The following is a 60,899-nucleotide window of genomic DNA, read 5'->3' on the forward strand; positions in this document are numbered from 1 at the left end:
TCATTCAAAGGAATTTATATAATGTTAAGAAATTATGTTACAGACTATAATGAAACTTAAAAATTACATAACCACACACACAAAAAAAAACTTAGTAACATCTTAAGCTTTCTGGAAAAGATTTTACCATACCTCCACAACGGTATGAGGTTCTATAATTACCCTCCTACCTCAGGAATCCCATGAACATTTTAAATGGCATTTAGCTCTAGAAAAATAATTTTCATGCCAAGAAAAAAACCAATGCAGGTCAAAGATCACTAAGTATTATCAACTGTCAAAACAAATGCATTTATTTAGAATTATAAAGAATTAAGATTTATTCATTTGAAGTCCTAACTAAAATAGATACGAAAAATCCAATGTCATATGACCTACTTTAAAAAAGTATTTCTACACATTCCTGTTTGTTCCTTTTAAAGAAACTAAGGCAGGAAAACTGGTAAAAGTACAATTACAAATTGACCTCAGGCTATGGCAAAATCAGGTAAAGAATAGATATCAAAATATAACAATTTCCTAAATCATAAGGAAATAAATTAAAAAACAGAAGTGTGCCTCCAAGACAGTACTTTATGACTGTATTTATATTATGGTGACATATGTATAATTTTAAAAGACACTATTCAGAACCAGGCTTGGTGGCTCACACCTATAATTCCAGTACTTTGGGAGGCTGAGGTGGGCAGATCACTTGAGGCCAGGAGTTTGAGACCAGCCTGGCCAACATAGCAAGACCCCATCTCTGCAAAAAATACAAATATTAGCTGGGCGTGGTGGTACTCGCCTGCCTGTAATCCCAGCTAACTGGGAGGCTGAAGCAGGAGGATCACTTGAACCCAGGAAGTGGAAGTTGCAGTGAGCCGAGATTGCACCACTGCACTCCAGCCTGGGCAATAGAGCAAGACTGTCTCAAAAACAAAAAAACACTCAAAAAAAGATATTACTCAGGACTAACAGCACTTAAATAAAACTAGCAGTTACTATACATTTTTTGAATTGAGGAAGTGACAAAATTTGGTTATCATTAAGAAATAATGAGGACAACTGGAAAATCAAGATCCAATTTTCAAACACCCACTGAAAGAACACAGTTCCTTACATAAAACCTTTATCTTTGATACACAAAGATGACATTCCATTTATGTACAATAATCGAAACTCTTTCTACCCATATATAGACAAACATCTTAGTATCCTATCACATTAATTTCTGAAAATATGCTTAAAAATCGGAATATTCATATGAAGTACAAAAATATTTCCGAATTTTTAAAAATTGAATATTAAATAATTATACTGCACTGAACTCTAGTAAGCACCATCTATTATAGAAGGTATTTGACATTCATACCATGAACTCTCCAGGTTGGTTTCATTTGCTGTCTGAACACAGACAGATTGTTATAGGCCAGCACAGCAGCATCTAATGCATTTAATCCTTCCCAGGGATAAGCAGCAGAATGAGATGCTTTTCCATAGTATTTCACAGTCACACTAGGAAATGAAAAATCATTTGAAATTACTTTTCTTATTATTGCTAAAGTAGTCAGAATTACCCAACTACTATTCAAAATTAATTCACATTGCTGGACTTTTGATTTGCAAATTATTTGTAGTAATAACACTACAATTTATTTATGTTAGATATAGTTTATTATTAGGTAACATAGTGCTTGACACAAAGAAAGCATTCCCAAAAAAGAGAGAAAAAGAGAACAGATTAAATGTATACACAATTTAATTCAAACAAACATGCAATATGGTATCAGGTGCTGAAATTACCAAAATTAAAAAAAAATAGATCCTGTATGTATGTACACAGCATTGTGATGATTCTGTATCAAAAGTCTGCAAAAAATCAGAAATTCTGTCTGAAGAGGTGGAAGGTCAGGAAAGACAGAAAGGAGTTACTATTTGAAGTGGGTTAAGACAACCTCTGAAAATCAGATTATATTCAATGTTATCACAAGATACCCTAGTATTAAAGCAGTATCTGATATTTTATTAATGTTCCAAAATGCCTATATCACTAATATTTTACGTTTTTATAAATTGTTACTCCACTTACAAATAGTTCTCACACCAGTCTAACTGCTCTAATACAATAAAAAAAAAAAAAACAAGATTAGAGAAAGGATTGCGTGTTGAATAGTTACTTATAAAGCTCTGTGATTGACTTGCCTAGATAACACTTTTTAAGCCTGATTAATAGTACCCACATTTAGATGATTAAAAAACCAATCTGGACTTATTTTAATGGGTTAGATTCAGGAGTCCTTAGAATGCTTACGATACTTCTTAACTGATTCCAGACATTTTATTAGCAGGACAAAAATCAAGTAAAAATATCAAACATGTATTAGATTTCAGGATACTGCATTGTTATTTCCTTGATATATATCTTATCACCATGACCTTGAAATGAATTTTTTTGTGGATACTCATCTTGCTCTGTCACCCCGGCTGGAGTGCAGTGGCGCGATCACAGCTCACTGCAGTCTCAACCTCCCAAGTTCAAGCAATCCTCCTCTGCCTCAGCCTCCCACAGATGAATAGCTGAGACCACAGGAGTGCTCCATGCCCAGTTAATTTTTTATTTTTTTGTAGAGACAGGGTCTCACTATGTTGCCCAGGCTGGTCATGAACTCCTGGGCTCAAGAGACTCTCCTGCCTTGACCTCCCTAAGTGCTGTGATTACAGGTGTGAGCCACCTGGCCTGGCAAAACTGGAATTTTATCACAACTGGTGATAAACATTACAAAAACAAAAAGGATCATATGGAATTATTTTCAAGCATACTATTTAATTTTAAAAAGCCAGAACAATATATTGAGTGGAATACTTGAGGAAAACCTTTCACAATTTAATTTACACAGGATTCTATTTATGTCCCATAAGTACACCAAAAACACTCTGAAAAGGATACATACCTCTAGAAAAACGACTGGATTTGGGAAAGGTGGTCAGCAGGATTGCTTTATCTTATTCATTAGAAATTTTTGGTCGGGCATGGTGGCTCATGCCTGTAATTCCAACACTTTGGGAGGCCATGGCGGGTGGCTCACTTGAGGTCAGGAGTTCAAGATCAGCCTGGCCAACATAGTGACCCTGTCTCTACTAAAAATACAAACATTAGCTGGGTATGGTGGTGCTCACCTGTAATCCCAGCTCCATGGGAGGCTGAGACAGGAGAATCCCTTGAACCCAGTGGCAGAGGTTGCAGTGAGCTGAGATTGTGCCACTGTACTCCAGCCTGGGTGACAAAACGAGACTCTCTTGAAAAAAAAAAAAAAAAAAGAATTTTTAAGAAAAGTGGATTAGTAATTAAAAAAAAAAAAAGGAATTCTTGATCTTGTTCTTTTTTTTTGAGGTGGAGTTTCACTTGTCGGGCAGCCAGGCTGGAGTGCAGTGGCGCAATCTCGGCTCACTGCAACCTCTGCCTCCCTGGTTCAAGCAATTCTCCTGCCTCAGCCTCCCGAGTAGCTGGGATTACAGGCGCCCACCACCATGCCCAGCTAATTTCTGTATTTTTAGTAGAGATGGGGTTTTGCCAAGTTGGCCAGGCTAGTCTCGTACTCCTAACCTCAGGTGATCCACCCACCTCAGCCTCCCAAAGTGCTAGGATTACAGGTGTGAGCCATTGCGCCTGACCTCTCTTTTCTATCTTAAAAGATGACCAAAGAAGACCAGGTGTGATGACTCATGCCTGTAACCCCACTATGGGTGGCTGAGGTGGGTGGATCACTTGAGGTTAGGAGTTCAAGACCAGCCTGGCCAACATGGTGAAACCCCGTCTCTACTAAAAGTATAAAAATCAGCTGGGCGCTGTGGTGCATGCCTGTAATCCCAGCTACTTGGGAGGCTGAGGAAGGAGAATCACTTGAACCTGGGATGCAGAGGTTGCAGTGAGCCAAGATCGCGCCACCGCACTCCAATCTGAGCAACTGAATGAGACTCAGTCTCAAAAAAAAAACAGAGAGAGATGATCAATGAGAAAGCTAAGAAGGCAGACACTAAAAGGAGGCCTGGGGTCAAGTGCGCTAACTTCAGAACCAAGACCACGACGCCTAACCCTAAGTCCCAGAAGGGTAATGAGCTGCAGAGCCTGCCTGCATATGCAGGCCCCTTCTAGTCAAAGGCAAGGGCAGAAATTTCTAATCCCATTGTTTTCTAGAGATGGACTAGTTTACCACTATCCTTGAAACCAAAGTTCAAAGATTCCTCCTACTGTCACAGTACCAATTCCCAGTGATAAGAAGGAAGATATCCTAATAGTTAAAATGATTGAAAACAGGGCCTGGAAAGGTGCTAAGAGGTGGGATACCTGGGTACAATCTAGAAGCACTGCTGTGATGGTTCTGCCATCACTCCTTAGGTACCAGCTACTTCTGAGGAAAACACACGGTTTTGCTGAAGCAGCTAAGCAGTGGCTCCTTGTGCCTGGACCATTAACTACTATTGCTGTGGGAAGTCAGGGACCCCAAACGGAGGGACTGGCTGAAGCCGTGACAGAGGAACATAAATTGTGAAGATTTCATGGACACTTATTAGTTCCCCAAATCAATACTTTTATAATTTCTTACACCTGTCTTTACTGCAATCTCTGAATATAAATTGTGAAGATTTCATGGACACTCATCACTTCCCCAATCAATACCCTTGTCATTTCCTACGCCTGTCTTTAATTTCTTAATCCTGTCATCTTTGTAAGCTGAGGAGGATGAATGTCACCTCAGGACCCTGTGATGATTGCATTAACTGCACAAATTGTTTGTAGAGCATGTGTGTTTGAACAATATGAAATCTGGGCATCTTGAAAAAAGAACAGGGTAACAGCAATGTTCAGGTAACAAGAGAGATAAGACTTCTGGCCACCGGTGAGCCAGACGGAACAGAGCTATATTTCTCTTCTTTCAAAGGCAAATAGGAAAAATATCGCTGAATTCTTTTTCTCAGCAAGGAACATCCCTGAGAAAGAGAATGCGCCTGAGGGTAGGCCTATAGACGGCCCCCTTAAGGTGGCCGCCTTTTACGGTCGAAGCCAAAGGGATGAAATAAGCCCTGGTCTCTTATAGCGCTCCCAGGATTATTAGGATGAGGAAACTCTCGCCTAATAAATTTTGGTCATACAGGTTGTCTGCTCTCAAACCCTGTTTCCTGATAAGATGTTATCAATGGCAATGTGTGCCCGAAACTTCATTAGCAAGTTTAATTTTGCCCCATCCTGTGGTCCTGTGATCTCACCCTGCCTCCACTTGCTTTGTGATATTTTATTACCTTGTGAAGTATGTGATCTCTGTGACCCACACCCTATTCATGCAATCCCTCCCCTTTTGAAAATCGCTAATAAAAACTTGCTGGTTTTACGGCTCTCCGAGCGGACACCCAGCTTTAAATTTCTCTCTCTTGTGCTCTTTCCCTTTATTTCTCAAACCATCCGAGACGCCTACGAAATAGAAAAGAACCCATGATAAATATCGGGGGTGGGATTTTTCCCCGATATACTATGGTTACTACTATGGTTGAAATTTCTGGTATAAAAAATCCAAACCACTTCAATGATGTATGCTCCTAGGTACTAAAAAGTGAGTTCTTCAACATAAAGACAGACAAATAAAAGGATTCAGTACCAGACAAATCGGAAAAGCACAGAATGAGAAGTTCCACAAAAATCACAGCTACTCATGTTCCATATTCTCTCTCAGGACATAATTTATCCTCTTTGCAAAGAACTCAAATTAAAGTAAATAAAATGGAGAAGGGTGTTTTCTTCCCATATCTAATAGAACGATCTCTTGCAAATCTATTCAGTTGCAAAGACAACTTTATATCAAAGGACAGATGTTTTCCAGACACCAGACTATTGACAGTTCAAAAGAGAACTTGTCAACATGTTATTCCTATGGTTTCTAAGTGCTACTACTTTAATACTCCAATTATGAACACCATAATGAATCTCAATTAAAAGAGGCTTGCCAAATGTCACTCCATAGATCAAGACATCTTGTTATTGTCTTTCAATTTACTTCTTAAATGTACAAATGAGTCTTCATCTCTGGTTTAGACATAAGAGTATTCTATAACCTGTGTTCCCCTAAGAAGTTTATCTTCAACTTGATTACTTACTCATGTTCAGCCATATCTGGTAGATAAGCAGCATTCTCTTGTGATGGATGGGCCATAAAAACAACATCAAGATTTGTAAAAGCCCCTGCTTCAATTAAATCAATTTTGCCACCACCATCTTCTTCTGCAGGGGTTCCCAGGACAATTACCTAGAAAGAAATACTCATGTCAGGGAAAAACAACAAAATCCTCATAGGAAAACATCAAACAGGTTCACTTGCATATGTATTCACAATCTACATTAAAGTCCTTAACCTATTGAGAGGTTTTGTTCTATGACGCTTACGCAGTGGGCATCAAAAAATGGTGCTAAATTAATCACAAAATGTACACTGTTATACCAACTTGGTGCAAAGTATGTACTAAAGACACTATAAAAAGCTTTTCCCAATTTTACAAGTCAACTAATGGCAAAGATAAAAAAAAAAATACTGTAAGTTTAGTTCCTCCAAATTTGTTTCATAAAGCTTCCTCTCGACTAAGCCTTTCAGTGTATGTATATAATTATTCTTAAGTACTTTATAGGTCAGGAACTTTCTGGTAACTTACTACTTATCCTCACAACAACCCTGTGAGGTAGGTGGGCGATCTCTATCATCATTTTACAGGGGGTGTTTTTGAGGAATTGAGTGAAGTGTCTTGCCCCAGGTCACAGAGCAAGTCTTCAAGCAGAATTAGGATTAGATGTCCTGACCTTCTGGCCTCAACTCTGATTCTTTACTGGGCTACCTACTTTAAAACTCTTAACTCATTAATCCTTTATGAAGAACATTAAACAAGTCTTAATGCCATAGTTAGAAACAGCCAACTATTACACAAACTTACTAATTCGATTCCACCAGTTCAACCAGGCAGATTTATTGGTCACCAAACACCTAATTAAACAAAAGAGAACTTTACAGAATAAACATTTTACTTTGATATTTAAGTTTAACTTCTTCAAACAATTTTAAAAATCAAAATAAACAACTAATATATTTTCAAGATCATGTATAAGAACACAATGAAACAAGCTGGAAAAAAGTCTTGGCTTGGAAAGGAAATCAACTTAAATTCCATTTTCAGATAATTAAAAACTTAACCTTGCTAAAACTGAGAACAACCATTTGAAATTAGAAGTGTGGGCTGGGAGCGGTGACTCAGGCCTGTAATCCTAGCACTTTGGGAGGCCAAGGCGGGCGGATTACCTGAGGTCCGGAGTTCGATACCAGCCTGGCCAACATGGCTAAATCCAGTCTCTACTAAAAAATGCAAAAATTAGCTGGGCATGGTGGCACGCACCTGTAATCCCAGCTCAGGAGGCTGAGGCATGAGGATTGCTTGAACGCGGGAGGTGGAGGTTGCAGTGAGCCGAGATAGCACCACTGCACTGGGCCTGGACGACAGAATGAGGCTCTCCAAAAAAAAAAAAAAAGTGTATTACAATTTCCCAAAGTCTAGCTTTTTTTGGTGGTTCTAGCGGTTCTACAGTGCTCAAACTCTGACATGAAGCTGCTTTTTTTTTTTTTTTTTTTTTTTTTAAGACGGAGTCTCGCTCTGTCGCCCAGGCTGGACTGCAGTGGCGCAATATCGGCTCACTGCAACCTCTGCCTCCTGGGTTCAAGCGATTCTCCTGCCTCAGCCTCCCAAGTAGCTGGGATTACAGGCGTGAGCCACCATGCCCAGTTATTTGTTGTTGTATTTTAGTAGACACAGGGGTTTCACCATGGTGGCCAGGCGGGTCTCGAACTCCAGACCTCAACTGATCCGCCCACAGCTCTTCATTCTTAACCCTTAACTCATTACATACGATGTGCCTCTCGCTGACTACTCAGAACCTTTCAGAAACGCGGTTGAAGCGAAATCTTTCCAGTATTTTGTGACATGGCAAAGGATGCTCCCCCCAACCCAAACAAAAACCTAACAAATACAAAAACAAGCCCCCAGAGACAGAAAAGAGAAGGCAACTAAAGTGAAAAAGCCACAAAAGATGTAGTGTTAGGATAAAAGAGGAAGGTTACCGACACTGGGGAAAATGAGCTAAAGAGTATGAAAATAAAACATTTCTTTTCCCCTTAACCTGAATGACGACTGAATCTTAGCTCACAGTGTAGAATATACCATCTGGAAAAACAGAGTAACACAGGATTAAACTTGCCCCACGAAAAACATAAACGACATTTCCCCGTTTAAAAAGACGAGATATTTCTTAAAATCATAAGACAAAATAAAAATTAAGACTTAAGGATATATTAAGCATCTATGTATAATGCTCATTCACTTCCCCTCTATTTGTATACTTCTAGGGGTTTGGTGGTTTAGCGACTGAAAATTCCTATCTAAATACCAATGACTTGGATCACAACATTTCCCAGGACTGCCACAAACAAAAGATTTGGAGACGAATAAAAAGGGGCCGTACGATTCCCTACAAAAAGTTATTTCCTTCTGGGATTGATGGCACAACCTTGTCAGCAAATTGCGGTGGCCTCTCAGTTACCAAAAATAACCCGTAATACACACCAGGCTTGGGTGTAAGTTCTTTCCTAAGGGAACAACTCAGCAGAGCTGTTTACAACGAGAGAGGAGGAAACAATAATCTGCAAGATGTTGCTAGGTCAGCAACGCGAACCGACTTTGACTGGCGGTTCAGCTCTGCTCCTGCGCAGAGGCGAGGCCCTTAGGTTTACCGCGGTCCCGCACACACCTGTCACGGGCGGAAGGGCACCGAGACGCGCGGGACGCACCAGGGTCCCGCCCTTCCCGGGCAGTCGGATGGGGTCCCGCACCCGGGCCCCACCTCACCTTCACGGGCGGAGGCGGCCTGGGGAGGCCCTCCAGGGCCCCCCTCACGCCCAGCGCGGCCGCCGCCCCGACCTCGGCGATGAGGTTGTGGCCGCAGGCGTGGCCGATGCCAGGCAGCGCGTCGTACTCGCAGAGGAAGCCCAGGTGCAGCGGGCGTGGCGCGGCGCTCGGCGCCCGGGCCTCCGGCGGCTCCCACTCGGCGCGGAAGGCCGTGGGCAGCTGGTAATGCGGCTGCACTGCCCAGGAGGCGGCTGGCGGCTCCCGCTCGAAGAAGTGCGTCAGCACGCGGTGGGCATGGTGCTCCTCGTAGGCCAGCTCGGGCTGGCTCCAGATCGCGCGACTCAGGGCCCCCAGCCGCTCGGCCGCCTTGTCGATGCACTCCGCCGCGCGCAGCTTCAGTAGCTCCAGCTCGGAGCTGCCATCGTATGCGCCCCCTTCCACGGACCGCTCCACTCCTGGCCTCATGCTGCTCGAGCCAGCTGCTCTCGGTGCCCTCTCGCTCCCTCGCTCGGCTGCAGGTAGCAACCGCCCGCGCACGCGCCCAGCGGCCTCCAAGACCCCGGCGGAGCACGCCCGCCCGCCGCCCACCACACAGCTCCCGAGGCGCCGCCTCCAGTCCCGGGGCCGCCCCCGGCGCCCCGCGGGAAACGCTGGCGGCCGCTGGCACCCTGCCAGGCGCTCTGCCCCGCTGTGGGGTTTTTGGGGGGGCTGTGGAGAAGGCGGGGCTCGGGACTCTACCACCTCCTTGGCTGCTCTGGCCTTCTGAGTTATGCTCTAAGATTATCGCTTACTTTTCCGTTGTTGCTTACTTCCCACAGCAGCAGAATGAGAACGGTTTTATTAGTTAATAGCCATCAGAGACAGACCAAGTGGAACATAGTCCTCGGAAAAACGCCACTCTCTAGCATTAGTAATTAAAAACCTCACCAGGTTTGTATTTCCTGAAGGAGGCCATCAGTGTCAATGCTGTACTAAGGACGGTACTATACGTAAGTTTCGGTACTGCCCCCACTTTCTTCTTGAGGTTGTATTACTAAAAGCTGCAGCTACTCTCTACAGTTTTCTCATTAGTTACTGTCTGGAACAGCAGCTAGATTATGCAGTAAGCTCTTGGTATGTATTAGCTATTATATAATAATTTATTTGAATAGAGTAGAACTAAAAATTTGAAATGAGTTAAAACCAAAGAGTTAAAAGATTTATGGTAATAAATATTCATACTGTTTTGTTGATTTGGACAGTTGTCTTGAACAGCTTTGAAAAGGAACATATGACGGGTTTCGTTAATAATTTTAATTGATGCTGAACTCCACTAACATGATATGTTCAGCTGGTGTTACATTATAACTGGGTTTTTTAATTACCCAATGAAAAAATTCAAGATGTGATGCTCTTGTTTTTCTCCAGAGTGAAGCACAAAGTCTGAAAAACTGTTGTTGACGATATGCCTATTAATAACACTGTAGATGTTTATATTCTGAGGTTTCCCACATATTAAAAGCTTCTATCAGCTCTTCATACCCTATCATCTTTCCTTAATTTGTCTCAACTATGTTAAGTGGGACACAATATGTTGTGATAAACCAAATGTATATTTTGAAAATAAGTCTAAAGGAAACTAACATGCAGGAAGACTATCAACTACTGTTTTTACTACTCTATATGCTAATAATACCAGAGTAAATGTCACATTCCATTTGCGTCTGCAAACACTTTCTTTCTCAGTTAACACTCTAACAAAAACTCAGCTCTAAAAACAACAAATGTGTTATTAAATTCCTGGGCCCCCTTGGTGATACTTAATAAATCTTTCTCTGGTATTCTGCTGACGAAAATTTCCCCTGTATCCACGAGATTCAATATTATCCTGCTCAGTTAGTTGGCTAAAAAAAAGGTGGGGGGATTGGAGAGCAAAAGCAGTATGACATTTGTAGAGCAATTACTCTGTGCCAGGCACTGCACTGTTCCAAGGGCTTAGCATGTGTTAACTCATTTAATCCTCACAGCAAACTATGAGGTTGTTAATGTGGTTATTTATCTTCACTTCACAGATGTATATCCAAGGTTATAGAGCTAGTAACTAGTGGACCCACTGTAGAACAGAAGCCAGAGTCAGCCTCTAGTGGTGGACTTTCAGCCACCATGGTCTATTGCTTATGTAAACAGACATGCAAATTCATAAATGCATCTACAGCTTATCTATTCAAATCAGAACCCACAACAATCACTCATTTTGAATAAATTTTACTGCAGCAACTCTGCCTGCTGACATCAGTAGAACCCATGTTTGCCCTCCTCAGGCATCAATAAACAGCAACAGAAAAGGGATGCATATAATTTCAGAGAAGCTGCTATTTATATTGCTTTGCAGGAATTAACAAAGCTGCCACTTGAGGTGGAGGAAAGACAGATTCATTTCAAGTTCTGTTCCTTGTGTATATATGTGGGTGGATGGGTATACATGCCCACAGGCGTGTATGTATTCAGTTTCTACTGTTGACACCTTGTATTTCTTGCCCATGGTATTTCGCACTCTTGAATTCATTTATCTGATAAACTCTGAAAACTTGCTGACCGTTTATCTTCCCCTCCAGCCTTTAAACTCTTTTGTTTTCCCACTGCATTCCCCAGCACCTAACATCTTATGGTCAGCGTTTCCTCCATGTTAATAAGTATTTGTTGGCTGATTATTCTTCTTGAATCTAATAAACTAATTGAGTAATGGCAGCAATTAACCACTAAACTACACTGACTACCAATAGACATTGTTACACTTCTTCCTAGACTTCTCAGTCCTTTATGTGGAGCTGGGGGCAGGAAGAATTGCTTCTGGAAGCTGATGGAGTTGGACATGTGGCCTTCTTGAATCTGGTCAGCTCATAAATTCTTACTATTTTATTTGTACCCACAATATTCATACAACTGTCTACCCTATCTATGTGCTACTGGTAAGGAACCTGGATATTTTTATTAGAAACAAAAACATTTATACAAGCTCCTTTCCTTTAGCTGGTGCTGGATCTAAGGAAACAACACAATATCCAGAATTTAGAATTTAGTATTAAGATGTGTGTGTGTGTGTATAGATATATGTGTGTGTGTGTGTGTGTGTATATATATATATATATATATATAAAACCTTTTTTAGTATATATATATATATATATATATATATAAAACCTTTTTTAGGGGGTGAGAGTACAGATAGTTCTCTCTTGAGGACTGGTTTTAAAGTATATAAATATCCTGTCTTGGCTCCTGATGAAAAAAAAAGGCGAAAAAATATATAAAGATTCCTCTTCTTTCCTGGCTGCTTAGAAAACCAGCTGTCATCACAACTGACTCAATAACTTTGAGAACAGGACATTCATGAGAAATGAGTGCTTTGGTAGAAAGAGTAGATCAAAAATTTCCTTTACCCTGGAAAAGCAGTATTATTCATGTCTGAAATACAGCCAAATTGTACAAGACTATACTGGATATTATTTTGGGCTTCAGATTCAGAACTCCTTTTGACAAGGCGGCAGGCTTTTGTATGGTTTATATCCTTTGAATTAAGATAGAAATAATAAAATCCCCAACATAGCAAAGCACAAGCTCACGGCAAAGTACGAGCTAAATGAGAAAAAAAAGATGTTTTTGAAAACATAGAAAAAGGAATGGAATGAAAAATAAAATGAAGAAAATTAAAGGTAGAGAAAAAGTAAATACAAGTACCAGAGAGCTTCAGTGCAGGCTTTCAGGAATGAAAAGCAAACAAACCAATTGTGGGGGTAAGGAATAAAAAGTGCAAAAATGATTTGATCCATGGAGAGAGTGCAGATATTTCACCAAAAAAAAAAAAAAAATCAAACTTATAATATCTTCAAAATATACAATATTTCCAAAAGTACATGTAAATCCAGCCTACATCTTTTCAGTTTAACAATACTTAGAACTACAGCAATTTTCTCCTGAATAAAATGCTGGCCACTGCACGATTTGGGGACTGCTGCTACCAGCATGGAGAAGCAGCAAATCACAGTGTCACTGTAGTATACTGGTCATTTACAACATTCTCCTAAGCATCCCCAGACACACATGCAAACTTGGTTAACTCCAGAAACCTCTCTAGCTGAAATAAACACGTAACATGCACTGGATAGCACATGTAAAATCAATCTGGGCTAAGGTGTTGGAAGAGCTGGTTGTCATATGGCAGAAAGCAGACAACTAAGAGAGTAGGTGAGCAGAAAGGTGAATTTGATTGGGGATGAAGGGACATAGAGGAAGTATACAACACATTGCTAAGGAATTACAACTTTATGCTGGTTTTGGTGGCTCATGCCTGTAATCCCAGCACTTTGAGAGGCCGAGGTGGGAGGATAGCTTGAGCCCAGGGGTTCAAAACCAGCCTGGACAACATAGGGAGACCCTGACTCTACAAAAACCAAATAAAATAAAATAATAAAGTAAATAAGCCAAGCATGGTGGCACACACTTGTGGTCCCAGCTACTCTGGAGGCTGAGGTTGGAGGATCGCTTGAGCCCAGGAGGTCAAAGCTGCAGTGAGCATAATTACACCACTGCACTCCAGGCTGGGCAACACAGTAAGACCTTGTCTCAAAGTAAAATAAAATACAACTTAGACAATGAGTGAACTATTGGATGTTATTAAACAGGAGAGAGATAAGATCAGAAATTTGTTCTATAAGAATAATTGATGACTATGTGGAAGATGAATTGGAAACAGACCTAGGTCTGAGATAAGCTGAAAGCTTTTGCAGGCCGCAAGGGGTGGCTCACGCTTGTAATCCCAGCACTTTGGGAGGCCGAGGTGGGCGGATCACTTGAGGTCAGGAGTTTGAGACCAGCCTGGCCAAAATGGTAAAACCCCTTCTCTACTAAAAACACAAAAATTAGCTGGGCGTGGGGCAGACGCCTGTAATCCCAGCTACTCAGTAGGCTAAGGCAGGAGAATCACTTGAACCTGGGAGGTGGAGGTTGCAGCGAGCCAAGATTGTGTCACTGCACTCCAGCCTGGGTGACAGAGTGAGACTCTGTCTTTAAAAAATAATTTTAAAAATTAAAAATAAATAAAAGTCTCTTGCAAAGTCCAAGGATTCCAGAAACATTCCATGGGCAGAAGTGGCCAGACTTAATGCCTCACTGAATGTTTGTTTAGGTGAAGAAGATGCTACAGAGAAAGAGGGAAAGAGAACTGAAGTTTCTCAAGTTAACAGCTGAGTGAATGGTAAAGCCATGAAACAAAATAGGGGCAGTAAGAGAGTGAGGGGCAAGTTGATGGATGTGCATTAGACACGTGGAGAGGAGGTGGATGCAGCTGTCCAGGAGGAGACCAGCAGAGCACCAAGGAAAGTGCATTTCTACATAGCTAGTATAAGTAATGGTATACCCAGATGGGAATTAAACCATCCAGGGAGTGAGTTGAAAGGGGAAAATGTAAGCTGAGGAAGCAACCCTGGAAAACAAAAAGGGAATGAGCAAAAATGCCTGGCAGACCCTTGCTTCTGCTGGGCAAGATTCTATTACAACTCGTTTTCAAGTTCTGTACAGATTTCTTCAAATGGCCCACAAAGTGAAGGCAGCAACTTTAAAGCCCTGAATGTCCTGGTACCTGATGACTTGAGGCTCCCTTTGGCTTTCCTTCTCTTGGCAGTGAGATTAGCTGCTCTGTTCTCCATCGCTATTCCTGGAAATGAGGACAGGGAGGTTCTGAGAGGACAGGCTTTTCCTTTGCCCTGATTCCCCAGTGTGTACAAAACAACACAGCAAAGACGTAACCCAGCTTGTGGTAAACAAGAACATTTCTCTCCTACCGTTATGGCTTAGGAAAATGGGTCGAGAACTTTGACTGCCCCTGGTCCTCTATACAACATCTACAGCTTGGGCCCAGTGCAGTGCTTTGAAAGTCCTTCAAGAGATTCCTACATTGATCCCTCAAGCAATGTGTTCACTTTGACCATGTACATACCATGGTTAATAATTACCTTTAATAAGGATTCACTTTGCAAACTTCCTGGTCATTTTGTTGCTACATATTTCAAAGATGCTAGCAGGAATGGATGGCAGGTATAGATGGTCACAGGTTTACAATCCTCAAGGTGTTCTATGGGAATAAATTTTATTAAAAATGTGATAAGAAGTCATGAATAAATAAAAATATGTGTGTTCAAAAATTAGTAAATAGGCCAGGACTGGTGCTTCATGCCTATAATCCCAGCACATTAGGAGGCCAAGGCAAGAGGATTGCTTGAGCTCAGGGGTTCAAGACCAGCCTGGGCAACATGGTGAGACCCCCCACCATCTCTACAAAAAAGTTAACAAAAAAAAATTAGTTGGGTATGGTGGTGTGTGCCTGTAGTCCCAGCTCTCTGTCTCTGCATGTACATATGCTCAGGTTTGTGTAACAAACGTAATCTGTTTATGGCTGGGGCCCTTTTACAGATACTCTGTTTGCTCCATTTTTATCTTTAGGCCAGACTTGAGGCATTAAATTCAAATCCAGACCACAGATGGTTATTATAGATTTTATTGAATGCTTTGAAGGGAAATAAAGCATTATATCATACCTTGCACTGTAAACTTTCCTTAAAATGCTTTAAGAATTTCTCTTTTTCCCCAAAACCTCTCTCCCTCTGGCAACTGACTCATCTCCTTTCCTGCCTATGTATACCCAACAGCCACTCCAGCTGGGGCTCCACCCTTATCACCTTATTTATTTATTTGAGACAGGGTGTTGCTCTGCCACGTGGGCCAGAGTGCAGGGGCGTGATCACAGGTCATTGCTGACTCAACCACCCAGGCTTAAGCAATCCTCCCACCTCAGCCTCCAGAGTAGCTGGAACTACAGGTCCAAGTGCTAACCTCCAATGTGACTGTATTTGGCAGTAGGACTTTAGGGAGGTAATTAAAGTGAAATAAGGTCATAAGGGTAGCTCTCGCCTATAATCCCAGCACTTTAGGAGGTTGAGGCAGGAGAATGGCTTGAGCCTAGGAGTTCGTGCACAGACCAGCCTGGCCAACATGAGACTTTACCTCTACAAAAGAATATAAAAAATTAGCTGGTTGTGATGGCACAGGGCTGTAATCACGGTGCTTTTGGAGGCCTAGGCAGAAAGATCGCCTGAGGCCAGGAATTTGAGACCAGTCTGAGAAACATAGCAAGACCCTATCTTCTCACACAAAAAAATTTAAAACTAGCTGGTCATGGTGGCATGTGCCTGTAGTCCTATCTATTAGGGAGGATCAACTGAGCCCAGGAGTTTGGTAAGCAATGATTGTGCCACTGCACTCCAGCCTGGGCAACACAGTGAGACTCGGTATCTAAAAAACCGAAGATTAAAAGGTTTCTCAAAAGCTTCATTTTACAGTCCTATTTCCTCTAATATTAAGTTTTCTAAGTCAACTAACAAAAATTTCATCATTGCTATTATTGTAGGCTACCTGACTTTACTAAAATTAGCTTCCTTTGTTATAAATTAATTTGGCTTAGGGGAAAAGTTTGTTCAAGATGAACTATGATAGAGATATTTATTTATGTTTGTTTATTTTTCCAAGACATGGTCTCACTCTGTCACTCAGGCTGGAGTGCAGTGGTGCCATCTCTGCTCACTGCAACGTTTGCCTCCCAGGTTCCAGCAATTCTCCCACCTCAGCCTCCCAAATAGTTGGGACTACAGGAGTGCACCACTACACCCAGCTAATTTGTGTATTTTTATTAGAGACGGGTTTCGCCATCTTGGCCAGGATGGCCTCGACCTCCTGACCTCAAGTGATCTGCCCGCCTTTGTGATCAGCACTTTGGCCTCCCAAAGTAAGCCACCATGCCAGGCCTGATAGAGATATTTAATTCAATTTTTTTCAGGCAAATGTGATAGCTGGTCAATTTTTTGTTTTGTTTTGTTTTTTTAAAATCTTTTTGTTTGTTTGTTTTTTAGAAACCTCACCTGGAAAATTTCTAAAAACCTACAATGCCATTTTTATTATCATTTCAGAGAAGTAAATACTTTCTTCATTGTCTAATTCATACCAAGTGGCAGCAACTAATGCTCTCATTTCTTTTCTTGTCTAAAATTAGCTTATAATTGTACCCGAGTGGTGGTGTTGGCAAGCGGTCCAATTTCTTTCTCCAGAAACACTTGATCATGCAGAGGTCTGCAACCATGAAGACATATAATATGGATCTATCATGTTGCTTTGAAAGTTTGATGCTGGGTGCAGTGTCTCACGCCTGTAATCCCAACACTTAGGGAGGCCAAGGCTTGAGCTTAGGAGTTTAAGACCAGCCTGGGAAATACAGGAAATATAGTGAGACCTTGTCTCTACAACAAATGCAAGTTGGAGAATGGCTTGAGCTTAGGAGTTTAAGACCAGCCTGGGAAATACAGGAAATATAGTGAGACCTTGTCTCTACAACAAATGCAAAAATTAAAAAAATAATAATAATAATAATCTTGAAATGCCAGATTTGACCATAGCACTAAATACCAAGGGTTAGTACAAGACAAAATTAATTGTACAACAGTGTGTGCTGTTGAATGGTAGTGAACCAAAATTATATTGAAAGTGTGAATAAAAGGCCTAAAATCAGTTTTAAAACTGGAATGTCCAATGGTTTATATTTACCATTAGAAGAGACCTATACCACATAAATTAATTTTAGAGTAATAGAGAAACTATCAAAGGAAATGAACAATGAATGTGTCTGAAGGAAAGAGAAAAGAAAAGAGGGGGAATAAGGAAACAGTATGCAGCTGTGAAATTTTTACATTGCTGTAGTCTGGTCTAAATATTTATTTTAAAAATTAAGTCTGCAATAAAATAATAAAATAATAACTCAGTGTTTTTGGAAGAGCATTTCAGCTAGGTGCAGTGGCTCAGGCTTGTAATCCCAGCACTTTGGGAGGCTGAGACGGGTGGATCGCCTGAGGTCATGAGTTCAAGACCAGCCTGGGCAGCACGGTAAAACTCCATCTCTACCAAAAATACAAAATTATCCAGGCTTGGTGGCACATGCCTGTAATCCAAGCTACTTGGGAGGCTGAGGCAGGAGAATTGCTTGAACCCGGAGGCAGTGGTTGCAGTGAGCTGAGATCACACCACTGCACTCCAGCCTGGGCAAGAGAGTGACTCTGTCTCAAAAAAAAAAGAAAAAAAGAGGATTTCACAGGTACTGATGTGAACTTCCTTCAGAAGAGCATAAAATGTCTGGATGTTTTTCTTTGTATTAATTTAGAAGTCATTTATGGCCATTGTCTGGACCCATTACTTCATTAGGGGTTGCAAAATTGTGACATTATAATTCTATTATCTCTTATTTTATTGTCTGCAATACTTTTAGAAAAACAAAGCAAAACAAAACTTCATTCATCAACCATTTGGGTTACCCTGAGGAATAAATTTATACAGGAAAGTTAGGATCCAAAGGTGACCAATTAAGGTTGTTTTTTAGTATAATTATGAACTTGTGCACTTAAAAATATTTGATATGTTTTAATTCATTGCAGTTATTGTTCTTATTGCTACTCAAATTGTCTTATCTCTAGCCAGGATGGTCTTTGGAATCCTTTTCACATGACCCCAAAAGCTTTTGATAACTTTTTTCTGATACAACAAGGTATTTTAGGCTCATCCTATACATTTTTCCCTCAAACATGGAATCAGCCACACTTTCAAAAAGTCATTGTCTATTTTAAGACGAAATTATATTTAGGGATTATGGTCTGGGCCCTAAGGGGTGCCAGATGATACTGGGCTGGTCATTGTTTCTAAGCCTTTTCAGTGGACAACGCTAAGAACTACTTTTTTTTTTTTTTTTTTTTTTTTTTAAGATGGAGTCTCGTTCTGTCACCCAGGCTGGAGGGCAGTGGCGCGATCTTGGCTCACTGCAACCTCCACTTCCCAAGTTCAAGCAATTCTCTGCCTCAGCCACCGGAGTAGCTGGGATTACAGGCACCTGGCACCATCCCCAGCTAATTTTTGTATCTTTAGTAGAGATGGGGTTTCACCATCTTGGCTGGTCTTGAACTCCTGACCTCGTGATCCACCCGCCTCGGTCTCCCAAAGTGCTAGGATTACAGGCATGAGCCACCACGCCCGACCTTTTTTTTTTTTAAGACCGGTCTTTCTATGTCCCTCAGCCTAGAATGCCGTGGCACAACCATGGCTCACTGCAGTCTTAACTTCACAAGCTCAAGTGATCCTCCCACCTCCGCCTCCCCAGTAGTTGGGACTACAGATGCGTGTCACCACACCTGGCTAACTTTTTAATTTTTTGTAGAGACGGGGACTCACTTTGTTGCCCAGGTTGGTCTCCAATTTTCAAGCCATCCTCCTGCCTTGGCCTCCCAAAGTGCTGATACTATAGGCATGAGACACCATGCCCCAGCCAAGAAATACTTTACTTTTTTTTGTTTTTTTTTTTTTTGAGACAGAGTCTTACTCTGTCGCCCAGGCTGGATTGCAGTGGCGTGATCTCAGCTCACTGCAACCTCCACCTCCCAGGTTCAAGTGATTCTCCTGTCTCAGCCTCTCAAGTAGCTGGGGCTACAGGCACCTACCCCAACGCCCAACTACTTTTTGTATTTTTACTAGAGATGGGGTTTTGCCATGTTGGCCAGTCTGGTCTCAAACTCCTGACCTCAAGTGATCCTCCCTTCCGGGCCTCCCAACATGCTGGGAATACAGGCATGAGCCACCATGCCCAGTTGAGAAATATATATATATATTTTGAGACAGAGTTTTGCTCTTGCTGCCCAGGTTAGAGTGCAATGGTGTGACCTTGGCTTACTACAACGTCCATCTCCTAGGTTCAAGGGATTCTCCTGCCTCAGCCTCCCGAGTAGCTGGGATTACAGGCACCCGCCACCACGCCTGGTTAATTTTTTGTATTTTTAGGAGAGACGGGGTTTCACCATTTTGATCAGGCTGGTCTTGAACTCTCGACCTCAGGTGATCCACCCGCCTCAGCCTCCCAAAGTTCTGAGATTACAGGCATGAGCCACTGCACCCGGCTGAGAAATACTTTTTAAAAGAGAAAATATATCACACGCAAGACCCCTTTAACTGATCTGCTTGTACCAGTCTCTACTGTTCCAATTCATCCTCCACATTTTTGTCAGAATATCCTTATTAAACACAAATCTGATCTTAACCTCTTGCTTAAAAAATCTTGATGGGGCCAGGTACAGTGACTCATACCTGTAACCCCAGCATTTTGGAAGGCTGAGGCAGGAGGATCACTTGAGGCCAGGAGTTTGAGACCAGCCTGGAAACATAGCAAGACCTACCTCTACAAAAAGTTAAAAATTAGCAGGGCATGGTGGTACATACTTGTAGTACCAGCAACTTGGGAAGCTGAAGTGGGAGGATTGCTTGAGCCCAGGAGGTTGGGGCTGCAGTGAGCCATGACTACACCACTGCGCTCCAGACTGGGCAACAAAGCAAGACCCTGGACTGAAAAACAACAACAACAACAAAAACTTTCACTCTAAATCTCCATTCCAATCTCTTTAGCATTCTTCCTTTCTTCTCCCCTAGTTCAGCAACACTACACTACTCTCACCACAAATATCCCTTTGCCCATCAAGTTCACTTGCTTTTTCTATTCCTGGGTGAATTTAATTTAATAAATAGCTCAAACATTGATTTCCTCGAAAATAACTTCTAGTACTCCCCGCCCCACAGAGAACTAATCTGTTTCCATTATATCCTCCATACTACTCTGAAATACCTTTATGTGACACTAATGAAACCATATATTAATGACTTATTTACATACATGTCTATCTCTAGCAAGAATGTCTCTCAAAAATTAAAGATACTCACCAGTGGTGGTACTATTTAGTTTTATATGTTACACTGATGAGACATTAAATGTGGAATTGCATATTGTGAGAGTTAAAACTACAGGCACACACCACCAGCTAATTTGTTTTTATTTTTATTAGAGATGACGTTTCGTATGTTGCCCACACTAGGCCCTTTTCTTTTTTTTTTGAGACGGAGTTTTGCTCTTGGCACACCCAGGCTGGAGTGCAATGGTGCGATCTTGGCTCACTGCAACCTCCGCCTCCCAGGTTCAAAAGCATCTCCTGCCTCAGCCTCCTGAGTAGCTGGGATTACAGGCATGCGCCACCACACCTGGCTAATACTGTATTTTTAGTAGAGACAGGGTTTCTCCATATCGGTCAGGCTGGTCTCGAACTCCTAACCTCAGGTGATCCGCCCACCTCAGCCTCCCGAAGTGCTGAGATTACAGGCATGAGCCACTGCGCCTGGCCCAGACTAGGCCCTTTTCATATTTACATTAGGGAGAAAGTTTTAGTTTTGTGCCAGTATGTCTTCAACATCTCTATATTGAGTCATTAATTTTCCTTTTCTAAGAGAGAGCAGGCTTGGAGCCTGTGTAGACAAAAGTAATCGACTGCAATTTCCAACATGATTTTGTTTGGTTTCTGTTTTATTATTATTATTATTATTATTATTTTGAGACAGGATCTTGCTCTATTGCTCAGGCTAGAGTGCGGTGGCACGAACACAGCTCACTGCAGTCTCAACCTCCTGGGCTCAAGTGATCCTCCCACCTCAGCCTCCAGAGTAGCTGGGACTCCAGGCATGCTCCACCATGCCCAACTAATTTGTTTTTATTTTTACTAGAGATGAGTTATCATATGCTTGCCCAGACTAGTCTTGAACTCCTGGCCTCAAGCAATCATCCTGCCTCAGCCTCCCAAAGCACTGGGATTACAGGTGTGAGCCACTGTGCCCAGCTCTCCTTCTGTCTAAAAAACTTTTTTTTTTTTTTTTTTTTTTTTTTGGAGACAGTCTCGCTCTGTTGCCTAGGCTGGAGTGCAGTGGCATGATCTCGGCTCACTGCAACCTCCACCTCCTGGGTTCATGAGATTCTTGTGCTCCAGCCTCCTGAGTAGCTGGGACTACAGGCACACACCACCATGCCCAGCTAATTTGTTTTTATTTTTATTAGAGATGAGGTTTCATATGTTGCCCAGACTAGTCTCAAACTCCTGCCCTTATGCAATCCTCCTGTCTCAGCCTCCCAAAGCACTGGGATTACAGGCATGAGCAACTGTGCCTGGCTCTCCTTCTGTCTATAAAACTTTTAAAATTAGTATTGGTGATACAGCTTTCTTTTTAAATAAAAGTGAGCTAATTTAAAGTAAACATATTACGGTAAAGAAGTACATCATTATGGCAAAAATCTCAAAGGATGGATGAAAACAACTTAAGTCTGGGAAACAATGGACTAGGTCCTTGAGAATTAGAGAGCATAACTTCTATTTTCATCCCCAGTTCCTAGCACCATACTTCACATACAATAGATCAAGACTAAACATATGGCAAATTAATTAGGAAAAAACACCCCCCCAGCATTTTCAATACCCAATATCATTTTAGGGAATATACAGGAAAAGTGACAGGCCTTCTTCTAAGTTGATTTTTCTGAAAAAGTTAGCTTGATCCCTCCTAGTTACATTATTATCCTATAAATGACCTTTTTAAAAACATGATTTCTTATGGCTATAGCAGAAGAAATCAAATTCGTAAGAGGATACAATCATAGATTCTCCAACTGATTGTGTGGAATGATGATGTCTTATAAACCAAAGTACATAGATAATAGAAAAATATTTACAATGTGTTCTATACAAATCCCCACATCACTCTTCATCTTGTCATGGTTTGTTTTAAGAAAGGATAGGCTATGGCAGCTCTCACTAGAGGAAAGCTAGCACCATCTGTTGGAGAGTGAGTTCACAACATAAAATGATATTCTCTGTTGACTTCATTAATCCTGACACTGTTTCTTCATTGTACTTTTTAATCACACAAATTTCAAGACAATAATACCTACCTAAATACAATTTAATTTTCAATTAGTTCTAGTTATCCACTATGACAGTAATAAACAAAACTAGTTAATCTGATTAAGATATTAATCAGATTTATTGTTTAATCTTGTTAAAATATTAATCAGTCTTTTACTATTTGACTCCTTGATTAGACCTGATAATTAGCCCATTCTGAGCCATTTAAGAAATGGAAGAAAAGCTTATTCAACCACATACTCTATCAGATTGCTTTAGATTAACAAATATCGTATGTATTGCTCAACCTTGTAAACCTGCCTCAACTTCTTGCTTATCCATGGTAATTAGAAAGAAATAGCGACAGCCTTGAATTGTGAACTTTACTAATAATCCAGAAACAGTAATTTTCTACATTCAAACTCTTCTCCCACAAATCTACTGATGATATTGAGAGCTTTGTGCTTCTCCTGTACCATTTAGAATAGATGCTTCTAAGAGACAAAAAGAATGTAAGAGCCAGCTCAGACTGTGTGCACGTAGAGAGAGATAAGAGGAAAGTCCTAAGTGTTTAGATTCTAAATGACAGTAAGTTATTGTCATATCAGCAATTTCCCCACAGACAGGATTCAGGAGTAAACACCCAAACATTATAAATAAATTCATATATGACTCTATTTTAAATACAACACAGACTACTAATTTTAAAGACTTGTAAAACTGAAAAAAGATTCTGAATTTTTCTTGCAATACTCTTTATGAAACTGTGATTTCAATGAAAAAGTTTAAAATGTATTTACTTTTGAAAAGTCAGATTATGATATCTAAATGAGAAATGACACAGATTTTCCTAAAATATTTTCAAATCAAAGTCTCTCTTAGAAGAAAAATTAAGAAGCATTAAATTGATCATAATTTTTTTAATGTATTAAATAAAAAGTAATGGAAGTAACAGTTACTTCGAAGAACAATATGTGAAACTCTCATATAAAAAGGAGGCTTTTGTCATAGGAACAGTTGTCAGATTTGCCAGTGGTATACTCCTTGGGAATCCTCTGGCAATTTAGGAAAAACATTAACTGTCCTACGCCTGGAGGGTACCATTTGGTGCCTTAAAGCAATGATTCAATAAAGCAATACTTTTGTTAAATGACACCTAAGTTTTAGGACATGGGGTAAATATGAATATGTTTGTGAGTCCAGGGACAGGCAGGGTGTTTACTCTTGACCTAAGCCTTTCCCCTACCTCTTCAAGTACCCTAACCTACCAAAGGGAAGACAAAATACAGCTTCATCAGTTACTCATCTCAACTGGTTTAAGGACCAGGGCAAGACACTGGCCAAGCTGACTGTAACATTCCTTAGTTGGCCATGCCCGACAGTGTTCTCTCCTTAGGCCTTCCAACCAGAAAACAGCTTTCTTGCGCTTTACACTAGCTGTTTCAAATCATATCTGGAAAAAAGAACATACGTTTTTATGTAATATAAATAATTATGGTTCCACAACTTATTTTATATCAATTCCAGCTACTTTTTAAGTTCAAGTTGCTAAGAGAAACTCCTTACACAGTTGAAGACCCTTTCCTCAGGTACTTCTATCAAAAGGGAACAGAAAAAACACCCCCCATCCATACATGCATGCTAAGTATTTTTGGATACTCCTACAAAAGCTTTTTTCAAACTGTAAAGAGCTTTGTGGTTTTTTTCTATATTTATAAAAAGCATTTAAAAAAAATCTGACAGTACTAAAAGGTAAGAAAGCAAGCATCCGAGTATAATACCTATACCTGGAAAAATTCTATTTATACATGAACACACAGATAAATTTATTTATTTATTTAGAGACAGGGTCTTGCTCTGTCACTCAGGCTGGAATGCAGTGCACTGGCACAAACATAGCTCACTGCAGCCTCCAACTCCTGGGCTCAAGCAATCATCCTGCCTCAGCCACCTGAGCAGCTAGGATTACAGGCATGTGCCACCATGGTTGGCTAAATTTTTTTTTTTTTTAATTTTCTATAGAGATGGGGAGACTCTCTTATGTTGCCCAGCTAGTCACGAACTTCTAGCTTCGATCGATCTTCCCAACTTGGCCTCCCACAGCACCAGGATACAGGCATGAGTCACCATGCCTGGCCAATATATTTTTAACTAAATAGGTTAATCGTTCATATGTCTCATGAATTGATTTTTCTCCACTTAACAATATGTCAGGGATGAGTAATTGTGACTACCCGCCAGGTCAAGTTTCTTTTCTTTGGTCAAGTTTCTTTTATTTGCAAAGTCAATGTAGTGGGTTGAATGGTGGCCCCCAAAAATACATGTCCAAATCCTATCACCAGGTATGTATCCTTATCTGGAAAAAGAATCTTTGCAGGTGTAAGTGAGGATTTCAAGATAAGATCATTCTGAATTAACCAAGTGGACCCTAAATCCAATGACAAATGTCCTTATAAGAGATAGAACAGCATAGGATAGATGGCTAGTATTATTTGGCTCTGTCCCCACCCAAATTTCATCTTGAATTGTAGCTCCCATAATTCCCACGTGTTGTGGGAGGGACCTAGAGGGAGATAACTGAATTGTGGGGGCAGTTCCCCATACTGTTCTCCCAGTAGTGAGTAAGTGTCATGAGATCTGATGGTTTTATAAGGCAAACCCCTTTCACTTGACTCTCATTCTCTCTTGTCTGCCGCCATGTAAGATGTGCCTTTTGCCCTATGCCATGATTGTGAGGGCTCCCCAGTCTGAGGTGCGTCTTTATCAGCAGTGTGAAAACGGATTAATACAGTGGCTCACACCTGTAATCTCAACTTTGGGAGGCCAAGGCAGGAGGATCACTTGAGTCTAAGAGTTTGAAATCAGCCTAGGCAACATAGACTCCATCTAAAATAGAGACAGAGAAAGAGAGAGAGAGAGGAGGCCATGTGAAGACAGAGGTGGAGACTGGATCTATGTATCCACAGCCAAAAAATGCGTGTGGCCACCAGGGACTAGAAGAAACAGAGGATTCCCCTCGAGTGCCTTCAGAGAGACTATGGCCCTGCAGACATCTGGATTTCAGACTTCTGGCCCCTGAAGTACAAGAGAATAAATTTCTGTGGTTTCAGGCCACCAAATTTGTGGTGCTTTGTTACGGCAGCCCTAGCAAACTAATACATAGTGAGCATTCTAAGCTTTTGTATTATGAACCCAGCCTGCTCTCCAGCCTCATTTTCCAACTCTTCTCCAGCTTCATGCTTCTGTTTTGCCTCGTTTACTATATTGCCTCAAAGCCTTTGCACGTGCTGTTCCACTGCACTAATTACTCTTCTCCATTCTTGACCCATCTCTTCAAGACTTGCTCAGGGAACAGAAGTGACCCTCTAGCCTTGCTCATCATCCCACAATGCCCGCTCTCAGCAGCATATAGTTCTTTTCATAGCCCTGTATCATAGTCTGTATCTTTACCAGTGTGACTGTTAGATTCTGCCTCCTTACCAAATTCTAAGCTCCAGGGGAATAGGCACGATGCCAGTCTAGCCCTGTGCCTGCAGTGCCAAAGCAATCCCTTCTGAATGAAAGAATAGCCACCGTTCCAGTACAGCTGCAGACTGAGGAACCTCCACAGCCTCTGGGAGGGCTGTGAGCTAGAAGGGTGACCGTGACATGTATTCTTCAAAGCCTACCACTTCAGAGAGCGAAAAGGGGTACTCTTCACACTCAGGAGTTGCCTGGTTACAGTGCCAGCGCTGAGTAACAGGCTGTGCCTGCAGGCCACAGGAGCAAAGCGAACACAAGAGTCTAACTAGAAGGGAATGGGCTACAACATTTTGGGGGAATGGGGAGAGGGTAATTTAAATTTTGCTTAATTGTCCCCGCATTTTAACTGCTGTCTCCTACATCATGTATTCATTTGTACATTCGTTTGTCCCCCTCTCTAGAAAGTAAGCTCTGAGGGCGGGGCTTGGCCTGTTTGTTCATTGCTATATCCCACGCTAAGTGCCTGGTACATAGTAGACGCTCAATAAACATTTGAATGAATGTACTCACAGCTGAGTGTTATGTCCCAAGTGAATAAAGGATGAAGAATCATGTAATACTTAAAAATCCAACAGTCCAGGCGCGGTGGCTCACACCTGTAATCCCAGCACTTTGGGAGGCCAAGGCACGAGAGGCTTGAGCCCAGGAGTTCGAGACCACCTAGGCAACACAGCGAGACCCCGTCTCTATTAAAAAACAAATCCGAACAAAACCGAGACCTCACAGTTGGAAAGCTGAAAGCTCAAGACCAAAGGGGCAGGAGGCCTACCAACTGCCAAGGTCCTGGGCTGAGGACGATGCGCTGAGAGCCCAGGGGGTTGGGCGGGGGCGCGGTTGAACGCGGCTCTTACCGCCCCCACCTCCGCCCAGCCGCAGCCCCGCCACCACCTCTGGGTCCTCTAACCCCCGACGTCCCCGCCGCGGCCCCAAGCCCCCTCTGGCTTCCGCCCTCCTGACATACACTAGCCCCCGCCGCCCCCTCCCCAAATCCCGTCGCACTCCAGGACCCTCCATACCTGGATCCCACAGGGCCTCGGAACGGCCACGCTCCTGTCTTCGGGATTCCCGCGGTCCCCGGGCCGCGCCGGCCCCGCCCCCGCCCCCGGCCCGTGCGTCCAGGCTGGCGCCGCGCTGCGCCCCCCCTGCGCCGGCCTCTGCGGCTGCGCGCTGGCGGGGCTGAGGCCGAGGGGTGGGGGTCGCGCCGGGGGCCGGCGGAGCTCCTGTGGCGGCAGCGGCGGTAGCGGGAGACTGAGCGAGACTAGCGGCCGCTGGCACACCCGGAGGGAACAGAGGAAGCGGTCATGTCTCGCTACACGAGGCCCCCCAACACCTCCCTGTTCATCAGGAACGTCGCGGATGCCACCAGGTGAACGGCCGCGGCTGCAGGTTGGGGGCTCGGAGGAGGGGCGAGGTAACGGCCGCGCCGCGGAGCCCGGCCGAGGCCCGGCGGGGCTGCGCGGAGCCTCCCCGCGGGCCTAGGCTGCGCTGCCGGCGGAGGCGCCTCCCCGGGGGAGGTGTGAGCCCGCGGACTATTCCGCGGCCTGGGCGGGACTCGCGCCTCCGCCCTCTCGGCCAGCTTTCAGCCCCGGCGCCGCGCACATCGCTTGCCGGGCCCGCGCCGCTTTCCGCGCCTCAGCGCCGCAGCCGGCGGGCCGTGGGGCACGGGGCGCTCCTCTCCGGAGCCCAGATCTCTCCCCGCCTCGAGTCGGGAGGGTTTGCGCTCCAGCGAGTGCCCGCGTTTCAGCCCCTTTGTCGCCGTGCCCTGATAAAACCGCGCTTCCAACCCTCCTAGATGAAGAGGAATTGGAGCTGGTGAGAACGTACTGTACCATAATGCGTACTCGGGCCTTACAGTTTCTTTCCCCCGGTTGTGGTCTACTTACGGTGCTGCTTGCATTTTATTCACACAATTTTATTCTGCACACAAAAAATAACTTCAATGAATGAGATCGGTGCGTTTTTCTTTTAAAGTTCTGAGTCTAGTATTAACACCCTTTTTAATGGCTTGAGGGTAGACTCACCTGGTTGATCCTGATGCCCTACCCCTCTTTTGAGAATTCTGTCTACAGAGTGTCTGAACACATATTAAGGAATGACTTCTTCATATAGCACTTCCTTCCTTAATGGAGCTGGAGAAATTGGGGGCAGGGGAGAGGGAACTGTGTTAATAGACATTTTCATTTCACTGGGCTTACTTCATTTACTTCCCCCAACCTTTATACCTATGCAGTACTGTTTTATTGTATATAAGGGAGAGCGGAAGCTAAGCGTTGTAGTGATTTACCTGGGACTGATTAGACAGGTACAGATATATGGAGCTCTTGACTCCATACTCATCTGCGATAAGTATTATAATTTACCTTTGAGAAGTAAATAAATGTTACGTATTTTTTATTTTTTAGTTATTTATTTTATTTTATTTTATTTTATTTTATTTTAGACGAAGTCTCGCTCTTGTCCCCCAGGCTGGAGTGCAATGGCCCGATCTTGGTTCGCTGCAACCTCTGCCTCCTGGGTTCAAGCGATTCTCCTGCCTCAGCCTCCCAAGTAGATGGGATTACAGGCATATGCCACCACACACGGCTAATTTTTGTATTTTTAGTAGTGACGAGGTTCCGTCATGTTGGCCAGTCTGGTCTCCAACTCCTGACCTCAAGTGATCCGCACAGCTCGGCCTCCCAAAGCGCTGAGATTACAGGCGTGAGCCACCGTGCCCGGCCAAGTATTTTTTATTTGATCACCCCAAGTACACGTATCACAACTATATGCTGTGATTAATATATCTTAGTTAACATCTCAAAGGTGCCTTGTTTACATTTCTTCTCTCAGCCTGTTTATCAATATATTACATAGAAAACACGAACAAAATTCATGATTTGGGCAGAATTTAAAAACTTCGCAGTTGAACAGACAACTTGAAAACGGAATAAGCATCAAGCCTTTTCAGGGTGTCTGTAGAAAAATCAAAGGTTTCCAATTCTAATGGTTCACAGGGGCCAGCCAGGGTAATATAAACGAGTGAGGCTGCCAGGTTATAAGGCACAGTAGGATGGTGTGGACTATCAAATAGAAATAGAATAGCAAATAGAAAAGGAAATATGCCATCTAAAAGGAGCAGCATCTGCCTCTGGGCTCCAGCTGACAGCTGCCATGTAGACATCTGGACTTACTGTTAACGTATCTTCCTAGTTTTAAAGAGAAATCAGAAATCTGGATTTTGTATGTGTAAACTCAGTCTTTAGATGTTAGCATTAAGTTGAATCATATGAAAATCCCATTCGTGGCCGCGTGCGGTGGCTCACGCCTGTAATCCCAGCACTTTGGGAGGCTGAGGCGGGGGGATCATGAGGTCAGGAGACGGAAACCATCCTGGTTAGCACGGTGAAACCCTGTCTGTATTAAAAATACAAAACATTAGCCAGGCGTGGTGGCGGGCGCCTGTATTACCAGCTGCTTGGAAGGCTGAGGCAGGAGAAGTGTGAACCGGGGAGGTGGAGCTTGCAGTGAGCCGAGATTGTGCTGCTGCACTCCAGCCTGGGAGACAGAGTGAGGACTCCGTCTCAAAAAAAAAAAAGAAAGAAAGAAAATCCCATTTGTAGATTTGAAAGCTGTAAAATATAAGGCTGGGCGCGATGGCTCACACCTGTAATCCCAGCACTTTAGGAGACTGAGGTGGGCGAATCACTTGAAGCCAGGGGTTCGAGACCAGCCTGGCCTACCTGGTGAAACCTCGTCTCTACTAAAATACAAAAATTAGCCAGGCATGGTGGCTGGCATCTGTAATCCCAGCTACTCAGGAGACTGAGGCACGAGAATTGCTTGAACGCCAGAGGTGGAGGTTGGCAGTGAGCCAAGATCAGGCCACTGCACTCCAGCCAGAGCAACAGAGTGAGACTCTGTCTCAAAAAATAAATAAAGCTGTAAAATATAGCCTGGTGTATGACACCTGTAATCCCAATTACTGGGAAAGCTGAGGTTAGAGGATCACTTGAGCCTGGGAGGTCAAGGTTACAGTGAACTATGATCACACCACTGCACTCCAGCCTGGGGCAGAGAGACCTTTAGAAAGTTTAAAAAAATAAAAGCTGTGGCCGGGCACGGTGGCTCACACTGTAATCCCAGCACTTTGGGAGGTTGAGGTGGATGGATCACGAGGTTAGGGGTTCAAGACCAGTCTGGCCAACATGGTAAAACCCCGTCTCTACTAAAGATACAAAAAATTCGCTGAGCGTGGTGGTGCACACCTGCAATCCCAGCTACTCGGGAGACTGAGGCTCTACTAAAGATACAAAAAATTCGCTGAGCGTGGTGGTGCACACCTACAATCCCAGCTACTGGAGGCTGAGGCAGGAGAATCGCTTGAACCTGGGAGGTGGAGGTTGCAGTGAGCCGAGATCGTACCATTGCACTCCAGCCTGGGTAAGACTCTGTCTCAAAAACTAAAAATAAAAAATAAAAGCAGTAAAATATTGGCAATTTCATGTTTATACACATTGTTTTAAATGTTTAAACGTCGTGTAGGCCAAATAAAACACATCTGCAGGTGACACCTGATCTCTGATCTATGTACTTCATTCACCAATGAGTGATTGAGACTGATAGTTGAGATTTACAGATTTCCTTTTCCATTTTTTCACTTTTTTTTTTTTTTTAGCTCTACCACTGGCATACAATCAAAATCTACAAGATTATATTGCATGAATGAAATAATCTCTAACATTTGTTGAATACTCACTGTGTACTAGGTGCCATACTAAAAACCTTACATATATTAAATTTTCGCAGTAACCCTATAATGTACGGTGTTTTTTTTGTTTTGTTTTGTTTTGTTTTGAGACAGAGTTTTGCTCTGTCAGCCAGGCTGGAGTGCAGTGGCACAGTCTCGGCTCACTGCAACCTCCACCTCCTGGGCTCAAGCAATTCTCCTGCCTTAGCCTCCCGAGTAGCCAGGATTATAGACGTGTGTCACCATGCCTGGCTAATTTTTGTATTTTTAGTAGAGACGGGATTTCATCATGTTGGCCAGGCTTGTCTCGAACTCTTGACGTCAGATAATCTGCCCACCTCGGCCTCCCATAGCGCTGGGATTACAGGCGTGAACCACTGTGCCTGGCCATATGTTCTTTATTAACCCCATTTTACAGATGAAAAACCAACGTTTAGGTTAAGTATTTTGCCTAAGATCGAATAGCAGGTGAGTGATGATATGAAGTTAGAATCATCACATGTAATCATTAACTTTTTAGTACAAAGTGGTATACAGTATAAGTTAGCAATGTGACATGTAAACACGTTTTAAATTAGCTTTAAAGGTAGGGCACAGTGGCTCATGCCTGTAATCCCAGCACTTTTGGAGGCTGAGGCGGGTGGATCACTTAAGCTCAGGAGTTTGAAACCAGCCAGGGAAACATGGCAAAACCCTGTCTCACCAAAAAATTAAAAAATTAGCCAGGTGTGGTAGTGCGCACATGTTGTCAAACTACTTGAGAGGCTGACATAGGAGGATCGCCTGAGCCCAGGTGGTCAAGGCTGCAGTGAGTCAAGATTGCACTACTGCACTCCAGGGGTGAGAGTGAGACTCTGTCTCAAAAATAATTAAATAAATAGCCTTTAACATTTAGTATGCTTATAAACAGAATCTTTGGGGCCTGGCACAGTGGCTCACATCTATAATCCCAGCACTTTGGGAGGCCGAGGCGCGTGGATCACTTGAGGTCAGGAGTTCGAGACGAGCCTGGCTAACATAGTGAAACGCCATCTCTACTAATAATAGAAAAAATTGGGCCAGGCGTGGTGGCTTACACCTGTAATCCCAGCACTTTGGGAGGCCAAGGTGGGCAGATCACGAGGTCAGGAGTTCGAGACCAGCCTGGCCAATATGGTGAAACCCTGTGTCTACTAAAAATACAAAAATTAGCTGGGTGGTGGCAGTTGCCTGTAGTCCCGGCTACTAGGGAGGCTGAGGCAGAAGAATCGCTTGAACCTGGGAGGCAGAGGTTGCAGTGAGCCAATACTGGCCAGTGCACTCCAGCCTGGGTGACAAAGTGAAATTGTGTCTCAAAAAAAAAAAAAAAATCACTGGGATAAAATGTTAAATAAAACATATGTAAAATTATATACACAGCATGATTTCAATTACAGTCATGCATCAGTTAAGGACAGAGACAGGTTTTGACAAATCCATTTGGTGATACTGTTGTTGTACAAACCCAAACCTACTACATAGTAAAGCCAGCTACACACCTAGGCTATGTGGTAAGGCCTGTTGCTTCTAGGCTACATAACTGTATAGCATGTTACAATACTGAATACTGTAGGCAATTGTAAGACATTTACCTACATGTATCTAAACATAGAAAAGACACTAAAAATATGGTGTACGAGATTTTTTAAAAGGTACACCTGTCTAGGACAGCTTTGTTATAAGATTATGGGGCCACTATGATATATATGGTTCATCATTGACTGAAACATTGTTATGTGGTGCATAACTATATTAAAAAATGAAAAAAGGAAAAACTATATATGGAAAATGAGACTAGGGCTAGGCTCAGTGGCTTATGCTTGTAATCCCAGTGCTTTGGGAGGCCAAGGCAGGAGGATCCCTTCAGGACAGGAGTTCAAGGCCAGCCTGGGCAACATAGCAAGACCTCATCTCTACAAAAAAAAAGTTAGCCGGGCATGGTGATGTGTGCCTGTAGTCCTAGGTACTGGAGTTCAAGGTTGGAGCAAGCTATGATTGCACCACTGCACTGCAGCCTGGGCAACAGAGTAAGACCCTGTCTCTAAAAAAAAAGAAAGACAAAAAGAAAATGAGACTAGAAAGAAATTCATTTGGACAGTAGGACTTAATTTTCCTCTTTTTTCAAATATTTTTCAAATTTTATTTACTAGGAATGTTTTAAAACAAAATCAATTTTTAGAAAATTAAAAGCAGAAGACACTAAAAGGCTTTGTGAATTAGTGTAAAATTTGACAGAAATGAAATTGAACACAAGAACTGAAGAAATTTTAAAAATAAGTTTTAGGCTGGGAGAGGTGGCTCATGCCTGTAATTCCAGGACTTTTAGGAGGCCGAGGTGGGCGGTTCACCTGAGGATCCCAGGCAGGCTGAGTCACGAGAATCTCTTGAACCGGGGAAGAGGAGGTTGCAATGAGCCAAGATCACGCCCTTGCACTCCAGCCTGGGCAACAGAGTGAGACTCAGTATCAAAATACATAAGTTTTAAAATGTGTGTTGTGTTTCTTTTCACTGGTGAAACAAGATGTGGCTTAGGAAAAATAATATCTTTGCTTTTGTAGTGTATAAAGGAATAATTTTTTAATGTCAAATATAGTGTATTAATGGAACTCCAGTCTAGGTGACAGAGTGAGATCTGAGACCCTGTCTCCAAAAACAAAAACAAAAAAAACAGAAAGTGTGAGCAAACTAGGAATAGAAGAGAACTTCTTAACATAATGAATGTCATCTATAGAAAACATGGCTAACATCATACTTAATGATGAAAGACAATGCTTTCCTTGTAGAATCAGGAACAAGAAAAGAATGCCACTCTTACAACCTCCAACATTTTATTGCAGGTCCTAACCAGTGCAACAAGGCAAGAAAAAGATATAAAATACAAAAATTGGAAAGATATAAGTAACCATTCTTAGGTGACATATTTGTTTACATAGAAAATACTAGGGAATGAACAAAAAAACTGCTAGAACTAGTAAGTTTAGTAAGTTATGAGGATATAAGGTAAATTTACAAAACCTTTATTTCTGTATATTAACAGCAAACAATTGAAAACAATGACAATTTAAAAATTGCATTTACCATAGCATCAAAAGGCATACTTAGGAAAACAGTTAACAAAAAACATGCAGAACGCTGTGCACCAAAAACTACAACATATTTTCAAGAGGAATTTTAAAAGCCAACATAACAAAATCCCATCTCTACTAATAATAGAATGAACTGGGTGTGGTGGCACATGCCTGTAATCCCAGCTACTTGGGAGGTTGAGGCTGCAGTGAGCCGAGATTGCGCCACAGCACTCCAGCCTGGGTGACAAAGCAAGACTCCATCTCCAAAAAAAAAAAAAAGACAAAACAGGTCTCACCCTGTCTCCCAGACTGGAGTGCAGTGGCATGATCATAGCTCACTGCAGTCTCAAACTCCTGAGCTCAAGTCATCCTTCTTCCTCAGCCTCCTGAGTAGCTGGGATTATAGCCACCACGCCCAGCTAATTTTTTAAAATTTTTTTGTAGAGATGGGGTCTCACTATGTTGCTCAGGCTGATCTTGAACGCCTGTGCTCAAGCAGTTCTCCCACCTTGGCCTCCCAAACTGCTGGTATTGCAGGTGTCAGCCGCCATGCCTGGGCAACAGTGGGAATTCTAACACATGTTTTTGGAAATGTAAGTTGGTTGGGCCACTCTGAAGAACATGTAGTGAAGCTGAGATAGGCATACCCTCCAGCCTACCAATTTCTCTGCTAGTGATACTGAAACAGGAGAATAGGGTCTGGAGGCAGGAAACCTAAGGCTGATTCACACTGACTTCCTAGAACGGAATCAAAAGGAGAACTCCACCTCTCTACACCCAAGTAACAAAAGGATCAGAGGCTACTCCCTTTGCATTGTATTACAGATAAAAAATGGAAAGTACCTCTGACTGGTCCCCTCCTGCAACCAATCAGACTGGTCCCAGGCCAAGTCTTCATGTGTAACTTTGTAGCTTTGCTTCAGCCTCTGATTGGTCGCCTCCCTCCACCAGACTGGTGGTGGGCCAAGTCTTCATTTACATAGGGTGTAACCAAGTAACCAATGGAAAACCTTAGAGGGTATTTAAACCCTAGAAAGTTCTATAACTGATGCACTTGAGCCGCTTGCTTGAGCCGCTTGCTTGAGCCTGCTCCCACTCTGTGGAGTATCTTTTCATTTCAGTATATCTGGCTTTCATTGCTTCATTTTTTCATTGCTTTGTGCATTTTGTCCAATTCTTCATTAAAAATGCCAAGAACCTGGAGGACTCATAGTCAAGACCCTCCATTGGTAACAGAAGGATGTAATATTTCTTTAAAAAATACTGAAAATCATGGCAAGTATGTCAAATACTGAGAAAATAATTTTTTTTTTTTTTTGAGACAGAGTCTTGCTCTGTCACCCAGGCTGGAGTGCAGTGACGCGATCTCAGCTCACTGCAAGCTCCGCCTCCCGGGTTCACGCCTTTCTCCTGCCTCAGCCTCCCGAGTAGCTGGGACTACAGGTGCCCACCACCACGCCCGGCTAATTTTTTGTATTCTTAGTAGAGACGGTGTTTCACCGTGTTAGCCAGGATGTTCTCGGTCTCCTGACCCGCCCGCCTCGGCCTCCTAAAGTGCTGGGATTACAGGCGTGAGGCAGCTGGCCCGGCCAGAAAATAAATCTTGTTGGTAGATACATCGGTGTTTATTATTCTCTGTACTTTTTTGAATGTTGAAGTAGATCATACCAAAAGTACAAAAATAAATGAAAACAAAACAACAGCTAACAGGTGAGGGAGTGGAGACAGTGAATGGGAATTGGCTCTTTTGAAAAGACCTGTTCCATCCAACTCCCATCACCCTTGGCTTCCAGGACTCCAGACCTCTTTGGCACACAGTGCTCCAGCCTCCTCCTTTATATTATCTGTGGTCCGTTTCCTCTTAGCCACTACATTTGGTTGATGGGATTTGTTGTCTTAGAAGACCTTCATTTGAATCCTAGCTCTGCTACTGGCTGTGTAGATCGCTGGGCAAGGTAACTTCTCTCACCTTCAGTCTCCTTAACTCTTAAATGGTAACAGTAATGTATTCTTTATTCATTGATAGGCAAATGTGTATTGAGTACCTACCGTGTGCCCAGCAGCTACATTAGGTACAGAGATACGCTGGTGAAGACACCTACTTTAGCAGTGATTCTCAACCTTCAGTCTCAGAATTGCCTATGAAATCCTGAAAAAATAAAACATAACTGGGCCTCACTAAGGAAAATACTAATTAGGTCCAGAGTTAATGCATCAGGTTGGAGTGCCTATGTCTGTAACATCCCTTCACAGATGATTACAGGACTCAGGAGAGGTCGAGACCCTTTATACCACTCCATGGTCAGTGGGAGCAGGAATTGTGTTTTTCTTGTTTCTCATATTCCTAGAGCCTGGCACATAGTAGATGCTCAATAAGTATTTGCTGAATTCTGAATAAGTGAAAGAAAAAGACGTTGTCACTGTCCTCAAAAACTAATAGTAAAAACAAACATGTTCTATTAGTATTAAATGAAATAAAAGTATGTCATAATATTGACTGAGCTACTGGCATATAGCGGATGCTTAGTCAATTTTTGTTGAGTCTTACATGTAATAATTTCTAAATCCCCATCTCTAGCCTTAATCACTGGCTTCTAATAATTATATTAATACACACTAATTAATATAATGCATATAATCACAATTTTCTGTTGCTTATAGAACTCTTATCGATGTTCTACCATCACCTCAAATTTTGCATTTCTAAACCTGAAAGTTGCTTTTGCCTCTTTTCTTCCTCTTTGATCTAGCTCTCTTCTAGTTTTTGTCACTGACACCATCTTTTTTCCGTTTGTCCAAGTTCAAAGCTTCTTAGTCATCTTTGAATCTTTATTTCTCCCGAGCCACATTGTATGATCATAGCTTGATGCTGAATCCCTATGATAGCACCATGAAGCAGTAGGGTGTAGTGGTTAAGATGCACCAGTGTGAGACTGAAAATTTGATTTCTAGCTCTGTCACTTGCTGGCTCAGTGACCTTAAAAGGGTTAATCTGTCTGTGTCACCTGTAATCTGCCTGTATCACCTGTAAATAACCTGAAATCTGTCTGTATCACCCGTAATTTGTCTATATCATCTGTAAATAACCACAGGGAAGTTGTAAGAATTAAGTGGTTGTAAGGTGAACAGTGGCTAATATATAAATGCACTGTAACTGTTAGCTATTATTGCTAAATATTTTGTCTCTTCAGTTAAATTGTAGCTCCATGAAGATGAATATCATGCTATTTAATTTTTTTTGGTATCCCTTCTGAAGTTCCTAATCACACTAGAAGGCATATAGCAGGCTCGAAATACCTATCAAATTTGGGAATACAGTAGTTACTTTGTTTTATGTTTAATATTAAAACATCCATTTTTCTTTAAACCCTGATAAATAATTTTAGGACTTCTTTAGAATCTAATGCTTGCTATCTGAAAACAAGATTAACATAAACATGAAATTAAAGTGAGGCAAAATGAATGTGTTATTAGTGCAACAATTACTTATTAGATCTTATAATAACTTTCAGAGGTGGATATCCTGGGTCAGTGTTTCTGGAAATTAAGTGTAACAACCACCTAGAGTGCTTGTAAAGATACAGATTTCCAGCCTCTAATCCAGACTTCCTGAATCAGAACCTCTAAGAGAGGTGTGAGAATCTGGGGAGGTTTTTTGGTGTTTTCTTTTGTTTTTTTTTTTAAAGACAGGGTCTCACTGCCACCCAGGATGGATGGAGTGCAGTGGTGTGATCTTGGCTCACTGCAGCTTCAACCTCCTCACGCTCAGGTGATTCTCCCACCTCAGCCTCCCGAGTAGCTGGGACTACAGGCACATGCTACCACACCTGGCTGATTTTTGTATTTTTTTGTAGAGATAGGATTTCACCATGTTGCCCAGGCTGGTCTTGAACTCCTGGGTTCAAGTGATCCACATACCTTGGTCCCCCAAAGTGCTGGGATTACAGGTGTGAGCCACTTCGCCTGGCCTGAGAATTTTTTTTTCCTTTTTTTCCCTTTCTTTCAAAACCTGCATGATTCTTACAAAAAACAATTTTAGATAATGCTGGTCTAGATGATGTTCTTTCTTTTGAAGGTTTCAAGAGGATTTCTGTAGGCAAAATATTTTAATCCAGCTATTCATATTTCTTTGCCTTATTTCTAAAACACTTCAGGCCTGAGGACTTGCGCCGTGAGTTTGGTCGATATGGCCCTATAGTAGACGTTTACATTCCACTTGACTTCTACACTCGCCGCCCAAGAGGATTTGCTTATGTTCAATATCCTTTATTGTGTGCATGTGAAATACTGTATATGCGTGCTTATACGTATATGTATTCAGTAGCATATGTTACGAGATTAATATTGCCTAATTAAATGTGTTTATTTCTTTATCTCAGAAGATCTAAAGCAGTCCACAGTAGCTGGCAAGCACCCCCCAGTTTGAACCAACTTGTTAGCTAGAATCCAAGCATAAACCCAGCAGGCGAGACAAAAGGCACCTAAAGTTCAAGCATCAAGGAGTAAAGAGGGAGGGTGGACACAGATATAAAGACCTGGAAGAGGGGAAGTCTTTATCAAGCAAAAGACAAAGCCAACACCAGGTTGAGACTTCGGCTTTCCTACATTTACTCAGAGTTCCAGAGTCAAAGCCAAGTCTGATTTTGTTGGTTCTGCGTCTCTTGTAAAGTCCATCTTGCAAGCCTTAAAGAGTAAAGGTCAAGGTTCAAGATCAAGTGACATTGAGGTAATTGCCAGTCTCGTTTTATATTGCGTATCTTGAGCTTTTTCTGTTTGTTATTTTTTTAATTAAACCAGTGAACAACCTCCTAAAAAAAGTGATTTATTTTTATATAGCTAATTTCCATTATAGCTAGATTTAATATTATATAATTCATATACATAAGGAAGTTCAGTGGGATATTACAAACCAGTATATGTAATTCCAGATATTTACAGATTGTTCTTATGTTTCTTTTATATTTATATCCCAAGTAGTAAAAACATAAATGTTTGGCCGGGTGCGGTGGCTCACACCTGTAATCCCAACATTTGGGGAGGCTGAGGTGGGTGGATCCCCTCAGGTCAGGAGTTTGAGACCAGCCTGACCAACATGGTGAAACCCCGTCTCTATTAAAAATACAAAAATTAGCAGGGTGTGGTGGTGGGCACCTGCAATCCCAGCTACTTGGGAGGCTGAGGCAGGAGAATCTCTTGAACCTGAGAGGCAGAGGTTGCAGTGAGCTGAGATCACACCATTGCACTCCAGCCTGGGTGATGAGGGAAACTCCATCTCAAAAAACAAAAACAAAATAAATGTTTGAAGTGGTAGGTTCAAGAGTAGATACCATTTTGAAAGGACTAAATCAGTTTTTTGTTTTAACTCACTTGTATATGTGCAATTTTGTTTATAAGTAATGTCTCTTAAATGTCGAATTTAAAAGCCTTTTAATGAAAGAGTAATTTTAATTTCAGAATAAAGGCTTCTTCATGCTGATATTCAGTGAAAAACCTGATGGATCCTTTATCTGAAAGAAGGGAGTGAGTCCTAAACAGTTTGTAATTTTATAATGCTAGCCAAATTTGGACTTTTTTTTTTTGGTTTTCTTGTTTTCAAATTATACATGCATACTGCAGCCACACTATTGTAGACACTAAAAGTACAGTTACATGTTTGTTTTGTTCTTTTTATTTTTAGACTCACTCCTCTAAATCATAATGGGTCATTTGTTTTCATGAGAAAAAGTGAAAGTTTTTTTTTTCTGATTATTCATATTATATTGAAGATGTGAGCTTAATAACTTGAACTTGATTTTCATATTAATTTCATTTCATATGTAAATAATACTTTTAAAATATGTTTACTTGATATCTCATGTTCAAAGTGTCCTTAACAGCTAGTCATATTTGAAGATGTTCGAGATGCTGAAGACGCTCTTTATAACCTCAATAGAAAGTGGGTATGTGGCCGTCAAATTGAAATACAGTTTGCACAAGGTGATCGCAAAAGTAAGTGTGACTGAATGCCAGATTTTATTTATTCAGCAGAATGAGTTTCAGTGATGACTCATTTTCTAATTTAAAATTCTTTCAGTAAATGATTACTAGTTGAGTGTTTGTTACTGTGGTGTTTAGGTAACAAATTATGTCTTAAGTCTTGTTCTTTATGTTCCAGCACCAGGCCAAATGAAATCAAAAGAACGTCATCCTTGTTCTCCAAGTGATCACAGGAGATCAAGAAGCCCCAGCCAAAGAAGAACTCGAAGTAGAAGTTCTTCATGGGGAAGAAATAGGAGGCGGTCAGACAGCCTTAAAGAGTGAGTACAAAATACAAGAGGACCAAAAACTTCATTTTCTACTTTTTCTAGGAAATATATATAAATATATATGTTTTTTGATAGGGTCTTACTGTTTCCCAGGCCGGAGTGCAGTGGTGCGCGATCGTGGCCCACTATAGCCTTGACCTCCCAGACTCAAGCAATTTTCTTTATGTTCCAGCACCCCAAGTAGCAGGTACTACCTGCTGTGGTGCAGGTGTGCACCACCACACTGGGCTAATTTTTTTATTTTTTGTAGAGATCGCAGGTCTCGCTATGTTGCCCAGGCTGGTCTTAAATTCCTTGGCTCAAGTAATCCTTCCACCTCAGCCTCCCAAAATGCTAGGATTACAGGTATGAGCCGCTGTTCCCAGCCTGGAAAATATTTTAAAGTTTTTATAAACAGTCCAGCTGAGTCATTTTGCTTAATGTATGAACATAATCAATTTTTGTTAAAAGATAACACTCTTCTCTATTTATCATATATTGTTATTTAACTTGGGTTTATGGGATTAATTCTTATGTTAAAGTTACAGACTTAACTTTATCTTTTTACATGAGAAGATAATATATAGTGAGCAGAAAACAAAAAGTAAAAAAAAATACATACTCAGCCGGGTGCGGTGGCTCACACTTGTGATCCCAGCACTTTGGGAGGGTGAGGCAGGCAGATCATGAAGTCAGGAGTTCAAGACCAAACCGAACAACATGATGAAACCCTGTCTCTACTAAAAATACAAAAATTAGCTGGGTGTGGTAGCCACACGCCTATAACCCCAGCTACTCAGGAGGCTGAGGCAGGAGAATCTTTTGAACCTGGGAGGCGGAGGTTGCAGTGAGTCGAGATCACACCACTGCACTCCAGCCTGAGCAACAGAGCGAGACTCTGTCTCAAAAAAAAAAAACAAGGTGATAAGTTTTAGATAAATAAAATTTTCCTAAATGTGCCCAACAGTTTGTTATCTTTAACTTTAAAAATGTTTAAATGTAGAAGACATAGAATAAAACGTACAGGTGCAGTATTCTCAGCACTTTGGGAGGCTGAGGTGAGAGCATCACTTGAGGCCAGGAGTTTGAGACTAGCCTGGCCAACATGGTGAGACCCCATCTCTACAAAAAAAAAAAAAAAGAAATATAATAAAATCGCTTGTGAAAGGTGGTTGACTAAAGTTAATGTAAATCAATGTACTTATAAAAGATAAGTTATCAAGAATAAATTCCAAGTATTGAAGAAGACATATTAAATAGTAATTTTGGGGGAGGGGAAAAGATATTTTGAAGAAGACATATTAAATAGTAATTTGGGGGGAGGGGAAAAGGTATTTTCAAGTTATTTATTTTGCTAGCCAGTTTATCACAACAGAAATTAATTATATGAACCAGGCATGGTGGCTCATGCCTGAATCCCAGCACTTTGGGAGGCCAAGACAGGTGGATTACTTGAGGTCAGGAGTTCAAGACCATCCTGAGCAATATGTTGAAATCCTCTCTCTACTAAAAATTCAGCGTCGGCACAGTGGCTCATGCCTGTAATCCCAGCACTTTGGGAGGCCATGGCAGGCAGATCACCTGAGGTCAGGAGTTCGAGACTAGTCTGGCCAACATGGCAAAACCCTGTGTATACTAAAAATACAAAACTTAGCTAGGTGTGGTGGCACACGCCTGTAATCCCAGCTACTTGGGAGGGTGAGGCAGGAGAATCGCTTGAACCTGGGAGGCGGAGGTTTCAGTGAGCTGAGATTGCTCCACTGCTCTCCAGCCTGGGTGACAAAGCAAGACTCTGTCTCAAAAAAAAAAAAATAAATAATTTAAATTGATTTTTCTAAATGCATTACAGCCTTAGTGAACCAGTTTTTTTCTCTTGCTCGATTTAAATAAGGTGAATATTCACATCATTTTCTGCCTTCTAGTAGAAGTAAAGTATAATACTTGACTGTCTCAAGTCATTATGGAGTATCAGGGATAGAAGGACCACATCTTTCAGGACAATGCTATTCTGCTTTGTACTTGTTATAAGACCATTGCTTAACCTCCCTGACCCCAGTTTTTCTCTCTTTAAAAATTGTATTATGGCCAGGTGCAGTGGCTCACACCTGTGATCCCAGCACTCTGGGAGGCCAGGGTAAGATCAGTCCAGGAATTCAAGAGACCAGCCTGGGCAACATAATGAGACCCCCATGTCTACAAAACAAACTAAAAAAAATTAGCTGGGTGTGGTGGCACACACCTGTTCCAGCTACTGGGAGGGAGGGAGAGAGAGGGTGGACTGAGGTGTGAGGACTCCTTGAGCCCAGTAGGTCAAGGCTGCAGTGAGCCATGATTGCATCACCACACTCCAACCTGGGCAAGAGAGGAAGACTGTGTCTCACAATAAATGAATGAATGAATGAATGAATGAATGAATGAATGTAAAAAAAAGGTATTCCATAAATCTTTGTTAACTTTATATCAAGGAATGTGTATGTTAGAACTCTAAATGTTCCTAACAATGTTAAAATTGCTCCTCAACTCCCTTTTCTTTAGTCCAAATATATTATAGCATCCTTCTTTTACTATGTTAGGATTTTTTTTCAAGGACATTTTCTTCATTTTGCTTCCTACAGCTGTCTACAAAATGAATGAAATTTAATTTCTAAAAGACTGTGAATTTATTCCAGAATATATTCTACATCAGTATATTTTCAGTATAAATATATAATAAAAAATTCAAGAGAGGCCAGGTGCAGTGGCTCATGCCTGTCATCGCAGCACTTTGGGAGGCTGAGGCAGGTGGATCACTTGAGGTCAGACAAGCCTGGCCAACATGGCGAAACCCCGTCTCTGCGAAAAGTACAAAAATTGGCCAGGTATGGTGGCATGTGCCTGTAATCCCAGCTACTTGGGAGGTTGAGGCAGGAGAATCGCTTGAACCCGGGAGACAGAGGTTGCAGTGAGCCATGCTTGCCCCACTGCACTCCAGCTTGAGTGACAGAGCAAGGCTCTGTCTCAGAAACAAACAAAACAAAAAATTAAAGAGGCTCTGCATGGTGTTATCATTTTCCAAAGAAAGCTTTTTAAATTTCTTCATCTAGTTCAATGTTACTATCTAGTATCATTTTTCTTCAGTCTAAAAAATATTTAGTATTTCTTTTTTTCCTCTTTCAGCTCACCAGGAAGTACCAGGGCAGTGATATTTAGTATTTCTTGTAGTATGCATCTGCTGATAGTGAATTCTCTCAGCTTTTGTCTGAAAACATCTTTAATACTCGTTTGTGAGAAATATTTTTGTTGACGATCAAATTCTATATTGGCAGTGATTTTATTTTTCTCTTTAAAAATGTCATTCCATTGTTTTTCTGATATCCATAGTCAGTTGTCAGTCTTATGATTGCTCCTTTGAAGGTAATTTGTCTTTCATTCTCTGGCAAGGTTTTCAGATTTTTTTTTTTTTTTGAGACAGTGTCAGTCTGTCACCGGGGCTGGAGTGCAGTGGCACAATCTTGCCTCACTGCAACCTCCGCCTCCCAGATTCAAGCGATTCTCCTGCCTCAGCCTCCCACTACCACACCCAGCTAATTTTTATATTTTTAGTAGAGGCGGAGCTTCTGCATGTTGGCCAGACTGGTCTGGAACTCCTGACCTCAGGTGATCCGCCCGCCTCAGTCTCCCAAAGTGCTGGGATTACAGGCATGAGCCACTGTACCCCGCCAGTTTTCAGATTTTTCTTTGACTTTGGTTTTCATCAGTTTCACTGTGATGTGCCTAGTATAGTTTTCTTTGTCTACGTGGGTTTATTGAGCTTTTTGAAATTGTGAGTTAATGCTTTTTGTTAGTTTTGTAAAATTCTATGCCATTATCTCTTCAAATATTGCTTCTACCTTACTCAGTCTTTCCTCTTGCCTGTGTGACTGTATGCTATACATCTGTTGTGTTCTTCTATGGATTTCTTAAAATTCCTTTTGTTGCATTGTATTTCAGTAGGATGTTTTTCTAATGATATTTTAGTTAACTTTTTCTTTTCTTTTTCTTCTCTTCTCTTCTCTTCTCTTCTCTTCTCTTCTCTTCTCTTCTCTTTTCTTTTCTTTGACTTGGAGGTTTTCTCTTGTTGCCCAGGTTGGAGTGCAATGGTGCGATCTCGGCTCACTGCAACTTCTGCCTCCCAGGTTCAAGTGATTCTCCTGCCTCAGCCTCCCAAGTAGCTGGGATTACAGGCATGCGCCACCACGGCCAGCTAATTTTTGTATTTTTAGTAGAGATGGGGTTTCACCGTATTAGTCAGGCTGCTCTTGAACTCCTGACCTCAGGTGATCCACTTGCCTTGGCCTCCCAAAGTGGGATTACAGGCGTGAGCCACTGAACCCAGCCTAGTTCATTATTTCTTCTGCTATATCCAATCCGGATTGCTGTTAAGACCATCTGATGACATTTTAATTTCAGATATCATATATTTTTAGTTTTAAATGTCTATTTATTTCTTTTTATAGATTCTAGTTTTCCACTGAAACTATCTTTTTATCTGTTTTGTCTTTTCCTCTTATTTTCTTGAACATATTATTCATAGTAATTTTTTAAATTCCTGTTTGATGATGCCAATATCCAAATCACTTTGGGAATGATTCTTTTGCCTTTCATTTTCCTTAGTTTTTAGTTATTCTTGCCTGTTTTTTTTTTACATGCCTCATAATTTTTTAAAATAGCATGTTGGACATGGACAAAAAATTGTAGAGGCTCTGCATGACATTATCATTCTCCAAAGACAGTTGTTTTTTTTCTAGCAGGCAGAGTACTGGCGGATCACTTTGATCTTAAGGCTTGGTTTTGGGCGTTGTTAAAGCTGCTCGTTTTGGCTTTGTATTTATTCCTAGGGCATGGCCCTTGCCTCTAGAATGGAGCCCTTCTGGGTTGTTGCCTAATGTTCCTCATTGACCTTTTGGGAGTTTGGACTCTAATCTCTCTCCCCAGCACCATGTGTCTGAAAAAAATTTCAGCTCATTTCTTGAATTTCTGAATTCCAGTTTTTTGCTGGCCCCTTGGAATCTCTTCCCATACACACACAACTTAGAAGATGGCCAGTGATTTAAGGAGAATTTGTAGGCAAATTTTAGAGATACTTTTTGATCTCTAATTCACTCATCTCTAGAGTTTTTGCCTCTCATGTCCCACCCATTTTGGTAGCCCTGAATTCTAACTTTTCTCTCTTCAGCTTAGTCAAAAAGCCATTTTCTGGTTGGGCTCAACTCCTGCATGCTGTCATTTGAAAAATGGTTTTATTTATTTATGTATGTATTTATTTATTTATGAGACGGAGTCTCGCTCTGTCACCCAGGCTGGAGTGCAGTGGTGCGATCTCGGCTCACTGCAACCTCCGCCTCCTGGGTTCTGCCATTCTCCTGCTTCAGCATCCCGAGTAGCTGGGACAACAGGTGCCCGCCACCATGCCCGGCTAATGAAAAATTGTCTTAGTAATAAGAGCCAAGGCTTGTAATCCCTCAGGTTCTTCCTGCTTGTATTGATTATCCTCCAGTGCCTTTGAACACTGTTTTATAAGTGTTGTGTAGCTTTTCAATATAGCTGTTTTCGGCCAGGCGTGGTGGCTCACACCTGTAATCCTAGCACTTTAGGAGGCCGAGGCAGGGGGATCACCTGAGGTCAGGAGTTTGAGACCAGCCTGACCCCCATCTCTACTAAAAATACAAAATTAGCTGGGCGTGGTGGCACATGCCTGTAATCCCAGCTACTCCAGAGGCTGAGAGAGAATTGCTCAAACCTGGGAGGCGGAGGTTGTGGTGAGCTGCGATCGTGCCATTGCACTCTAGCCTGGGCAACAAAAGTGAAACTCCGTCTCAAAATATATATATATATGTGTATATATATATATGGCTGTTTTATACGGGAAGATTAGTCTAATACAAGCTGTTCTGTCATGGCAGGACCCAAAAGTCCTGCATCTAGATTTTTATTTTTATAAGCATTATTCGAACTGTAAGTAATTGATTTTTTAATCTTTTTTTCTTCAGATTTTTGTACCTCTTAAGAGCTGTATAACCCAGACTAAATATGCAGTGCATTCTTCAGAACTGATCCCTATAATATACGTCTAGCAAAGTAAAAATTTTTGGCTATGTATTCTAGTATAACAAATATTACAAACTTGTTACTTATGTTTGAACCAAAAGCATGCATAATAAAATGAGAAATTTTTTAGCTTATCTAGTAAAAATATAACTAATGTTATGTAAAGTATGTAAGTTCCTCAAAGTGTTCTTTCCTGATCTCTTATTTTCTGTGAAATATATGCTCTAACATTATGGATGTTTGCAGGTCTCGACACAGGCGATTTTCTTATAGCCAGTCTAAATCTCGTTCCAAATCATTACCAAGGCGGTCTACCTCAGCAAGGCAGTCAAGAACTCCAAGAAGGAATTTTGGCTCTAGAGGACGGTCAAGGTCCAAGTCCTTACAAAAAAGGTCCAAGTCAATAGGAAAATCACAGTCAAGTTCACCTCAAAAGCAGACTAGCTCAGGAACAAAATCAAGATCACATGGAAGACATTCTGACTCAATAGCAAGATCCCCGTGTAAATCTCCCAAAGGGTATACCAATTCTGAAACTAAAGTACAAACAGCAAAGCATTCTCATTTTCGGTCACATTCCAGATCTCGAAGTTACCGTCATAAAAACAGTTGGTGAACAGCAACAGAAAGAGCACCACGCAGTCTTTAATATAAGTTATTAAACTCTCATTATGTTAAATAAAAATTCTTTAAGGCATACAGAAAATGCGAGTTGATATTACTTTGGGCATATGGAAGAAATAAAATCTCTAGCTTTGGATTAATAAAAATGTGGTCTCCATTTAAAGGGCCTGCGCTACAAATTATGATTTGTCTAATGTCACCATTTTATGGACCATTTTTTATTTACATTGTGGCAGAAGGGTACTTTTCAAGGGAAATGAGTAAACTGGAACTAATTTTTAAACTTCTACTTGGATAGAATTGATTAGTACTATTAATAATACCTTTTACACAAATATTTTTGACTTTAAAGCACTTTCATGTAAAAAGTAACTATGACTATAATTGCATAGAGCAGACTTAAGCTGTTTGACACCTATGTCTCTTTTGTGTCTTCTGTTTAAACTTGGACCAATTCCTGGTGGATATTAGTTCATATTACAAAATTCTGACGTTCCAAAAAGTAGAATTTATATAGAGATCAAACATTCAAAAGATACATTCTCTCCTAAGCTCAAAGGTTATAATTTTATTGGGTAGAACAGTATAGGTAAGTTGACATGAAATTGCATCCTGTACCATGTCCACATTAGTAATATCAAAACTTTTGAGAAATACTGGATTTTGAATGGTTTGAGACTAATTCTTTAAAAATTAGGCTGAGCAACACTCACAATCCAAAAATATTCATTTTAAGCCTTACACATTTGAAGAGTGGTACATTTTGTATAAAATCATATTTCATACCATTATTTCCACATACCTACTTTTCATCTGCTGCTTAATTTTTTCTTTTTAGAGTTCTTGCTCAACTTTAAATGTTATAGAATAAGTCTTACTATTTTTGAAAGAGTGTTTAGTACCTTGTATTAAGAAACTTGGCCAAGTGTGGTGGTTCACTCCTGTAATCCCAGCACTTTGGGAGGTTGAGGTGGGCGGACTGCTTGAGGCCAGGAGTTTGAGACCAGCCTGGGCAACATGGTGAAACCCTGTCTCTAAAACTTAAAAAAAAGAAGAAGAAACTCAAGACTACATCTTCAAAAAACAATTTCGTATTATTTGAATTTTACATTATACTGCCCTTCATTTCTGACAGCCAAATAACTTTGTTGATATTTATTGCTTTTGTAGTTGTTATAACTAATAATTTCTTTGAAAATGTGTTGTAGTTTATGTTTTTCAAAGGATTTTGGTAGTATTTGTGATAGAATGATTTTGCATATGATTATTATAGGGGATATATTTATAGAACTCTACTTGTATACTTTGCGACTTATGAAAACTTAAAAGTTCTCAACATATATAGTTAGTATTTGTATCCAGAGTATTTAAGAAAAAAATCTGTCTTATATTTTTAGTATATAGGAGCCAGTGTTGCTTCTATTTGTTTTGAATACAAATTCCATTTTTCTTTGCTTATTAGATCCCATATGTAAGAAACAACTTTACACAATAATTTGTATGCTGGTAATATTTGGACAAGTGCCATAAATTAATGTATATTTTACTTTCTGAATAGATTTTCTCTAATCATAGCAAAATTTATTTCAAAACCACAACTCTTTGAAGTATTCAGCTATAATAAAATTTAGTTATAAAATTATGTGGCACTACTGAATATCTAAAGGATAATCTGAAGAATGAGTAAGACAAATATTGAAAGTAATTTTTAGTATTTTCAAAATGTTTGGGATCATACACTTAAATGAAATCATTTTAAAAACTAGGGGCTGGGCACAGTGGCTCACACCAGTAATCCTAGCACTTTGGGAGGCCAAGGCAGGAGAATTGTTTGAGCCCAGGAGTTTGAGACCAGCCTGGGCAACATAGCAAGACCCCTTTATCTATAAAAATAATAACTAGGTACTATTGTGAAAAATAACTAGGGATTGATTACAGTGTCTTTACTATGTATTCACAAATTGATTTCTATATTCCCGAACATATTTAATCCTTTGATTTACCTCTGACTAGGTTTGTCATTGTAATCCCTAGGCTGCTTAGGAGGATACCATTTGGTTTGATTAAAAAGCTGGAATGATAACAGCTCAAACTCTTGAGCATTTAGTACATGCTTGGCACTGTTCTATATGTTTTAAGTTATTCACTCATGTATTTAACCATCAACACTCTCATAAGGTAAATATCCTGCAGTTACTTTTGCACCAACCTAATACCACTGCAGACAAGGAAACAGATGCAGAGAGGCTAAGTTACACACAGCCATAAACTTCGGATCAGTAGAGTGACTGGGCTTCGAAGTCCTCTTCCTGACTGCCGTTCCCGTGTCTTTTGCAAAGAGAAGTCTTTGACAGGTATATGCTTTATTAAGATCATGCTTAGAAAGAAATGAGAGAACAGAATTAGAAAAAGAAATGACTGTAGGCTTCAATGAAAATTACTTTTGTGACTAAGTGAAAATTGTTTGGCTAGGTATCTTGGAAAATTGTCTTCTGGGAATATCTATATTCTAGGGTTCACTTTTGTCTTAGAATTGTTTCTTGGCCCATTTACGAGAGATACTTTGTTTATGAATAAATGTTTTAATTTTAGACATCTGTGATCAGTTCTTTTAAAGTGACTATACTTATTTAAGTACTTCCCAAGTTTAGTGCAGGGGTACTACCTACCATTTATTCAGGATCATAGAGGATAAGTTAGGGTTATAGAAAATAAAGACTGCCATGAGAGCTGCTTACTTGCTTTTTCCCAGGAATAATGAACAAATAATTTCTGTATAGCAGCTGACATTTTTCGGTGTTAACAGATAAAAGGGGAATTTGCTGAAAATTTTTTTGGAGCCTCGGATTTAATTTTATGCCACTGGGCTAATTTATTTTTAAATGTAAATTAATTCCAGTACTTTATTTGTAAAGTTTACTTGAGATCTAACTATTCTAAGACACGCTGTTGCATTACAAATAAGAATTGCTGCTTTTATTTTGATCCCATTGCCAGAGGCAAAATTAGTCAAAATTTAAAGGTATGTAGAAATACTTTTGTAATCCTTCTAAACTACATTAAATTTCTGGCTGACCATGGTGGCTCACACCTGCAATCTCAGCACTTTGGGAGGCTGAGGTGGGCAGATCAACATGGTGAAAGCACGTCTCTACTAAAAAATACCAAAAAAAATTAGCCGGGCATGGTGGCGCATGCTACTCAGGAGGCTGAGGCACGAGAATCTCTTGTACCTGGGAGGTGGAGGTTGCAGAGAGCCGAGATAGTGCCACTGTACTGAAGCCTGGGCTACAGAGTAAGACTCTCAAAAAAAATAATTTATTAGATTTAAAAACTAAATTTGTTTTCCAAAGACAAAGAGAGTAGTAGAATATGTAGGGTACTTGTATAGATAGATACATGCTACTTAATGCAGTACAGTCTGGTGCAGGTGATCTTAACGTGGCATAATAGACCCAGAGCTTCAAGTCTAGGCCGTGTAAAGTGAAATGCCAAACTACCGTGTGTGCATGTCTCAAAAGAAAGGTGATGTAGTTTTATACAATTTTGAAACAAGTCCATGACTCCCAAGGGTGTAAGGACCAATGATTCAGTGAGACATTTACAGATTTTGAAGTCAGAATTCAGTGTGAATTCTATGCACATTTACTAGCTATGCAACCTTGGACAAGTTACCTCACATCTGTGAGCCTCAATTTCTTACCTGTAAAATGTGGATATATTTGCCCCATTGCGTTGTTAGGGTTAAAAAAAAAAGATGCTTAGCAGAATGCCAAGTACCTGATAAGCATTCAAATATCAATTTCTTTCATTTTTTTTATTTAAATATTTAGAAAACATTTCCTAGTACTAAATGTGAATTATGCACCTTAGCATTTAAATCACTCCCTGGATGAAAATAGGGTATTGAGGATACCCTAGGTATATGTTTGGTTCACATAATTCAAAACACCATAACCTACATCTGTTTATAAGCTAGTAAATAGGTTACAAATTAAAATCAAGAATATCTAGGCTGGGCGCAGTGGCTGATGCCTGTAATCCCAGCACTTTGGGAGGCTGTCGGGGAGGGCGGGGGGATAATTTGAGGCCAGGGGTTTGAGACCAGCCTGGCCAACATAGTGAAACCCCGTTTCTACTTGAAATACAAAAATTAGCCGGGTGTGGTGTCACACCCTGTAATCGCAGCTACTCAGGAGGCTGAGGCGGGAGAATTGCTTGAACCCGGGAGACAGAGGTTGCAGTGAGCCGAGATCGCACCACTGCACTCCAACCTGGGTGTCTCAAAGAAGAAAAAAGTCCGGGTGTAGTGACTGATGCCTGTAATCCCAGCACTTTGGAAGGCTGAGGCGAGCGGATCACTTGAGGTCAGGAGTTCGAGACCAGCATGGCCAACATGGTGAAACTCTGTCTCTACTAAAATTACAAAAATTAGCCAGGCATGGTGGCGGGCACTTGTAATCCCAGACACTCAGGAGACTGAGGCAGGAGAGTCACTGGCACCTGGGAGGGAGAGGCTGCAGTGAGCCAAGATCACTCAACTGCACTCCAGCCTAGGCAACAGAGCAAGACACTGTCTCAAAAAAAAAAAAAAAAAAAATCTTACTGTGTGTCAGGTTTCAGGTTCTTTCAGAATGTTGGTAGATGAAAGGGTCATTCTCTTCACATGAGAGACTGCCTAGCCAGTAATTAATATTTAGTCCTATAACTACATTGCTTGCATGTTCATTACTGTTTAGTTTTGTGTGTGCTAAAGCTTGTGTAGGGTGAGTAGTTCCTCAGAAAATGTATAATTGAAGCAAGAAGCAAAATTACTACTTCTCTAGGAGTAAAATTCTATTAACCAAATGCATAAGTACTACATGCTTTTTAGAAATTGCTTCATAGAGGTAGATGGAGGGACACGATCCAGAATTCTTAGTATTTGCTTGTGACCACCTGTTTTGTTTTTACAGAAGTGTAGCTTATAAGACTGATCACCTGTTATCTAAAGAAACAACTATGGCCAGGCACGGTGGTTCAGGCCTGTAATCCTAGCACTTTGGGAGGCTGAGGTGGGAGGATCACTTGAACTCAGGAGTTTGAGACCAGCCTGGGCAACACAGTGAGACCTCACCTCTATTAAATAAATAAATAAATAAAACTACATTCCAGTTTTCTTAGCTTACTCCTAATAGTATGGATTTTTTTTTTAAATGCTGTTAAATTGACTTTAATGTCAACAAAAATCTCAATATAAAATAACCTTCCAAGCCCCAACTGATAGCCTGTTTCTTTTAATAGTAAGAAAACATTAATGGACTTTTGTGGGTTGGGGGAATAACACTTGTGAGGCAGTATCAGATTTATAGTAACAATTTTACTGTTAAATATCTTTTCAGAATTGACATAAGCTGTTAACTTGTCAGACTCTTCTGAGCAATGTTACATTTTTAAAATAAGAAGGGGCCAGGCATGGTGGCTCACACCTGTAATCCCAGCACTTTGAGAGGTTGAGGCTACAGGATGACTTGCGCCCAGGAGTTCACGACTAGCCTGGGCAACATGTTAAGACCCTGTCTCTGCAACAAATTTTTTTTTTTTTTTTTTTTTGGGACGGAGTCTCACTCTGTCCCCCAGGCTGGAGTGCAGTGGCACGATCTCAGCTCACTGCAACCTCCACCTCCCGGGTTCACGCCATCCTCCTGCCTCGGCCTCCCGAGTAGCCGGGACTACAGGCGCCCGCCACCATGCCCGGCTAGTTTTTTTGTATTTTCAGTAGAGATGGGGTTTCACTGTGTTAGCCAGGATGGTCTTGATCTCCTGACCTCGTGATCTGCCCGCCTCAGCCTCCCAAAGTGCTGGGATTACAGGTGTGAGCCACTGCGCCCGGCCTCTGCAACAAATTTTTAAAAATTAGCGGAGTGTGGTGGCGCATGCCTATAGTCCTCCTACTCAGGAGGCTGACGTGGGAGGATCACTTGAGCCCAGGAGGTCGAGGCTACAGTGAGCAGTGTTTGCACGACTGCACTCCAGCCTAGGTGACAGAGCGAGACCCTGTCTCAAAAAAATAAATAAATAAAAGGAATATTACTCAAATTTATCTGAATACTGTGAAGTATTTATATAATTTTTTTTTTTTTTAGATCGAGTTTTGCTCTGTCGCCAGGTTGGAGTGCAGTAGTGCAATCTCGGCTCACTGCAACCTCCGCTTCCCGGGTTCAAGCGATTCTCCTGCCTCAGCCTCCCGAGTAGCTGGGACTACAGGCGTGTGCGACACGCCTAGCTAATTTTTGTAGTTTTAGTAGAGACGAGGTTTCACCATGTTGGCCAGGATGGTCTCGATCTCTTTACCTCGTGATCTGCCCGCCTCGGCCTCCCAAAGTGTTGGGATAACAGGCATGAGCCACCACACCTGGTAAAATATATATATTTGTATAATTTCATAAGACTATTAGAAAAAAAATCTTTAAACATTCATTGTCAGTAAACGTTAAAATTTTGGCCTTAAAATGTTAAATGTAGCTGAATTTAAAATATTAATATTCTAGTTAGGATGTTCATTACAGTTTTTTATGGATATAGTCATAGATCACTTAATGACAGGATACATTCTGAGAAACACATCGTTAGGCGATTCTGTTGTACAAACATAGAGTGTACTTACCCAAATCTAGATGGTATGTATATTTAAATATATTTTTTCATGCAGAAATTCAAATGTCCCAGCACCGATACTGAATACCGGTAATGGGGATGTTTCCGCGACTTGATCTGCAGTGCCACATTAAGTGCCACGTATCAAGTTTCTATATATGCTCCATTATAATCTTATGGGACTACCATCATATATGTGGTCCATTTTTGACCTGAATGTTGTTAGGCAGTGCATGACTATATAAATTCTAGCAATTTTTGATATTGTTTTACACTTTATAATTTCTTACTCATATATCCTATTAAATAGGATTTTTTTAAATGCCACTTAAAAACATGGATGAAAATTTTGTATTCTAAAGTACAAATAGTCCTTTATACAAAGCTCTGAGCTGCCTGTCAGTGGTCAAATATAATTGATACTCATTTGGGCTTTTGTGACCACACCTTGTCCACCCTTTATTTTGACCAAAAGATTGTAGTTTCAGTGTCTATCATAGAAAGTGCAACTACGTTACTTAAGAAATAATTTCAAACAATGCTTTCAGCATCTCATTTACTTCACTGGTGTTAATTCAGCATGAAAGGCTTTAAAAGGCAGGAACCAGTGAAATGTTAAGAGTTGCATGCTGCCTTACACTCTACTCCCTAGTCACTTCAGTGCTAAGTAACCCTCAGTCAGCCCCTTTCTTTTCTGGGGACATGCATCTTTTATTTATTTATTTATTTATTTATTGGGACAGGGTTTTGCTGTGTTGCCCAGACTGGAGTGCGGTGGCTATTCGCAGGCATGATCCCATTACTGATCAGCACGGGAGTTTTGACTTCCTTGTTTCCAATCTGGGCCAGTTCATCCCTCATTACTAAACCTGGTGGTCCCCCTTCCCGGGAGGTCACCGTGTTGATGCTGAACTTAGTGTGGACCCCCCAACTGGCATAGCATAGTACAGCCCAGAACTCTTGGACTCAAGCCATCCTCCTGCCTCAGCTTCCCAAGTAGTTGGGACTATAGGCACGCACCACCGTGCCTGGCGACATGCATCATAAACACATTTCCTTTCACTGCTTGCAGTTTGTTATTCCACTTGCATTTCTTTAACTCTCTTCTCAAACCATGGACAGTTAATAAATCCCTTTCAGAATCTTTGTAGAGATGGAGAGTCTCACCATGTTGCCAGGTCTCGAATGCCGGCCTCAAGTGATCCTACTGTCTAGGCCTCCCGAAGTGCTGTAATTACAGGCATGAGCCACCGAACCAAGCCCTTTTCAGAATCTTTATAATCCCTACTTAACCTCTGTATCCTTCTCTAATTATTCTTCAAGTATTAACATTTATGTCAACATTAACATTAAATGTTATCTGTCACATTTCCTAAATAAGCCAGTGCTTAAATACGTTATGGTTTCTCTAATCTTTCAGCTCTTACTTACAATGGCCTTGGTGTTTCTGTCATTAACTAGAGTTCTGTTTTTTTAGATGTTATAACCAATTAACCAACCTACTTGAAAATGCAGAGGAAAACATTCAAAAGATTCAAAGTTTACAACCTCGTAAGATCAACTTATTTGTGCTGTATGCTACATATAAGTGAGCTTTTAGAATTATTAGAAAAAAAGCAAATATTCAAATTATATATAATGTTGGAGTTAACCAGTAAAGCAGCCTTAATTTTCCCCAACTCTATTTTCTTTAACGCTTTATTATAAAAATACTTAGCATAAAAAGAACGTTAAATGTAGCTGAATTTTAAAGTGGAACATCCATATACCCACTACCTAGATTCTACAGTTAGCAGTTAATTACACCTGCTTTGCCACATATATTTCCATCTATCCCCCAAGTATTTTGAATTTAACAAAGTAAAGTTTAAAAAAAAAACCAAAAAACTGGAATATTCGTACATGGGGTATTCTAATTAGCTAAAGTACAGCCAGAAAATGTAGGTTGAATAGCTTTCATAAACAATTCTGTTTTCTTATTTTTGAAATTCGGGATCTAGTCTCAGGCATCTACAAGAACTTAAGAAATAGACCTGGATGGTTAAGGAGACTGGACTGAATGTACAGTGACTCTAAGAGCCTTGAAAGACTGGTAGAAAAGGGACATTTCCAGTCTTTGATAGTAATCCTTTCTAAAATTTGAGAGCATACGTACTTATGACTTAGAGTAAAAACAACATTTGAGGCTGGGCGCAGTGGCTCACACCTGTAATCCCAGCACTTTGGGAGGCCGAGGCAGGCGGAGCACGAGGTCAGGAGATCAAGACCATCCTGGCTAACACGGTGAAATCCTGTCTCTACTAAAAATACAAAACATTAGCTGGGCATGGTGGCCGGTGCCTTCCCAGCTACTCGGGAGGCTGAGGCGGGAGAATGGCATGAACCCAGCAGGCAGAGCTTGCAGTGAGCAGAGATCCAGCCACTGCACTCCAGCCTGGGCGACAGAGCGAGACTCCGTCTCAAAACAAAACAAAACAAAAAAAATTTGAGAGCATTAAATGCCTAGTCATTTGAGGAGTAAGGTTAATTTTGTTGAACTTTGGAAGGGATTGTTGAAAGCCCTTGTTTTATAGTTAGAAAAGTCCCTCAAATTTTAACTTACCCAAAGTTTTGATGGGACCAGAAAGCCCTCTGATTCCATGTTGTCAAGTGAAATAATAAAGATCTTGTGTTTAAAAATCTTACTGTTAGTAGGCAATTGTGAGTTCAATTTAAATCAAACATTTGCAATTGGAAATAACCAAAAGTCATCAAAATGGCTACAAAAAAGGAAGAAATCACTTAAAAACCCTGAAAACATAAAAAGGGAAAATGTTTTTGGCTGGGTGTGGTGGCTCACTCCAATAATACCAACACTTTGGGAAGCCGAGGCCAGTGGATCACTTGAGCTCAGGAGTTTAAGACCAGCCTGGACAACACAGTGAAACCCCATGTCCATGTCCCTGTAGTCCCAGCTACTCAGGAGGCTGAGGTGGGAATATCACTTGAGACCAGGAGGCAGAGATTGCAATGAACTGTGATCCTGCCACTCACTGCACTCCAACCTGCGTGACAGAGCAAAACCCTGTCTCAAATAGAAAAGGCCCAGTGGGGTGGCTTATGCCTGTAATCCCAGCACCTTGGGAGGCTGAAGCAGGCAGATCACTTTAGGCCAGGAGTTTGAGACCAGCCTGGCCAACATGGCGAAACCCTGTACTTACTAAAACTATAAATAAAGTTAGCCAAACAGGGTGGCGCGCACCTGTAGTCCCAGCTGCTTGGGAAGCTTCAAGTTCAGAATCACTTGAACCCAGGAGGTGGCAGTTGCAGTGAGCCAAGATTGTGCCACTGCACTCCAGCCTGGGCGACAGAGCAAGACTCTGTCTCCAAAAAAAGAAAACAAAAGAAAAAAGAAAACACTTCTGCTTGCCATCCCTTGCCCAAGATCCTAAAATGCCAAGATGCCAGAACACATTTGTAATTTGCATTTGACAACGGCAGATTAACAAACTCTAATCTTGGAATGAGAGAACTATCTGTAATAATTTAGTAGGAGCAGCCGTGTATATATAACCAGCTTTGGAGAAGTGTGATTATTATCTAGTGTCTTTACAACCAGACATATTTTTCTGAATGCTGATTGTATTAGACTAGGAAAAATTACTTAACTTTCCTGAATCTTTTCTTCCACATTCATAAAAATATTGTGTGAGTAACTAGAGAAATGAGGTATTTTTATTATTGTTTAATGTCATTTTGTCTTTTATTGTTAAATGTTCAAGATTATCTGACCTCTTCTAATTAAATGCAGCTTGAATAGAACATGTAGACTCCTTTGATAAATGTGCATCTGACTTTCATAAATTATGTAGGTTGCTTCTATCAATTGTCCCACTGTTCCTTTTTACCATTACTAAATTCAGAAACTATGATTAATGTCACATAATCTATGATAAGCTATTCCTTTAACGAGGGAATTTAAAATTTGTGTAGCCAGTTCTACACTAAGCCCACATTATTATAAACCCTGCTCTAGAAAATGAATTCTAAAATCTCAACAGTGGACCCTCACTAAATGCAACACCTTTTATAAATCTTAAATTGTTATTGAATTAGGCATTTTTATAATTCAAGTTAACAAAACAAGTCGTTCTTGAATTACACGATTTGTGTTTACACAATTCTGTCTCCTACACCATCTCATCTCACAACACAGGCATACTTTCTTTCCCCATTTGAAAACTCATGGAACAGTTTCCGGGAGATTTCTAGATTCAGAAGGAAAGAAGTACAACAATGAGAAAACAACTTGCAGGAGTTGGCTCAGGGATCAGACTCAGCAAGGCAATTCTGTGATTTTAAAATGTATTTAGTTTAGCAATGTCCTTCAAAAATTTAAATATAGGAGTATGATGGCACTATCAGCCTTTCATACCCAAGGATGCATATACTTGATTCCTTCAACCTGAAGCAGATATCAATTGCATATAAATTGCCTTCCACCCACGAAAACAAAGGATAGTTTATCCAGCAATAAGATGAAGAGGGTTATAAGGAGGTGAGAGAGCTGCAAGAAGAGATAAAGAGTTATAAAAGATCAGTTTCACCCAATTTCAAATTGTAGAAAAGGAAAGGAAATTTCATTCCTCCTTTGCACCAACTGGGCCCCTGCTATCAGAATTCAGAATTCAAATTAGAACTGTCTGCTAACACAGACTTTTACAGGTATGGAAAAAAACCAACTTCTGTGTAAGTTTCATGAGGAAATTCTAATTCAACAACTAATTTACTATCACAGTGAAGTTGATAGTCCATAGGAGGCAGAGAGGACGAGGTCAAGACTACTGTTAAAGCATTATTATTATTATTTTTAGACAGGGAGTCTCACTCTGCTGCCCAGGCTGGAGTGCAGCGGCGTTATCTCGGCTCACTGCAACCTCTGCCTCCCGGGCTTAAGCAGTCCTCCTGCCTCGGCCTCCCAAGTAGCTTGGAACACAGGCATGCGCCACCACACCCGGCTAATGTTTGTATTTTTAGTAAAGACGGGGTTTCCCTATCTCACCCAGGCTGGTCTCGAACTCCTGGACTCAAGTGATCTGCCCCCCTCAGCCTCCCAAAGTGCTGGGATTACAGGCGTGAGCCACTGTGCCTGGCCTAAAAGCATTAAATCTTATGGGAGAAAAAGGAGACAGAGAGACAAAATATTCCACTTCATTTCCCTGTTGTAATTACTGCTTTGTGCACTATTTACCAAAGGCATACCTCTGGATCTGACCTATTTTCTATCTATTTGCTGTGCTTTTCCACATGGATGTCCTAGAGGCACCCCAAAGTTCAACATGCCAAATCAAAATGACCTTCCTTTATAATTCTGATCCCCCTGCAACCCCCTAATTGAGTGTTATCCTTTGAGTTGCTCAATTTCAAGTCTCTTCCTTACCCTCTATTCAGATGCTCAATCCTCCGTTCTAGCTCTAAAACATTCCCCCAAATAAGCCCATGCCTCTGATAATGCCCTCCAGGTCCTTTTCTCTTTTGAGCTACTGAAATATCCTCACCTAAGTAGTCTGTTTCAAGCTTTCCCTTATGAAGCTGTCCTCCGTATTTCTACGTTTTCTTTTTGAAGCAAGCATTCCATTCCCTACTCATAAACCTTTGAGGACTGCCATGCTTACAGAATAAAGTTGAAGCTCTTCCGCATGACACTGAAGGCCCTTCGTGTTCTTACCCCAATATACCTTCAAAAAACTTCCCTTCCTTCCTTGCATTTCTCTTAAGCTACTGGACATTGTACATCTTTTTTTTTTTTTTTTTTTTTTTGACACGGAGTATCACTCATTGCTCAGGTTGGAGATCAGTGGCACAATCTTGGCTCACTGCAACCTCCGCCTCCCGGGTTCAAGCGATTCTCCTGCCTCAGCCTCCAGAGTAGCTGGAATTACAGGCGTCCACCACCACACTCAGCTAATTTTTTGTATTTTTAGTAGAGACAGGGTTTCCCCATGTTGGGCCGGCTGGTCTCCAACTCCTGACCTCAGGTGATCTGCCAGCCTCAGCCTCCCAAAGTGCTGGGATTACAGCGTTATACATCTTCTTACACCACCATCTGCTCAGACTTTTACCTCTCGCAATTATTTTCCTTTTTTGTGTGTCAAGTACTTCTCTTTTAAGGCTCAACTGTTACTTTTTTTGAGGAGTCGTCTTGCTCTGTCGCCCTGGCTGGAGTGCAGTGGTGTGATCTCCACTCACTGCAACCTCCACCTCCTGGGCTCAAGCAATTTTCTGCCTCAGCCTCACCCGAGTAGCTGGGGGTGCACACCACCACGCCCGGCTAATTTTTTTGTATTTTTAGTAGAGATGAGGGTTCACCATTTTGGCCAGGCTGGTCTTGAACTCCTGACCTCGTGATCCACCCGTCTCAGCCTCCCTAAGTGCTGGGATTACAGGCCTGAGCCACTGTGCCTGGCTCAACTCAGTATTACTAAGGTGTCAGATTCCCAAAGAGAAAATTTTCTCACCAAAATTAGTCCCTTCACCCTACCTTTTTCTCTCTTCAGGCATTTGTTGTTGTAGAGTGGGGAATATAGCTTGTATTTTAGTTGTCTTTTCTCCCCATCCCACCTAAACTTTCAGCTCTGCCATTTATCCTTCTATTTTCTGAACATACGTTACACATAAGCCCCCACACATTAAATTGCAGACATACTGCTCAAAATGACAAGAGCTGAGAAACGTTGGACAAGGAAAGAAGGGTAGTTGAGGTAGTAGGACTATTACATTGTGTAGGAATTTTTATAACCATATGCAAAAATGTGTTAACACCTGTGAACATGTCCCTTTCTAGAATCACAAACTGATTTGGGAGAGATGTCAGAACTCATTGTCGTCAGTCATGAGTATTAATATTTACAACACATTACTAACAAGTTAAAATTGGTGACTAAAACTTGGGGACATCTTCAAACTAAACTTCCAAATGAGCTTCCCATCCATTTGTGAGGAAGGTCTATCTGCATTTGTAAGGAAGGAATGGTGACTCATACAAAACATCAAATAGAAAGTTCCTTTTTATCTTCCATCTTCTTTACTTGACCTGATTGCTTAACATGCCACTCAAAATCTGTCTCCCTTACTTCCTCTTGCCTTTTTTTTTTTTGAGACTGTGTCTGTTACCCAGGCTGGAGTGGCCTGGTCCTACCTCACTGAAACCTCCACCTCTCAGGCTCAAGAGATC

At 41.2% G+C, this 60,899-nt stretch overlaps 2 protein-coding genes across 4 annotated transcripts in view; one reads left to right on the forward strand and one right to left on the reverse strand.

Annotated features, from left to right (window-relative positions):
* The window catches only part of PM20D2 (peptidase M20 domain containing 2), a 17,907-nt gene extending 8,452 nt beyond the window's left edge, over positions 1–9,455 (reverse strand). Inside the window, exons 1-3 of the mRNA XM_001095121.5 lie at positions 8,914–9,455; positions 6,130–6,278; positions 1,355–1,497 (exon numbers count right to left, since the gene is read on the reverse strand). Of these exons, the coding sequence (XP_001095121.1) occupies positions 1,355–1,497; positions 6,130–6,278; positions 8,914–9,378 (757 nt within the window). The 5' untranslated portion in view covers positions 9,379–9,455. The remainder of the gene's footprint in view (positions 1–1,354; positions 1,498–6,129; positions 6,279–8,913) is intronic.
* Positions 9,456–20,457: 11,002 nt separating this feature from the next.
* SRSF12 (serine and arginine rich splicing factor 12) lies at positions 20,458–49,641 on the forward strand. 3 transcript variants are annotated; one of them, XM_015136886.3, is made up of 5 exons: positions 20,458–27,630; positions 38,231–38,335; positions 39,961–40,064; positions 40,231–40,372; positions 46,673–49,641. In XM_015136886.3, the coding sequence occupies exons 1-5, from the start codon at positions 27,566–27,568 to the stop codon at positions 47,040–47,042; spliced, it is 786 nt and encodes a 261-aa protein (XP_014992372.1). In that variant the 5' UTR covers positions 20,458–27,565; the 3' UTR covers positions 47,043–49,641.
* Positions 49,642–60,899: the final 11,258 nt, after the last annotated feature.

This window comes from Macaca mulatta, chromosome 4 (genome assembly GCF_049350105.2).
Source record: "Macaca mulatta isolate MMU2019108-1 chromosome 4, T2T-MMU8v2.0, whole genome shotgun sequence".
NCBI lineage: Eukaryota > Metazoa > Chordata > Mammalia > Primates > Cercopithecidae > Macaca > Macaca mulatta.

What these genes read in the sequence shown, in the direction of transcription:
- SRSF12 (XM_015136886.3), top strand. Translation starts at nt 27,566, where the DNA reads ATGTCTCGCTACACGAGGCCCCCCAACACCTCCCTGTTCATCAGGAAC. An exon ending in TGCACAAGGTGATCGCAAAA is followed by an intron (nt 40,065 to 40,230) that starts GTAAGTGTGACT and finishes TTTATGTTCCAG; the next exon opens with CACCAGGCCAAATGAAATCA. An exon ending in CGGTCAGACAGCCTTAAAGA is followed by an intron (nt 40,373 to 46,672) that starts GTGAGTACAAAA and finishes GGATGTTTGCAG; the next exon opens with GTCTCGACACAGGCGATTTT.